This window comes from Myiozetetes cayanensis, unplaced genomic scaffold (assembly GCF_022539395.1).
Source record: "Myiozetetes cayanensis isolate MyiCay16 unplaced genomic scaffold, myiCay2020 scf1, whole genome shotgun sequence".
Taxonomy (NCBI): Eukaryota; Metazoa; Chordata; class Aves; order Passeriformes; family Tyrannidae; genus Myiozetetes; species Myiozetetes cayanensis.
The window spans coordinates 135,571,672-135,643,170 of NW_026086604.1; the positions used below are offsets into that span (position 1 = coordinate 135,571,672).

General features: G+C 45.2%; 1 protein-coding gene across 1 annotated transcript; it reads left to right on the forward strand.

Moving 5' to 3' along the window:
- The first annotated feature begins 23,299 nt into the window (after positions 1–23,299).
- On the forward strand, positions 23,300–27,992 carry BAMBI (BMP and activin membrane bound inhibitor). Its single transcript, XM_050333361.1, has 3 exons — positions 23,300–23,627; positions 26,447–26,737; positions 27,190–27,992. The coding sequence occupies exons 1-3, from the start codon at positions 23,552–23,554 to the stop codon at positions 27,606–27,608; spliced, it is 786 nt and encodes a 261-aa protein (XP_050189318.1). The 5' UTR covers positions 23,300–23,551; the 3' UTR covers positions 27,609–27,992.
- The last annotated feature ends 43,507 nt before the right edge of the window (positions 27,993–71,499 follow it).

Genomic DNA, 71,499 nt, shown 5'->3' on the forward strand with positions numbered 1-71,499 from the left:
GGGCCAGCTCGGGTGCTTGGCAGACCTCTGCCCTTGAGCCAGTACACGGAGATACACGGGCTCTTTCTCTGCATGTGTTTTCTCTCACGCTCCAGACAATCTGCCTCACTTCTGTGGCAGCTGAAAGTGTTTGATGTCTGCTATGATGGGGGGAACATGGTATCTGAGCTGGTCTAGTGCTGCCCTTGGCTCAGCAGAGACAGACTAGTGCATGGCCTCTGCTTCAGCTGGCACTTTACCCAGCTGGAGATTTTAGTGCTATAGGAGCTGAGGAAACTCCATGGTGCAGGAATCTCTCTGGCACACACAAAGGATCCAGCTCTGGAGGGTCAGAGCAAGAGAATTACCAAAACGAGGGTTCAGAAAAGCCTTTCAGTGTGTCAGTGCTCATCTCAACTGCATCGAGCACTGCTACTACGGCCAACTCAGAGCTAATTTTGGCAATGCTAGGCCAGATCCCTGTTCCTCTGGAAGCTGGGTTCCTTTTGCTTAAAAATCAACGTCACCAATTCTGGGGCTCTGATATCTCACTAGAGTAGTCTTTGATGTAAGCCCCTAAATCTCTGTATTTTTCTCCTACCTAGCATGCTTGGCTTTCTCTTTTAACTGTTAATATATTTGAAGTTTTTAAATTCTCCATTACCCAGTTTCAGTACTGATCATCCTTGATCAATATAAGATTAAGTGGAGTTTATATGTTACCTGTAGTTTTCTGACTTAGTTTAATCTGAAATGTCAGCAATTGTTCCAAGATACTTGAGATTAGAGGTTTAATTTTGTGTAGTTTATTGATCAGAAGGCAACGTTCTGGTAGCTGGTTCATGGGAGTTTGCTACATACTTTTGCAGTTTCACATGGCTGATCTTTGTGACACTGGTACAGTGTAATGGTGACCTGAGTTCCACAAAGATCTACCTTTTGTGGTGGGGAGTGGGATTGATACATGTCATCCCTGGATAGTACTTATTGAGAGACTTTGCTTCAGGCATGCTATTGATTGATTATTCAGCATTTTGTAGTCTGAAAACAGATTTTCCTTATCAAGCATTGACCCAAAAAGCTGCTACTGTTCTTAGATAAGCTATTCAGATCTCAAGATTAACCTGCTCACATCCAGTGTGCCCACTGGCAGTAGATTTTGGCAGATCTAGTGTGAAAACATTGGGATGTGGAGAGGCTTAAGCCAACTTCAGGCTTGTGCAGCAGTTCATAGTTTTAGTTGAGGACCTCCTAAAAGAAACCTTCCATTAACTTCTTAAATAGTCATTTAAAAAAAATAAATCTCATGTTTCTAATGATGTTCTGTTCTCTTGTGCTGCCTTGTTCAACTCCAGAGGGATTTGGATTATTACAAGAATTTTCACAATGGAAATTTTGTTAAACACATTCTTCCAGCAATGGTGTGCCAGGCTGACAAGTAGAAACATTAATGTAACTTCATATCTTGTACCTCTTCATATTAGATTTTATAAGATTTTCTCTTTAGTACTGGAGTGATTAATTCACTTACACAGAATTATTCAAGATAAAGTATTTCTACCTGGGAATCTAGCATAGCTGTGATGCTTTTGTTATGCTTCTTAAATGCCTTCTTTTTTTTTTTTTTTTTTTTTCCAAGCAAAGCATGCATAAATGAAAAGTGTCTTCATAAACAGTGTATCCTAAAAACCCCAAATTCCAAAAAAGCTATGAGAATCTATTTCTTTGCTTAGGGGAGGAAAAAGTTAAAAATTAAATCAGATTTGCCTGTTCATTTTGTTACACATATTTGTTACACAGTTCTGCGCAGACTTGAAGTTTTCTAGTGAAGTTGGACTCAATTTCATTAAATACCATCTTTTCTGTGTGCTTTTCCATTTTGTGGAATTTTCTGGGATGGGTGACAGGACTTTCATGAACTATGGGAAATAGTTTTAACTGAATCTGCTTTTCAATATTAATCTAAAACTCAGAGATTAGGAATGTATTTTAATCCATGCAGAAGTAGAGATTTCCCTGAACTGAGAAACCAGCCTGATAATTTTGTCCATTTTGAACCATCCAGGCCATTTTATTTGAAATGTTACTCTTCCTTTTTAAAATTTGAGGCTTGTTTTTCTTCTCAGCCCCACTTTTATGTCTCCTAAATTCTTTGCTGCATCCTGTCATAGTGATCTTAATCTTTGGTGAGGGATCATGTCCTCTCTTCATGCCTACACCAAAAGTGTCTTGCTATAATACGCAATTTCTCTTCTTCCAGGTAAGATTTTATCATCCACTGCAGTCTAATGTTCTTGGTGCTGAAGTTTTGACTGTCATGGCCTCATCTTGTTCTGCCTAATTTTTATTTTCCTGCTACTCTTAACCTCCTTTGGTCAATGTCTTTCTCCTATTTAAGGGCGATTCCCTTATCCCTCGTCTGTTTAAATCTCCCATGGAGTTCTCAGTGGACAGCATGTATAGAAAGGTAGAATCTTAAGGGCTGGAAAAGACCTCCAAGATCATTGAGTCCAATTGTTAACCCAGCACTGCCATGTTCACCGCTAAGCCATGACCCCAGGTGACCTGTCTACATGTCTTCTGAACACTTCCAGGGTTGGTGATTTCACCACTTTCCTGGGCAGCCTGTCTAGTGCTTGACCACCCTTTTCATGAAGAAATTTTTCCTAATATCCAATCTAAACCTCCCCTGGTGCAAATTCAGGCCGGTCACTTGCTACGTGTGAGAAGAGACCAACTCCAACCTTGCTACACCCTCCTGTCAGGCCGTTCTAGAGAGACTGATAAGGTCTCCCCCAAGCCTCCTTTTCTCCAAACTAATCCCCCCCAGCTCCCTCAGCTGCTCCGCGTCAGACTTGTGCTCCAAACCCTTCACCAGCTCTGGACACGCTTCCAGCACCTCAATGTCTTTCTTGACGTGAGGGGCGCAGAAATGAACACAGGATTGGAGGTGCGGCCTCAGCAGTGCCAATACAGGGGGACCGTCACTGCCCTGGTCCTGCTGGCCACACTGCTGCTGATACAGGCCAGGATTCCGTCGGCATCCAGCAGAGGCTGGATAACTCCCTTAGCCCTCCTTTTGTTGCTGATGTATGCTGATGTATGTTGGCCTAGTGTAACAGGTTGCTGACCATTTTCCCTTGGGTTTTGAGGGCTTCATTCTGCCCCGCATCCCTGTCTTCCAGTTTAGGGGCTGAGTACCCAGAGAACAGCCGGTCTTTGAAAACCTGCAGCAAAGGTGGCCTTAAATGCCTCAGCCTTTTCCTCATCCCTTGTCACTGTGTTTCCCCCCGCATCCAACAGAGGACGGAGAACCTCCTTTTGTTGGTTTTCTGTTGGTTTTCCAGCAGCGTTCCCGCTCCCGCCGTGGCCTCCTCGCTCGGCGCGGGGCGCCGGACGCCGCTTGGTGGCGCTGCCCGCGCGGTCTGTCCGGGCTCGCCCGGGGCAGCGGCGCCGACTGCGCCCTCAGCGCCTCCATCGCTCCCTCAGCGCCTCCATCGCTCCCTTAGCGCCTCCATCGCTCCCTCAGCGCCTCCATCGCTCCCTCAGCGCCTCCATCGCTCCCTCAGCGCCTCCATCGCTCCCTTAGCGCCTCCATCGCTCCCTCAGCGCCTCCATCGCTCCCTTAGCGCCTCCATCGCTCCCTTAGTGCCTCCATTGCCCCCTCAGCGCCTCCGCCGCCCCTCCCGCTTCTCCACCTCCCCTCCCGCGTCTCCATCGCCTCCCCCCGGCCCAGCCCTGCGAGACGAGGGCCCGGGGATCCCGCCGGGCTCGGGCCAGGCTTCACCTCCCCCGACGCTTTTCCCGAAAGAGGCGGCGGCAGCAGCGGGGCGGGTTGTGCTGGTTCAGAGCCGAGCCCACCGACACCCCTGGGCCGGGGACCCCCGCACAGGCGGCGGATGGAGGTGACAGGGTGCCAGCCTTGCCTGGCACATCCCGGGGGCTGTTTTATGGGCTCATGTGCGGTTAGTTTCCCCTTCTCTTCACCACCCCCACCTTAACTGTATTTCCGTAGTGTTTCCCAGAACAGAGGCTCGTTTTAAAGCCAGTTGTTTGAACTTCTGTATTTCTTCAGCAGGCGCAAACCCCACCAGCTCCCTCTGGAAAAGCTCCATCTTCTTCCAGTGTTACAGCCGGTTTCCTGTAACCAAACCCTCAGGGGACCTAAACTTTTTCCTGATAAAAGCTGAACTGGAGACACCAGGCTGGGTGAAAAACTGAATGTGTTTCGTCATTATTTTTATGCTACTTGGGCTTCTTGCTGTTACCTAAGCTGCCATTGTACCTTTCTGCAAAAGTTGTTTTGACAAATGGAATTTCTAAAGGGTGCTTCTTAAAAAAAAGTTTTTAAAAATCGGTACTTGGTCTCCGTGGGGGTTGCAGGTATGTCTGTACCTCGGGGTCTCTGTCCACAGGGCCTCTCAGCACTTGGAGGGAAGGGCGACGCTCAACCTGCTGGTGATGTTCAGCTTCACCTTTCTTCCTTCTTCACAGTGCTCATCCAAATCTGCTCCTGAAGACCCTGCCCTTAGCTACTATAAAGTAATGGCAAGCAAAAGCCTGTTAGGAATAGCAGGGCTTTGGGTAACTCCTATGTCATCCTGGAAAAAAAAAGCTTGCTATTAAAGCCTGCGTTTGAACTGGTTTTGCAGGTTGGTGCACTTCTTTGTTTTCTCCCCTTTGAGTCCCTCCTTTCTTAGCTGAAATTACAGAGTTTTAATGTAAAATATGGTATAAATATAATAACATACCATTTGCTAAAACAATAAAAGGATCCAGCCGTGAGGTTTTTCTCTTACTACTGTTAATTAGCTGGAGGGGGTTATGCCATTTTGCAGCAACTGGAGCTTTCACCAGGGCTGCTTTTCAGCTTTCACCGGGGCTGCTCCAGCGGTGTGACTCAGCCCTCTGTCTGGCCTGTCTGGATGCTCTTTCTTTCAAGAATTTTATATACTTGGGGACGAAACTGGGAAATTACTGGGGAAAACATTGTTTTCATGTTGGTTGTTTTTACTGTAAGTGTTGACACATTCTGTCCCTCCAAATCTTGGTGATTAATTGAGGAGGCTTTTGACCCTGGAGATGACAAGTAAACTCACTTGATTTGCCAAACTAGAAATGGAGTGTCTCGTGATGAATTTTTTCTGCCTCCCTTGCCCTTGTTCTTCCTCTCTGCATCCGTCCTACTTCCCCGCTTTCATACGTGGCAGGGCTGCTGCAGTCCTTTGGCTGGTGACCTTACATTTCAACTGCAGGAGCATTGTGTTTGGGTTTGCATACCCAGCCCTAAACCCCAGCCAGTCTGGAGGTCACCATGTGATTTCAAAATTTGCTCCTACTGGAGACACAGGATTTTGAACTTGCTTCTCTTTTCACTCCATGGTCTTGAGAGTCTCCAGCATCAACTCCAGAGAAGGGGAAACATCAGCCTGTTTCGCTAAACTACCAAACTGAGATGTTCACTCAGTGTCACCACTGATGAAAGACAGATCTGAGCAGCCCTGAAATGGCAAAGTCCTCTGGTACCCACTCCTGTCTGGTCCCGCCCCTTCTGCTCCATTTGATCCCCTGTAGTGGCAATAAGGCAGAAGACCCGCTCCAGGTACAGTGCTTGCCCTTCAGGAACCCCAGAGGAGGAGGTAAAAGGAAAGGAACCCGTCACCTGGGACTGGCCTGCCCTCTTCCCAAAAAATGCAGCTTGACTTCCAGCTGACCTTCGGGCTTTTACAAGCTAAAAGAGAGAGAGTTACAGAATTGTTAACAGCTATTTTATTGCACTTACAGATTGTGTGAGTTGCGTTTTATTGGACGCAGCACTTGGCAGGTTCTGAGTTTGGCTGCAAGGGGAAGTTGAAGGGCTGTGGTTACTCTGACATGTTAACCCCCTGATTCCAGCATCTCCTGCTGTGCTGAGCTAAGCCAAATGCTTGGGCACAGCTGCAACCTGTTTCTTTACAGAGGTGCCATGCCAAAAAGCAGTGATGTGAAGCTAACAGTTTCTGACCATGAGAGGACATACCATGGGGTTGAAGGTATCTAGAGACAGAGAAATCAAAAAGTTTTTTGACCAAAGTGCCATTTACTAAGGGTATGGCTTATTGATCAGCTCAGAGGAGAGGTGATATTATTCAGGACCTTTCAGGGTCAGGCTCCAAAGCTACGTTCTTCCAAACGTTTTTTGACTAAGAGCTCTACTCAAAGCAACACCACCTAAGAAAGAAAATCGTTCCTTTGTCTTCTGTAGGTATCATTTTGCAATCTGATTTATTTATTTAATTTTTTTTAATGTTGATCCTTACAGGGATGATTCACACAATAACGCCTTTCACAGTGGTAAAAGGCCTGTACCAAAGGCATTCTGTGCATTCTGGACTGTCTCCTTGGACCTTGCCAGTCAGCTTTGTTTTCCTGGATGTCTCTTGTCGTTTAGCATAGCTTGTTGCTCCATGACACCAGCTCTCCTCTGTGTTTCTGCCTAAGTGTCCTTCGCCTCTTATAGGGCTGCATAAGTTCATTTTATTTCAGACTTTTGCAATTTGGGAGGCAGAAAATTTGGACAAGAGGATGGGAATGTTGTGACTGCCCGTTCTCTTTGCTCTGCTCTCTGCCCTGATTTGGCATCTGTCTGTCCTCACAAAGGAAGAGGCCCTGGCAGCTCCCACAAGACATGGGATTTTGTAGCCTGTTTTGATAGTCCCAGGGTATATTGGAGAGAAAAAGAATTCTGTTGACCAGCCCGGCTTGGCAGCATAAACAGAATGTTGCAATGAGATGATTAAGAGAGTAATTGATTGATTTTAGTGTGAGAACCCAGACTTGGCTCCTGTATGTTAGACTTCCCAAATCTGCTTGCACACAGGCTGGTCTCTTTGCCAAAACAGCTCCTCTGAACCACAAACCCGTATCTCGCATTAAGAATACATTTCCCTGGGTGTGACCTGGGTGGAGATCCTGTCCCTTACTTGTTCATTCAGGGGTCAAATGTAGCCATACAGCTGAAAAGGTCACAAGGGTCTTCTGTGGGCTTGGGTTGTGCCAACAGTTGATCAGCGCTCAGGCTGTATGAAAACTCACCTAGATTTGGGAGGAATTATGGGAATGGCCCTTATAATTTTAGTTGAGAATAGGAAATAGTTGCTTCTGAGTCCCAAAAAGGATGTAGAGCATTTCAGAAAGTAGGAAATGGCCCTCACACTGCACAGCTCAGTATGTTATAAAGCAAGATGCATTGACAGCCCTAGAAGTACTGGGAAAGGAAGGAGGAATCGAGGTATCTTAGCTTGATTATCATTCAGTTTGAACTTCTATCTGCAACAACTTGGCATATTAGATGAATTAGCTTGTTTAAAATTCTCTATATCCTTCGCATGCATTTAAGTAAATAATTTTGTGATAGATTTCCTAGTCTAAGGATGCTGAACCCCCCCAGACCTACATAGCTTTATCTAAGTTGCCCATCTGTGACAAGTCCACAAACTCCCTTCACTTTCCTATCTCATCCTCATTCCCCAGCAATCCCTGCCTCTGAGAGCTCAGCCCTCTGAGCTCAGCTCAGTCCCAGGCCCTGCAGCTGAGGTACCAAAACTGCAGTTTTGGGTACAATGGAGAAGTGCAGATGCCCACTGCAAATATTACAAGTTAAAAAAACCCAAAACAAAACCAAACAAACAAAACCCCACAAAACTCAACAAAACAAAAGAACTCCAAACAAACAACAAACAAAAAAACCCACCAAAACCAAAATACCCAAAGCCAAAAATTATTCTGGAGATGTCAAAAAACATCAGTGTTTGCAGAAAGCTCTTGACTTAAATATGTGGGGATACTTCTTTCAATATTGAGATGAGACACAAACTTGAATTATTTGTTCCTGTTTCTTTGGCAATCAACTGATAAACAGTTTGGAGATGGCCCTGTTTTGGTAAGTTTGATGCTTAGCCACCTACACACATTTGGGCTAGGGAGGTATAACCTTGATCTTAACTCAGTCCTTCTGAGACTGGAGAAACTTGGTGCCCTACAGTAGGTCAAAACTTAAGCTGTCTGAAGAATGTACTATAAAGAAAGAGGGGGATGTAATTACCATCTCTCTCATGATGTTCAATACAGAAAGAAACAACCTCATTCTGTTTTCAGAGATATTGAAAATAAACAATAAGAAAAACAGCTGAAATAACACAGACTCCTTTTGAATATTAGGGTTTTCAATGCCTAACACACATACTAACAGCTAAGATGATGGTGTGCACACTGGAGAAAAAAACAGGTCTTTCAAATGTTGGGCTTCTCTTACACATATGCAGGTGACTATTTAAAGGAGAGACCAGCTCACCGAGGTGAATCTTAGCTCTTGTTCTGACAAGGCAATCTTGTAGAGAAAAGAGCTGATCTCTATAGTTGGTGCAGCCAGCCCTATTTCTGTTGTTGTAAGACAGGCTGAACTGGCAGCCAGAAGCAATACCCTAGTTCAGAAACAGATGAAAGGGATTTGTTATGGCTCTGATGCTCCTTCTTCTCACCTTCTTTAAGACTCTTTCCCATTTAGCCTTTCCAGATCAGGAGAAAACTGGTCTGACTGAGATGAATTTATAGGGAATCCCAGCACAGCCACATAATCCCTCCAGCCAGAGCCATCTGCTGCTCCTTCCTCAGCTGCATCAATTTAATAAGAGGTAGCATCTCTGCCCTACTTTCTGCAACCTACTAGGAGAGCAGGAGGCAGTTGAGCTGGGAGAGGGTCTGTGATCCCTCATTCTCCAACACCTGTGAGTGAATAGGAGAGAACAAGGGCAGGGGGGTTTACATGGCCAACAGCTGGAATGATGGGACACAGTGCTGCTGGAGCTGACACCTTCCTTGACCTGCAGCCATGAGGACCAGGCCCACATGGTCGCCACAAACGTGCCATGCTTCCACCTGGATCCTGGGCTGGGTTACTGAGGACTGAGCTCCATACTTTTTCTGCTCATGAGGGTGAGGAGAACAACATCCTCCAGCGTGGAGAGTAATGCTGGGCAAACTTCTATAGAAACTGGGTAAGGAAAGGTACAATGGAGAAAGGACCATCATCCCACAGGCCCAGATAGGATGGATGCAGAGGCCTGAAAGCACAACAGCTAGGAAACTGAAGGTTTGCAGCAACATTGCTAGTGAGAGAGGAAATGCTGCTGTGCAAAGGGAAATCAGTCACTGTTCACCTGTTCGTTAACAGGAAAGGTTGACTGGAGCATCGCCAAAACACAAAGTGGGAACTGAACATCCTCAGTGCAGAAGGAAACAGCCCACACCTCAACTGCTGTGGGATCTGTGGCTGTTGCACCAAAGAAGAAACAAATGCTGGGAGCCCCTTCCCTGCTCTTACAGGAGCTACTGGCTCTGTCAGTGGTGATGATGGGGGGAGCACTACGGCTGTACACGTCTGTGCAGGCTGCCATACTAGGAAAATCAGGTGGACATTTCAGCAGCCAACAATGTCATCCAAAGCACAGAGCACGATGGTCATGCAGGGCTATAATCATCTGCATGTCTGCTGGGAAAGGATGAGTGGGATGTAGAGTGGCAAGAAATGCCAGCACTTGTCATAATGAGTTTCATACATATGTGTGTATATTCCTACCTACATGAATGAGATGGAAAATTATGTTTTTCACCTTCTTCATATATATAAAAAGTAATAAAAAAATAATTGTAGGTTTGAGTCTAACCAGTAGAACAAAACAGGTTGACTGTGAAGATAAAAGGAAATGAATTTACTGTTTGGGGATACACAGTGAGAGAAGAGCAAACTATAGGCAAAAGTCTTGAGTAAAATCAGAATTAGTGGTTAATTTCAGGGAGAAAGCCTAAAGGAAAAAACAATTAAGCTGAACTGGCAATTCCTTTAAGTAATAATTACAAGAATGCCAAAAGAAGTAGTTCCAGCATGGACCAAGGAAAGAAAAAGCAGTAAGAGGTGATACTGTCTACAGTGTGATTTCTTCTTTCACAAGGTAGGAGCGTACAGAAAGTTAAAAGTATTTTTTCTCAAAAATCATGGGATGAAACTCCTCAGTGAAAAAAATAAATGTGCACATTTATTTGGGAGAACCCACAGCAGGAAGACGGGTGGGGAGCAGCTGCTGGGGAGGAGCCCTTTGGAAGGTGTCTGAGAGTCCATCTCTGGACAAGCTGAATGTGGTACTGGTGGTGCCTCTGTCAGATACGCCTTGCCTAGTGATGCCAGCCTTCCCAAACTCCCTTCCTAGCCAGCAGAGTTAACTCCTACATTAAATTTCCTACAGAAATTTGGACTGCCTTAGCTAGGCAACTCATCAGGAATATCCTCTGGAGTAGCCTCTATGTTTGCAACAGGGAGATTAGTTTCTTCCTTGTAGAGATCTGTTGGGGATACGTCTCAATATGTTGCTGTTACAGGAAAGCAGCAAGTTCAGAGGTATAAACTATGTTCCAGTCTGCAAAATCAGGCAAGGAGGGTCTGAAGTGTAGCATGAAGTCTGTGTTTGTAGACTGAAGTCTGGAAAGAGTCTGGAGGAGAATAAGGGCAATGACCTCCAAAACATGACAATGACAGAGAGCTGAAAAAACAGGGGTAGCTTAGCCTGGGGCAGCCTGAGGGTGAAAGAGGGGAACATGCAATATGCAAACCTTCAAATATATAGAGGGCTGTTGCAAGATACGTAAGTTTTTCTGTGTCCTTGACAGGTAGGACAAGGAATAAGCAGCTTCAGCTACATCGAGGAAGCCTGGGGTTACTGTTTATAGTAAGTAAACAGCTGGGAAGAGTAACCCTAGACAGATGTGTGGTCCCAGCACTGGGTGGGACAAGGAGAATGGCCTTGATGGCCTTTTTTTTTTCTTTTGTATCAACTATTACTTTTATATTTCTTTGGTTCTGAAGTGATTATGTATGCTGGGATACTTTATTGCTACCTGCAGCTCTTTCCTTGTCATTCTGGATGACTGTAAATGAACTTTCAACATCTATAGAACTCAATGGCTTCAATTTTGGATGCTGAACAAGTCTCACACATTATTTCATGTACTGAAGCAAGAATCTAGCATGATGTTATAGGGCAGCACTTTGCATAACTGAATTATTTCTGAAGCTGGATTGAGAAATACGGTTAATTTGTGTTCCTTTCTTCTGTTCTTCAGGAGTCCAACAAGATGGTCTTTGATGATTTCCACAGGGATATGCCAAGTATTTCCCAAAGATTTTCTGTAAAGGCGCTGTTCAAGGGAAAGCCAGGAGAAGAGAAGGTTTTTACTATGGAGGTCTACTGGACTCCTTCAGTGTAACACTGTCCACAGAATACTCCCTTCTGCTGAGGGAAAGCAATCTGTTGAAGCAGACTGTGACTTTTCCAACGGGGATACTTTAACGAGTGTCACTGCTGGGTGTGCAAATGCACCGACTCATTCTGGCTCTAGGTGCTGCACGAGCTTTCACTGACAACTTGCTGTGCTTCCCATGTCCGCCACGTTCAGACTCAGTTTGTAACCATCACTCTGTGGTAATACATAAGACTGTTTCTGTGGAAAATGGGAGCTTAGCACCACTAAATTCCCCTGAAGAATCCCACTCTTAATCCTTAAGGCTGGAAAAAATGAGAAGCCGGTGAACGAGTTATTGTGCTTTGTGAATCAGCTGCAGGATTGCTCTTGGTAACGGTCCAGTGAAGTTTAATATTGTGATAAGAGCCATGGGGGCTGGTGACAGAATTACATGTTTCCCAATTTACAGAGAATCAATTAACATGGAGAGTTGGCATGTGTGTTTCTATTCAGGATCATCACCTGCACCACAGTCGAGAAGGTGCAGGTCTTTTAATCAAATGTCACGAGAATTAATCATTTTGTCTGGCTGTTTTTCATACTGGGCTTTGGGGTTCTTCTAGAAGAAACATGCTTTATAAGCTGAAGGTATCTCCTGACACATTATCTGCCAGTCCCTGCTGGTTGTTGGTCATTGCATACCACCACATTCTTAAGCAATCTGTGCTGAGGGAGTCTGAGGCAGCTGTGTAGTTTTAAGGATTAAGGTAGGACCCTGGAACAGTTTCCATTTCCAGATTTCTGACAAGCTCTTCTTTCAACACAAATGAAGTAAATCTCTGACACAAAATGTCGTGGGGAGGACTGCTCCAGATGTGCCAGCTAAGAGGGAAGGAGCATGCCTTCTGAAAAAGCCATGTCATTTGTGCTTCCCTAATTATTCATTGAAATCAGAAAGGAAAAATTCAGTCAGCCACAGTGAGATATTCCTCACCCAAGTGTTCCTACAGGGCAGTCAGGGATAGAGTAGGCCACGGGGAGATGTTTTCTGGGCACAGTGAAAAATCCTGAGCTTGGCATGCTGGAAATAATGATCTGTCTCTGGACCAAGGTACCAGGTTCTAGGAATGAAAATACGAATGCTGTTGTAGATTTGCCAAGAAGGATGCAGAGGGACCCTTTCAGCAGATGGAGGGATCCTGACAGCACTGTCCCACACGGGGTGTCCCTGAAGGCTTCTGCCCTCCTGCCAAACATTTGCTCCTCAGACTTCAGGTGTACCTCAGCCTTCTTGTGCCCTCCCTGTACTTACTCCTTGTCCCCAGTTCTTCCAAGCACTGCCTCAGTGCCAGCTGGGCTCCTGGGCTTGTCAAGTTGCAAACCAGTTGAGAGGACAGTGAAGACAGTTTTTCACACATGGGTGTTTGGTGGTGCCAGTGCCTGTCAGTCAGTATGTCCTCAACCTTCATTACCCCATCTCTTTTTCCTGGCACATCACACCTTGTTCCCTCAGCATGGTGCCAGGGCCAGCTTTTCTCACTGGGGAGTTTGTGCTCAGATCCACTCACTGCTTTTCGCTCTGGTGGCTCACTTCTCATCCTTCTTCCCTGCTAGCTTTTTGGACTCCTCCATTTTGGCCTGTTTTCACTCCACATTGTTCAACAGCTTAGTACTTGCTGTTGCACCTTTCTGACTTCATGTTTAAATACAGGGAAAACTAGTGTGAGCGAAAGGGGTAAAGGCAAGTTCAGGTTTTTAGGGAGAGACCTGAAGAGCATGATCTTGAGCAACTTTGGTGCTGAATGTATGTGAAGAGCAGAGACACGCATGGGTGCCCAGGAGCCCAAGGAAGCAGATGGGTAGTTATCCTCAGCTCCTTGCCATTTACCACTGCTGCAGTATTTTCATCACTTTCCCCAGCCCCTCTGCTGAGGGTGGGGACACAAGGCTGGCACTGAGCAAAGAGCAGCCCCAGAGCTGTGCAGAGCCTTGGAGCCCTGCTGCCCCTGTGCTGGCCAGCATGTCTTGCAGTCCCTGTGTGACAGGGAAGCAGCCACAAGCAGTATCACTCAACTTCACATGACAGAGCTTCACTCCTCATACAGGAGTCCCAGTGGGCATTTTCAATATTTTTCTCTGAAGGCAGAGAACGAAGGGGTAGGGTTAAGGTGCAAGGGTAGAAACTTCTTCTCTAGAAGGCCAGGAGAGAAGCAGTAGTTGGATAGTAAATCATTTAATGTAGGGGATGAAACTTTGAGCAGTCTTTTAACTCTGGAGAAGTGATAGGAGGACGAGGGGGTGTGCAGTTCTCTGAGGGAAGACTCACCTGGCACGATGCACAGCTTCCCATCTGCAGCCTGTGAGCATCTTCAGCCCATGTTGGCACAGTTGTCATCTTCATGAGTGACCTTCCCTTCTACTTCTCCCCTATTTCTGTCTCCCATTTACCTCTCTACTGAGTTCCCCTTTTGCTTTAATGGTGAAAAAAAGGTTGCCTCATGCACACAAAGTTACTTTGGGCATCTGAGTACCATCTCTGTCACAGCAAGGAGGACAGGCAGAAATCCTGTGCCAGGCTCCTCAGAGCTGAATCAAGTGGTACCTCCTGCTCCTGGAAATAGAAGTGTTTCAGTTAGCACCTGAATCATGAATTAGCCAATGTTGTTTTAACCTGAGAGTTTCAGGAAGGGCAAAGAGATCAGGTCAAATGAAATGGTGCTGGCTGGATGTGGCACAGGGGCAGAGCTGGTGCCAGTGGTCCCCTCTGGCACCCCTGCTCTGAAAACAGCAGCTCTGCAGAGTACTCCTGCCTTTGGTATGGAGCTTGAGTCCAGCTTTATTCATGGGAATGCAATTCAGATGAATATTACCTGTATTTATTTAGAAATGCAAGTATCTATGGTTAACAACAGGGATACTAATTAATGCAGATTGTTGTGTCTGATTTCTATCATGCTAATAGCCATTCAGTCCTAAGTGTTCAGTAGCAGTTTCCCTTAATTGGGCTCCTAATACCATCCCTCTGTTACTCTCATGATTAGAACAAGATGAATTTAAAGTCTGTACTTGGGAGGGATAAGTGCTTTATCAGTCTTCCTGCCACACTCTCTACAGACCTAAAGAGACGCACTTAATATCAAGCTGAATCTCTTGAAAGAGATGGATAGAGTTTTACTTCATTAGGACTTGATAGTGAAGATAAAAGTGAAAACAAGGTTATGATTGAATTGATTGAAAAAGGAGGTGTTCATAGATGTGCCACTGGGAGCACATGGTCCTGCCTGCTGGGAGAGGGGTGTGTGGCAGTCAGGGCTGCAGCAGGCACAGGCGGCACAGTGAGCATGAGCATCAGAGGGAACAAGGATAAGACAAAGCAGTTGTCCAGCATGGTCATGGTCTATGGCAGACTGGTATATTTGCTGAAGAACATAGTCTCTTCCTTGCTTTTAATGCATTGGAGCTTCATCCTCACAGCCCAGCTCACATTGGCTCTCAGACTGTAACAGAGCTGCTCTCCTGCCTCCTTTTTTTACCTCCTTTCTGTCTAAGTGAAGAAAAAATAGTCCTCCTTAAATGTGTGACAGTAGTGAACACAAAAAGGTAGAAAAGCAGCATGTTGGAGGTATAGCAGAGGAGGAGGATGGCAGCCTAGAGGAGGTAAGCACCAGTCATGTTCTGCAGTGCAGAGATGCGAAGCTGGAGTCAAGGCAGGGCTTGGTGGTGGCTACCTGGCAGCTCTGGCTCTGGGGCGCTGGGCAGTGCTCTCCTGCTCCCCACCTCCAGCATTTTTAAGTCCCATCTTTTGCTTTGCAAGCCTTTGCCTGTGGGGAAGACCTCAGTTTAATGTCCCTCTCTACTATATAATATTACAAAAGATCCTGAGAATAATCAGGACTGATTTCTTAGTCTGGAGTTCTAGAATCTGGGGCTTCTTAATTTTGTTTTCAGTCCTGTGTAACTCTAATGTCTTGCACTCATGGTTGTGAAAACATGGGAGCAACACTTCTTCCCCCTTCCAGGACTATCAGCTCTCTCAACTCAGCTGCCCTGGCCCCTTGCTGCTTGAGAGGCCTGGACTGTGAGGAATTTGAATTTCTGCTGCACTTGGTATCACTTTCTGCCAACACTCTGCTTCTCTCCACCTGTCCTTTCCTCTGCCTTTGATCTCACAGTGCTCCTACTGATGAATCCGTGTGGCTTCTCCAGGTGTTACTGGCAATGAGCTGTGTATCCTTCTCCTCTGCCTGAGATTATCCTCTCGGTCAGAGGGTGGTAGGACAGTGCTCAAACCTGTTCCTTGGGTGCTTCAGTGTCTGGCTGTGGATGACAGGGATGAGTGATCCCATGGCAGTCCCTGCCACAAGGGTGGGAGGCCCTCAAGGAGCGCTGGTAGAAAGCTGAGGATATCACTACCTTCACCCTCCTTGGTTAAACCCACCAGAAGTGGTGGGTTTGGGTCTTCAGATGCTGCCCTGCCTGGCATCCAGGGCATTCAATGCCTCCAGCTTGTTACATATTTGCCAAAGCTCACTACAGCTCCTCTTGCCCTGTTGTTTACCCTTTTTACAATTTTTCTGACTCACAGTTATCAGAATTACAAACTGTCTCTGACGTAGTTACTGATCCTGCCGTGGAGCCAGGGGAGGGAAGTGTCCACAGTCTCCCTTTGGAGCACATCATCACATGCTGCTAGAATTTTAAGCAAGTCCCCAGCCTTTACTGATTCACAGCTCCTCACATCTCCTCTCACAAATACTCTTGTCCCTTCTGTTTTTCGTGGTAGTGAGAATTAAGGTTTTATTCTTACTACACATCTCTGCTTAGATGTTCTGCTGACTTCTATTTCAAACAGCAGCTTTCTGGGGCTGAATTATTAAAGCCTCATTAAGATACACATCCATCTTCTCTAAGCTGCTGGCCCTTGCTCTGAGATTTAGCTCTGCCTTTGGTCTTTTCTACTGCATTTGCAAATGCTTGTCAGAACTGGAGCTTGGTGTAATCTGGCAGAGAGCTGCCTACTTAAGTAGCTGAGACTCCAGTCTATTACAACGTGTATAGGTTTTCCTAACTTCCATTGACTGCCCTGTCTCTGGCATTTGGCTCTGAAACATGCGACTCAGAAAATAGAGCTTGAACAATAAATATTGACTGAGTAACAGATCACTGGAGGGTTTCTTTATCTGCATCAAAAGTTTTTAGAGCTGCCGTTGTGGAGGGGCTGCTGACAATAGATTTGCAAGAGTGGGAAACAACCTCACATAGCCCCCAGGCCCTGCAGAGCACCCAGGGTTTGCCTGATGGGTGTAGGTCCTCCAAGGTTTAGGGTAAGTCCTCCAAGGAACTGACATCTGTGCTCAGACATGTGGACAGTCTGTGTTGCATGTACAAATATGAGCCTGAGACTCTTGCTTAGGCAATAGGCTTCAAAAGAGTCTCTGGTTTCACTGGCAAACACAACTGTTTCACAACATGTCCTATATCCAAAGTATAGCTTTCTGCAAGAAATGTTAATTGAACTGTATGTTCTGTCCTGCTACAGTGATGGTCAATTTCCAGGGTTTTTTGGCCACATCATGACTCCAGCACTAGCTCTCCTCTCCCACGTGCACACTGTGCTGTGACAGGGCATAACTAATGGTTCCTCATGCTTGGGATCTAAAGCAAACTCCTAATATTTGCCATACCTTATCTCTAGACACCTGATAACTCAGATCTGATAGGTGGTGCTTGACTTTTTAGGTACCGTTTATGAATTCTGACACATAACACCTTCACGTGGATGCTTCTGAAGGTGATGGCTGAATCCTGCATGTTAATTCCCACGTGCAGGATGTGGCTGGGACTAGGAGCTGATGTGAGCCCCGGTATATCACCGCGTCCCGCACCGCTCTGGCTCTTCTAGCAATGGGGTTGCTCATCCCCACGCCTGCAGGCAGCCGCATCTTCCTGTTCCAAAGGCCACTCTGTCTCCAGCCAGCAGCTTTTCCCCCACACCTTTTCCCCCTGCCTCAGCACGGCACAGGCTCCTCGCGGGCTGCAGGAGAGGCTGCCCCTGCTAGGGCTGGCTCTGCCGGCAGAGGGCAAGAGGTGCCCGCGCTGAGTCCCCGCCGTCCTGGGAGCCGCGGGGGCTGCGGCCGCCTCCCCGCCTCCTGACTCCGTGCCGGCCCCGGCTGCCTTAATCCCAAGAAGGGTTCAATAAGCCTGTCCCTGTGCTGGTGGCTCAGTGACCCCCGGCGGCCGAGGTTGCGAGAGGCTCTGGGCCTGAGGAACCCATGGCGAAGGCGCAGCTGTGCGTCCAGTGCGGACCGCCCGCCTCAAAGCCGGTGAGAGCTCTGCTCCCGGACCAGGGAAGGTGGCGGCCGGGCACAGGGTTGGAGATGTCGAACCATCTGCACAGTGCCCCGGCAGAGCCGCAGGGCAGGTGGAGCCCCTCGCCAGCATCGCCTCTCTCCTCCCGGGGAGTCGCTCCCCCACAGCGGGGAGCTGTGGGAACGGGGAATGCGGTGCGAGAGAGGGGTTGTGCAGGGGAGGGATGAAGGTTAAGGAGTTGTGGCTGAGCTGGTCCTGCCACGGGACAGGACAACGTCTGTCCCTGGCCGAGGCATTCGGTGCCAGCGCGTGAGTTTCAGTGCACAGTTACGATAAACACCCCTGGAATTCTACAGACACGGGAATCTCCTATGGAAAGGGAAAGGAGGACTCTGGGACCCCGGGAGCAGTCAGATCCAGAGTGACTCTCCCAAATGTATAAGCGCAGGAGACAGGCCTGTGCCGGGAGCATCGGTGCTGCCGCAGGCGGGGAGCCGGCGGGGCGGCGGCTGCGGGGCTGGGTGCGGGGTGCGGGGTGCGGGGAGCCGGGCTGGGCCGCCGCGGGGCCGGCCGGGCTCGGGCCGTCTCCTTCATGTGTGTCTCACTTTGTATTGAATGATGTTAAGCAGAGCTGGAGCTGGCGCCTCGGCCTCATTACCTTCAATTACAATAATTGTTGCCTCTCTCCAGTGTTTTGCATTTCTCCCTGGGGGAAATCTCTCTGCTGCTTCTTTTCCAGTCTTGCTCCAGCTTCCCCCTATCGATCGAATCGCTCTGGCCCCGGTCCTAGGAGCGATGCCTCCAGGAGGATAAATGCAAATCGTCCTATTGATTGGGAGGAGTAGGAGTGCAGCTCGTTTGGGGGAGGGAGGATTAGTTTTAAACGAAAAAAAGTAAAGTGATGAGCATGGCAGGAAATGCTTCACTTTCTGGGCCTCTTAAATAGTATCTCTTTATCATGTCGTGTGTCTGAGGGGGATGCAGATTGGTGCCATCTGGATGATGTATCACATGTGCATGGAGAGGTGGGTCCTGTGACACAGACACTAACCTGGTTTCCTACCTATTTTATGTGAACAAATGTCACTGATTATGTCTGGAATGCAGGTCTCCTCCTCCAGTTTTGCAGGTAACCGAGTTTCACTGGGGACAGGCTAATTGCTCCTGAAAGTGAGCAGGGAATAGTGTGCAGGCCTTCATCCACCTCTTTGAACTGCCCCAGTTATGGGGATAAAACTCCCTGGGAGTTATTAACCTTGTGGGAACCTGCTCGGCAGCCTGTCTGTCACAGGGGAGCGGCTGGGGAAGGAGCCAGGCTTTGGGCTCTGCATAGCCTTAGATCCTGAAATGGCTACTTGATTCACTAAATCCATGGCCAGCCCCTGAAGTGGTAAGCCAAAGGAATTGCACAGAGTCATATTATGTTCCCTGCCCCCTGGGCTTTATGCCGAGCTATGCTAGCTTAAGCCTTAATTATTTTTTTAAAGGCAATAATCAGCATAAATAAAGGTAATTCAGTAGAATTAGCTTGTGAGTATCATATCCAAAATGCTAACAAAATAATTGGAAAAGGCTAGTTGGCTGTTGGCTAGTGTTGAGCAGTTAAGAAAAAACCCTGAGTACTCTGATTAATATTGCTCCAAACGTGCTTTAAACAGTCCCAATGCTTTTAACTTCATGTCATTTCCAAATGAGAAATTCTCAGCCGAATCGTAATTGCAAGGTGCAAAAAAGAAGATATGGTGTTCAAATGTTGCTTTCGACACCAATTTGAAATTGCTCCAGTGTAAAGTACTAACCTTTCCTTGCTAGAGAAATGAGCACCTTATGTGGCAGTATCGGCAAATGCCAGTGTGCACATCCAGCCCCCTGAGGAATGTGGTTCTCTCCAGGACACTGCTGCTGTGATGCCTTGACCATAGAGGTGAAGGTAGAAAGGATTTCCAAATTACAGCTGTTATCCACTTCTATTTTTGCCTAAATTTTTTTTTTTTTTGGTGGGGGACGGTTGAAAGGTTCAAACAAGCAAAGAACACTGCAAAACCACAGTTGTTTGATAGAGACTGACGGAATGGTTGCATCCAGTCATTTGAGGGAAATGGTGGTGAGTTGCCAGCATACCAGGCAAGTTTATAGAGGGGTGAGGAATTCATGATAATGTTCAAAGCTGCCAGAAGAAGGAATTACTTTTCACTCCAAACTGTTTTTCTGTGGTGAATTACTTAAATCTGGGGCACCTGCAGGCTGAGGTTTTAACTTAATTTAGTCAGTTTTGCAGGCGTGCTGCTGCAGTGGCACATAAACAATAGGCAGTAGCAGCAGGGACAGGCATTAATGCCATTTCATGTGAAAAAGAGACAGGGAATATATGAAAGAAGCAATACAAAGGGAGGAGGTTGAAATTTCTAAAGCTGGGTTCCCAGAGCCAGAGCGGAGCTTTTCTCTTGTTCAAAGTTATGTACTCAGGAAGTTCTGCCACGCTGACCTCTGTCTTGACTTGTCTTGTTTTCCTCGTTGACATAGGAAAGGCCTAAACCCCTCATGGCAGCCATTCTCTCATGCCTGTGCTGGGTCTCTCAGGTGCATGGAGCTTCTGGAGAAGGTGGTGGCTGTGATTTGGCACTTCACTGGAAACATTTCACCAGTTGACACTGGGAAGGAGACTCTTGTATAGCTGCACTGCTCACATGCTCCTGATGGAAAATAGTGAGCCTTTTCTGGAACGTGATTGTAGGGGAGGGCAGGGTCTGTCCTGAGCAGCTGCTTGCCAGATAGGAGAAATCCTGGTCTGGAATAATTCAGGACACTGGATGCTCATCTGAATTGGTCTTTTAGAAGGACTCATCAGTTCTAAAGTCCTCCTACCAGAATCTTGGCTCTGCAACTATTGGCTTGTGAAATGAAGTAAAACAACCAAACAAACATTTGTATGGCCTGCAAAGACTAATTGGACAGATCTCTTTGGATGGATCTCTTTTAGTTGGCAATATCATCTTCTTCTTGAAGACAAAATTTTTCATCTGTGACAGAGTTTTGAGCTGATGCAGAGGAGAACGTGCTCCTGCGAGATGCTTCCCAAAGCAGTCCATTTCCCTGAGGTGCCCAGAGGCTGATTTTGCAACCAGGTCCTTCTGTTCATGTTGGCTTCAAAGGGCTTCACTGTATCGGGTGGGAGGGAGCAGCCCTGTGCTCTAGCAGGCTCTGACTACAGGCTGTGTAGTCCGTTCAAGTGGAGGCTCCAGGCTGCTCTCCCATGGCTGCTGGAGACACGTAATGCAGCCTCAGGCTTCTGACGCTTTCCTTGATGGTTCCTTGTAGTCATTATCCCACATTCCTTCTGGTTGCAGAACATGTTGTTATTATTGCTTTGTGCTGGGTCTGTCTCCTGTCCCTTTTTTACAGGCCAATCTGGCCCTGTTGGCTCTTGCCTCTAAAACAAAAGCAAATTAGCACCGCAGAAGCTGAATTATCTTGTTTATGCTATGGTCTGTCAGAGGACCCCACACAACCCTTGCATGGCTCTCTGAGCAGAGTATCAGTGACTGAGGAGCCATAGTACGTCAGTCAAACTCTCCTGACACCCTGACTCGATCCACACGTTCCAAAAGGGTCTTTAGTTTCTTTGGGGGGAACTAAGGCTGGGTAGCGATCCCTGCTGTCCCTCCCTCACTTGTGGTATTTCGTGCTTGTAGCATACAGAATTAGCAATTTTTTTACAGTAAATTGTACCTCACAATTCAAACTTGACAGCTGTCAATGAAATTTGCTGTTCAAAACTGATCTCGAGCACATTGCCCTCTGGTTAGTCTGTCTGTGCTCCCTTGGCCAGGATGTTTATAATACTCAGGGAGTCTCTCATGTTACTTATTGAAGTAATGTGGCTCCAAGAATAAAAGCCATTTCCAGTCTGTCGGTATCGCATGTAACAAATGAGATCTGCTAAATGCGCTTGTCACCAGTGGTAGGAACAGGAGAAACAGAATTGCACATGTTGCTGTAATGATTCTAAGTTATAATGAATGATATTTTCGGATGTTTGCAAATGAGTGTCTGATAGCCGGTGCCAGAGTGGGAGATATGGCTTGGCTGTTCTTGCTGTTTTTGTAATTTCTAAACAGAAACAAGAATTAGAAAATTACTTTGTGGTGGAGTGCAAATATGTATAACATAAGTGTAAAGGCTGCGGTGCAGCACACGTGTATCTATCTTATGCATATGCAAATGGCAAGACTCACAGTAAAACCATTATAACATGTGATGGCATCAGCACTAATTAGCTGGGGATCCAGTCTGTTCCCCTCTGCCAAAGTAAACTGGAGTTATCACAATCTCAGATTTCATATTTCCTCCTTTCTCTTTCAGGGAGGAATGTCTCTGTCACAAGGTATAATGTTCTCTATTGAAAATGTCTTTAAAGACTCACAAAAAATTAAAATTCTAAAGTAATTTTTGCTATTAACTTATTATCTACACATCATCCAACAGCTTTAATTCTAGCAGTGGACCCAAATATTTAAAGCATTTTGCCCATAAATGGGAAACAGTGCTGTAGAAAGCAGAGCTTATAAAATGTAATGAGAATAGAAAGAAGAAAACTAAGTTAGCAAAGAAATTTTAATCAAGGGACACATTTGTTTCAGGACCAACACTTGAAGAAAAACTGTCCAAGCTAAACATGACCTACGAGAGCTGTGTCAGAGCTCGGTGGTAGAACATCACCTTATGCCTCCATCCCCAATAGCTGGTTTTGGAAAGGAAATACTGGAAAGAGATTAGAATTACTGAATCCCAGAGAGGCTAGGGGCCAGGGATGGAGATCCCAGCTGCATCCCAGTTCCAGCCGGTGCCTCTTAGCTCCGCACTGCGCCAAGCCCTAACTCAAGATTTCCATAACCTTGGGAAAAAAGCCCCGGCTGCAGTGGAACTACCAGCGGCCCCGCTGTGGCAACACTTCTGCACCTCGTACAGCCCCGGGTGTCGGGAGCCGACAGGCAGGGACGGGCTGGCGACAGCGCCGGGGCAGCAGGAGCGGGCGGGAGGGCTCAGCCGCCGCCTGGTCCCGCTCCGGCGCTGCCCAGCACCTAGACCCCAGTGCTGAGGAGATGCCCGCCCATCCATCCATCTATCCATCCATCCATCCATCCATCCATCCATCCATCCATCCACCCATTGATCATGGCTCCGCCGAACTCGCAGGAGCCAGGACATCACATTGCCTCGTGGAACCCAGCGCTGCTGCCTCCGCAGAGCATTATCTCGGACACCCGGGAGAGCCCCAAACCTAACGCGGCGACCGAGGCCGCCAGCGGCCGGGAGATCCGAGCCCCCGCCCCGAGCCCAGCGGTCTCACCCGCCCCGAGCCCAGCGGTCTCACCCGCCCCGAGCTCAGGGGGCTCACCCCGCCCCGAGCCCAGCGGTCTCACCCGCCCCGAGCCCGGCGGTCTCACCCGCCCCGAGCCCAGCGGCCTCACCCGCCCCCCCGGCCCTCCCGGAGCCGCCGCCCGGGGGCGCCGCTGGCGGGGCGCGCGTGGCGCCGGGGGCCGGCCGGGGCGGGACGAGGGGAGTCCCCGCCCATCTCCTGGTGGCTCAGCCAATGGGACGGTGCCGGGCGGTCCTGCCAGCCGATCTCCCCGCCCACTCCCGGGGCGCAGCCAATGGGGAGGGGAGGCGGGGCAGGGGGCGGGGCGGTCAGCGCCCGGCCCGGCCGTATTTACGGGGCGGGCGGCGGCGCTGCCGTGTCAGTGAGGCAGCCCCGCCGGTCACACTCCGCTCCGGCCGCTCCCAGCGCTGCCGCTCCCGCGGACCGGAACGGGCCGGAGCAGCGAGGGAAGGCAGAGAGTCGTGGCCGTCTCCTCGGCCCGCGCCGCAGCGGTGGCCGCGCCACGGCTCTGCCCGCGGGCGAGCGGCTCCTCGGCGCTCCGGCGGGGCAGGGGCGGGCGGCGGCTCGGCCGTGCCTGCGCTGCGGGCTGCGGCGAACGGCGCCGGGTAAATGGATCGCCATTCCAGCTACATCTTCATCTGGCTGCAACTGGAGCTGTGCGCCATGGCCGTCCTGCTCACCAGAGGTGAGGGGGTGCGAGGGCCACGCCGTGGGGAGCGGAGCGCCCCGGGGGCGCTGCTGCCCCAGGGCAGCCGGGCCGGCGCTGCCCCGGGAGCCTCTCGCCGAGCCGGTGCTGGGGCGGGAGGCACCGGGTCTGCGCCTCCCGCCCCGTCCCTCCCTGCCTTCCCTTCCCACCTGGCCGCCGGTGCCAGTCGGTCCGGGCGCGGCCCCGCGGGTGTCCCGGCGGCAGCGGAGGGGCGGCCGCGCCCGGCCCCGTCACCGCCCGCCGGGGCTCTGGGGGCTCTGTGGTCTGTGGTGTGGCCGCCCGGGGAGCGCCCTCCCGGGGCAGAGGCGACCCGCTGGCTGCCGGTAATCGCCGTGCTCCGGGGAGGAGGTTAAGGGATAAGTTAGCGCGGTGGTGATGTGCGACGGTATTTATTTATTTTGGAAGGAAGGCTGTAATTAACCCTAAATAACAGCCTTGCAGCGTGCAGGGGGGAGCCTGCTGGCCCCATCAAAGCGGGCAGAACAGGGAGTGACTGAGTGATGTGAAGTCGCAGATACTGAAACTATGTGCCTGATAATGATATAATTAGGGGATCACAGACTTCTGGCTGCTGTTGACTTCAAAAGCTTTAAGAGAAGCCTGCAGTCTCTCCTGTAGCCATCTTGACTAAAAGCAGACATTTTTCTTTAATAGCTACATACAGTAACAAGAAAGAGGAGGGAACAGAAGGGCATTGTTCACTGTTTCAAAATACTAAATACCCTTTCTGGCCTTTTGCATAGCACAGGAAGAAACTTTATGAATTGACAGAAATACAGTTTTAATACAGTAATACAAAGTCCATTCTGTTTCGCTGAAAACATGGCTTTAATTAAAAAGCAGTTGAATTAACCTGATGACTAGCCTGTCAGATTTTGTTCATAAGATTGTCTTAAGTCAATAAAACATAGATTTTTAAACATGATTGTATAAGCAGTTAAAATGAAAGTATGTGTATTGTTTCACTTTATTCCCATGCTGTGCTGAGACTCATGAAAAGGCTGTCAGCTCTGGTACTGTGCCATGTTTACATCTTACTTTTAACTCTCATACAGTGAGAAAATAATGAAGAGTATTTTTCTCAGAGAGGGTAGGGGGAAGACCTCATGGAATGCTTAGGAAACGACTGAGTCTTTTTTTCTGTACCATGCTGGATGACAGTGAGTGTGAATTCATGAAAAATTAGGTTACTTAGTCTAAAAGCCCAAGGGAATTGGACTGGAGACAGTGAGACACTCCATCATTTGGCTTCTATTAAGCAGAGTTATTAAAGAGCAGCAGGAACTTCAAGGCCTGGAGCCTGCAGTAGCATTTTGGAGAAAGTATTAAAGTGACCCAATGAGGGGAAGCTAACTTGGTTAGGATGATTTTTAACATCTTGTAGAACAGTTTTTAGGTATAGGTGGTAAGTAGCATCATAAGAAGGGGTGGCAGCTGGGAAGCCTGTAGTTTGATTTTTGAATTGCAGACTGTAGAAGGAAGAAATTTGGCAATTTGATCGACTTTAAAAGCCTTGGTGCCACTGTAATGGCAAGTACAATAGGCACATCAGAAGTAGTTTTAAGTCCATTCTTCCAAGGATGACTCCAAAATCTGGCTTCCTCTTAAACCTTGGCTCGATGGCACACTGAATTATGTTTGAGTTGTAACTTGCCTAGAAAGAGTAAGTTTTCACTACAGCACAGGACATGTTTAATTCGTACCAGAGCAGTTTGGAGAGCACAAAATGAAGAGTTTTATGAAGGGAACCTTTTTATCGCTTCCTTCAGAAATTTTTGAGGTTTCCTGAGATTTTTTCATAGAGCCAGTAGAGGATTTTCAATCGAAGTGTTTCCCCTTTTTTGACTGCTTATTGGATTGCATGTGAAACTGGGGAGAGGAAAGGGGGAACTTTTAGTCTTGCAATTTCACCCCATTTAATAACTTTAAATTTGAGTTGAGAGACATTGTCTCTGATGAACAGAACAACTATAAACTGGAACTTTGTTGTTTTATAATACTGATAAAAAAGCCTTTTTGCATGAATAACTACTTAGAGAATTTCTTTCTTTCAGGAGAAATTACAGGTAGTTGCTCAGTTTCACACAGTAAAAACCTTCCTGACTAGGAGACTTGGATGGTAATGGTTCTAGCTAATAGCTTTATAAGGTGTTAGTTAAACCTGTTAAATTTTGGCACAGTACTGAGAGGTAATAAAGAATTCAGCAGTTCCGATTTTTTTTTTTTTCATTTGTCACATAAATATTTAACCTGGTATTTTTGTTGTGTGCTTATTCTCGGTTAAAAAAATTACTTTTATAAAAATAGAATGCTGTTCCTGGAGTAATGGTTAAAACATAGATGTGACTTTCTTCTAGGACTAAAGGTGTCTGTTGTTTTAGAACTGGGATTTCACTTTAAATATGGTTAAATGCAACTGCTGACAGCAAGTGGAAGTAGCTATAAAATGGTCTTGTTAGTTATTTACCTTGGAAAAAAAGCCACTTTAACTCCCTCCTCCCCCCCACTCTCTCCCAGTCCCTGTTTTAGTGAAATGCTTTTTCTTTAATTCAAAGGACTATAGTTCCAGTAATTAAAGCGAGTGCCCCAAGGCACTTGGAGGGATTAAGGTTTCTACGAGGTAGGCACTGTACAGTGATGGGAAGGAAACAACCCTGGCTCTTGTGGATCTGCAGTCTCAAAACTGGCACTGAGTTTCGCTCTGTGGTGCTTGTGGCTAATAAGAGTATCTAGTGAGGTGTCCTTAGGGGACCAATTTCTTACCTTTTCTACACCATTTTCTATTTTTTTTTTTTCAGGTGAGATCAGATGCTACTGTGATGCTGCACACTGTGTTGCAACCGGCTATATGTGCAAATCTGAGCTCAGTGCCTGCTTCTCCAGACTGCTTGATCCTCAGAATACACATTCCCCGCTTACTCATGGCTGCTTGGACTCTATTGCAAGCACAGCTGATATCTGCCAAGCCAAACAAGCACAAAACCACTCTGGCACCACCACCATGTCCACATTGGAATGCTGTCATGAAGATATGTGCAATTACAGAGGACTGCATGATGTTTTGTCTCCTTCCAGGGGCGATACTTCAGGTAGGGCAATAAAGCTTCAGTGAAATCTCTCTTCTGGCCATCAGGCTGGCGACAGGCTAAACCTTGTGTGTCTGCTGTTATTGATTTAGTTGTTAATGTAGGCAGAGACACCAGAGGGAGGAGTGGGTGGCTGGATGCAGGGGAGCATCTCGGCCAATTAGCTTTTTTTATCTACATTAATATTGTAAGTCTCTCTTGCCAACTTTTGACATTACTTCTAAGAATCAGTGGCAGTGGTTTTCATAGTGAAATCAGCTCTTGGAGTAAGAAATCCCATATTATAAGCAACCTTAGAAACTCATGTTTTTCTTTAGAAGGAGTGTTCTCTGTAGATACCATAGGTTGTAGCTGTTGCTCCTTAAACTTGTCAGTGTGGGATTTAGGGGAGTTGCTTTTATGTGAACCAGTGTATATAAATCCTGACGTAAGCTTCACATCTTTCCCCTTTTCAGGACAAGGGAGCAGATACCAACATGACAGCAGCAGGAATCTCATCACCAAGGTGCAGGAATTGACTTCTTCAAAAGAGTTATGGTTCAGGGCAGCTGTAATTGCTGTTCCTATAGCTGGTGGGCTAATCTTGGTACTCCTTATCATGCTGGCCTTGAGGATGCTCAGGAGTGAAAACAAGAGACTGCAAGATCAGCGGCAGCAAATGCTCTCCCGTTTGCACTATAGTTTTCATGGACATCACTCGAAAAAAGGGCAGGTGGCAAAATTGGACTTGGAATGCATGGTGCCTGTGACTGGTCACGAGAACTGCTGCATGACCTGTGATAAAATGAGACATTCAGACCTCAGCAATGATAAAATTCTTTCGCTAGTCCACTGGGGAATGTACAGCGGACATGGGAAGCTGGAATTTGTATGACCAATTATTTTTTAATCTGAGCTAAACTTGCTCTTTGAACTCTAGAAGAAGGCCTTTGGGTTCTGCTGGACAGGAGCACTTTATCTTAAAACAAAAACTCTCATAAATCATCTTTGAGAAACAAAGGACCTCGCAAACAGAATCTTGGATATTTCTTCTGAAGGATTCCGAAAGTTGTCTTATTTGCACAGAGTAAAATACACTCAAATGTATTGTTTGCTTCAAAGTTATGAAAGCAAAAATTAGAAGTTGTAAACACTGTCACCAGGGTTATCTGAACTGTAGGGAGCTGAGAACTGAGTTATTATAATAAACTGTGTGCAAGCTCCTATGTTTCCTGACTTATTGTAAAGATTTTTTTAAATATATATATTTTGTCTGAAACTTGCTTGTGGCTTTTGTTTTGGAAAATGGGTTTTTTTGGGGGTGGTAGTGGGAAACAATCAAGGTGGTATGCATGGTAATGCTGCGCATAACAATTAGATTCTGAAAACAAACTCTCTTCCTACTCCATGAAGGAAATTAGGTGGTTATTTCAGAATGAAGGTGGCAGCTGTATTGTTTAATTTTAAGTAGCAGTGAACCTACACCCTCAATTCCTGGCTGCTGAATTTTTGTTCATAACCTCAGTGAATTCTTCCAAAGCTTTGTGTGATAACTATTGCTTCCTCTGGTAATGAAGAAAGACTTCTTTCTCTGTGCAAGCCATGTCAGAAAGTGACTCTGTTCTTCATAGCTGGTTTTCTTCCCTTATCTCACAATTACTGTTTCAATGATCTGTTTTCCTTTTGCACCTTTTACACTCAAACTTTTTTGGGGAGGAGAGGGAAACACCAAAACCACACTGCCTATTCAGCTGTGGTTTGCTTTTTTTTTTTTTCCTGTTTATAGCCCTCTGGGTACAGTGGAAAGCATCTGCCTTGCTCTTCTATCATGTAACTAAGTATCACATGCTGCTACTTTTGTGTGGGACTGCAGTATCAACAGTGTTCTTTAATCTCTGGCTCCTCCTTTTTGCTTCTTGCATTTCTTCCCTGCCAATATTTGTGCATTTAGTTGTTTCTTACTCCTTCAGCTAGTTGGCTTCACTTGATCGTTTTATTTATTCAATGCTTTGTTGCTAAAAACAACCAACCTCTGGATTATTCAAGGAATTTATTGTATTTATTTTTCTTGCTTTATTAGACTTTGCAGTAATTAAAGTAGACTTGCTTAAAAGGCTGATGCCACATCATGGTGAAAGAAGCATCCAAAAAGCTGCTGCAGAAGATAAAACTTGGCAAGAGTCTACTATTCATCTATGTTTTAAACAGCTTTAGAAGTGCTTCTACCTCCTTTTCTGGCTGTGATGTTGAGCTCCTACTGTTGCCAGGAGTGAAAAAGGGAATGGCGCATATGGGGTTACAACAACCTTGCAGCAATGCTCTGATCCCGAGGACTGTTTACTGTGGTAGATTGCTTGGGGATATGCAGCCTGAAATGCGAAGGGATGTAAGCAAGGAAAACCTGTCCCTCTAAGTCATAAGCTGGCGTTCCTGAACTACACTTAAACTATGTGGTAGGGTTGTTGTTGGAGATAAGTTGGTCACTTTGCTGTGCAAACAGAGGTATTGATACTGCAAACTTACCCCTACACTTAAACACTCGTACCAGCCAAGTGCAGTGAGAGCCTCGGGAATGCCAAGGTCCCACCGTGCCCATGTTTGCAATATTAAAGTGCAGTTTAGAAGGATTAATGTCATCTGTGTACTTCAAACTGCTGACCCTTTTTACTTCCTCAAAGTGCCTGGAGAGTTGCTTTTAATGCAAAGAATTGTATTCTCTGATTTCTACCTCCTTCTGCTGCTAAAGTTTAAGAAATTACCTGTCCACAACTTCTTTTGGAATGTGGCCTGTAGTCATCTGGCTGACCTTTCAGTGCTGCTTTCCTATAAGAGCTCTGCCCTTCCTTTGCACTGATCTGAAAGTCTAGGGCAGTTATCTGTGTTCCACAAAGTGTATTATTTTTGGGAATGGCTGACTGGGAACTTGATGCTGAAAGAGAAACCTGAAATACTGTCTGTCAGGCATAGCTGCACCAGTAGTTACTATGACTAGACAAGTTAGAAGATCTGATGGCTAAACCTTTTTAGTGCTTTCTCCAGAAATCAGAGGGAGCAGGGTGTATAGTCATTTAAGCATCCTGTGACCTTCACCACTCATTTGCTGCTGATTTGAATACATAAGGACCTATTTATGCTTGCCATTAAAAGGCTAGTAAGACCAGGATGCTCTAATTGGCCCCTTGCTGTGGAGATGTTTTAAAGAAGAAAAGAGCTTGTTTGCCATCCCCTGCAGTCATGGGAGCAGTGCCACAGAGTCGCTGGGGATGGGCTTGAGCTGGCAGCTACTGTCTCCTGGGGTTGTTACCTGTTGGTGTACATCTAGTTTAGGTGTGGTAGCTGATATGACCTAGAAGTTTCTGGTCTGTGAGTCTTCTAAACTACTAAGGAGAAAATTAACTCTCTCCCAGCTGAAACCAGGACAGTATGAAATCTGGATTTCCAATCTATTTTAAAGCCTCTGTATTCAAGAAACTATGTTATGAGCTCTGGTGTCTGTCTGGCAACAGCTCTGTGAGTTATGGAAGGAGCCCGAAATCTTTTCACTGAAACTACAGAGTCCTAAGGGTATGGGAGCAAGCAGTAGGCAGCTGCATTACCAGTTAGTATTTCTGTTGTGGTTGCTTATGTAGCCTGCAGACCTCAGCAACGCCAGCTTTCTGTTCAGAAAACTTACATTTCTGTGACAAGGAGGGTCCTTGGTGATGTTCCCTGCTGTACCATCTGGGTGCTGGGTGCTGTACCATCATGGAACGAGTCCTAGACACCCACTGTACCCAATCTAGTGTTAAAACAAATACTAACAGCTGAAGAGCCTGGCCAGAGGCTGAAGATGTGAGACAGTAAGCAAAGGCTATCCATTTAAAATGCATTTGAGTTAAGAGCCTGGATTTGCCATTGTGCTACGCACTCTCGGATTTCCCCTGCAGACAATAACAAACGATCCTTTCTTTGAAATCCCTGCAAGCCTGGGAGTGCAAGAAGGGCAGCCCTCTCTATTTCCAACTGAGAAAGTCTCTCGGATTGGAATAAATGAAATCAAATGTCCATGATTTAGTATACCCCGTGCCTCTCTCTTTCTCCGATTCTTTCCTCAAAACAGTAATGGTTGTGGCTTTTCTTATGTCTCTGCCTCTCCTGGCTTTGCGAGCTGCTGGGTTGGTATGTCTCCTCTTAACTCCTGCTGAACTGATTCTATTAAAAACCCTTTACTCCACAGGGGGCTTGACCTTTTTCTGAAATACCAAATGCGTCTGCTTTGGAAATCACAAACTTCTCCTCTAAAGAGCTTGTAAATCTGGTTTCAATATTGAGTGATTACAGGCTGTGCAGAGAGCTTGAAAGTAAGCAGCCACTTCTGGTAGCAGAGCGCCGGAGCTGGGCTGCCGGAGCTGAGCGTGACTCTCATTTTTCACCCCAGTGTGTGTTTAACATAAAACCACTGACGTCAGCTGATTCACCCAGATTAGCGGTGGGGTGACTGGTCAGGCTCTGGTTGCAGGATGCTTGTCTTCTCTTATCAGGACCCCGGAATCCAGTTTTTGTTGTTGCACAACCACTTGTTCTGTTGTAAATCCAGGGATCTCATTGCAAATGGATGATGCCCTGGAGGGCAAAAACCCTAAAAAGCCTGGGAAAAGATTAAGGTTTTTTCTTAGGTGTAACGGATGCATCTGCACCTTCCCTTGGTGCTGTTGTGATTGTTAAAACAAAGTATGAAGAGAGAAAATATAATGCCAGGCTGCCTGTGTGGTATGGGATGTGCCTGTTGGCTACTAGTCAGTGAGGTTCCACACTGAATAAATGAAAGCAAAATTTGGCCTTCTTATTGGGAGGGAAGGAGATAAGAAGAGTATCTACCAAGCAAAAAAGATTTACCAAGGAAAAAATTATCTACTGTCAAAAAAGACCCCACCATAATGAGGCACAAGTTGAGTGAATAAAAGAAGAAGGTCTCTGAAGGAGGCAAAATTGCCTTAATTTCTTTTTCCAGATACTTTCCCTTATGGAGGTCACTGGAAGCATGTTTGTTTTGTTCCAGTGTCTGGTCACTTTGCAGGAAAAAACTCTTCCTTGTTTTGGTTCTAGGAGTTGCTTGGGGTAATGGTGTTTTGGATCTGTCATTATAACTTATTTCTGGGAAAAAAAAATTGAGAGGTGCTGTAAAATTACAGTTATCTCTTGGGAGGGACCCAGTGTCTCCAACATTATGAATTTTGGCTCCCTCTAAATAAACAACCAACCTCATTTTCTTTGTTTCACCTCTAACCCTCATCTGCAGCCTTTACAATCCCAGGGGGTGAATCCTGAAGTAAAACAAACTGTGAGGGAAGGAAGCCAGGAGGGAGCCGCAGTGCCTGCAGATTAACAGAGCCTTCTGCTCTCCAGCCAACCTTGACAAAAGGATTCAATCCTGAACTGACCTTCAGGGGGAAAAGCAAAACAAAAACCACCTTGACATGAACTTTCAAGGCTGCAGCAGATTAATGCTCAGTTTGATGTCTACTAAAGGGAGCAGGGAATTAGAAATGCCAAACACCTGTCTTGCAAACCCAAATCCTAACAATTTGACAGGAAATCTAGCCCCAAATCGCATGGCTTGGAAACAGTGATGAGCAAATCCTAAATTTTTCAAAGTCATCCATTGTTGCTAAAAGGGCCTAAAAATGTGGGGTTTATTCCCCAGTGTGAATCTCTAGGCAAATCTATAACATTTAGTTAAGCAAATAGTAAGTTCTGTTGAAACATCAATGTTTAGATGCAACTTTCCACTGAATAAATATTTGTGCTTGGATGCAGGTCCTGCCCCACCCCCAGCCCAGCTCTACTCTCTTCCCATAGGCAGGAGGGAAAAGAAGTCAGCCTTGACTTCCTAAAAAACCACATCGACATCAATTTAGGGTGATTCAATTTTTTAAAAGACTTTATTAAAACCGAAATGTTACAGTATTTCTTTCTAGTTATCATACTACCTAAATATATCAATGGCTGTGCAGTTGGGAAAAATGAGTTATATGTATTATTTCACTCCCCTTGGCTATCAGCTGCATTTGAAAAATACTAACTTGTGACAGCTTGTCAAGAGTGAAGCCTCTTCTGTAATTGCTTTTTTATCTATTAGATTAAACTTTCAGGATAGTGTCTGTGCAGCAGCAAGGCTATGAGCACTTGCCTTTCTCTTAACATTTATTTTTACATTTTTATTTTTAAACCAAAAAAACGTAGAAGCAGCACAATGATAAACTTCTGGTATTTATCTTCAAGAGGCTCTGGGGGGCCGTCACCCCAGCAGTGCTGGTGGGGTAGTGTGCCCACTGTGTGCCAGTCTAGCCTCTGCTTTTGGGATCGTTTCACTCCAAAGGCCTGCGGGTTGCAGATGTAAATCCCTTTCCTGTCACTGGGGAGGAAAATATCGGTGCACTAAATCTCCTCCTGGCACTTGGCTGTGACAACAGGGAGGGAGGAACAGTGCCGGCTCAGGGTCCTGCCCAGGCTGGGGATGCTTCTATTGGTGTGCAAATCAGGGCTTGTGTCAAGCAGGTTGCTTTGAAATGCTCAATTTGTTTAGTTCTGGCTTCGAAGTAGCTATTTCATCAGTGGAAGAAGATTTATTAACCAATTTTTTATGGCTATCGACAATGGCTTAGCTCCAGCAGTGTCCCCATCATTTTTATGAAGTGTAGGGGGTTCCAGAGGCAGAGGTGTTTTATATTGTTCTGGTATTTTAACCCAGTGAACTAAGGCCTCTATCCTGCAAATACTTAAGGATGTGCATAATTCACTCCAGTCCCAGGGGCTGTTTTGTCCCAGCTGCTGGCAGGGCTTTGCCGGGCTCTGCTGGATACCTGTACTTGCAGTAGGCCTGTTTTTGGGGGGGCTGCAGCAGACCCTGGGGGATCCACTCCTGCTGTGGCATTGGCTTTGCTAAAGCATTGTTGGGGCTGAGAGTTCATGCCAGTGTTCGGTCACATCGCTGGTGGCCATCGAGTTGGTGTTTTCCCTGGCTGCCCTGGCTGTGGCTGGCAGTGGGGGAGCTGGACACAACCCATGCTGGACACAATTCAGGGGCCAAATTACTGTGGATGTGTGTTTGTTAGAGCAGCATCTCACCTGGCTCGGGAGCCTTGTCCTAGGCTGCAGCTTACTCTTTCCACAGGTGGTGTAGGAAGGAGCACCCTGACAGCACAAAGGGGAGGAGAATGGCTCAAGGGTGCTGGGCTGGCTTCACTGCACTTCCTGAGACTGCTCAGGAAGGGTCATGGTTTGCAGGTTTTGAAGTCACGCCTGGTTTAGCCTCACAAGCACAAAGCAATGCCTCTCAACAAATCCAGACCATCCCCTGCCCTGTGCTTATGGGCGCCTCACTGGCATGTGAGTCCCAGAGCAAGACATGACTTCATATGACTGATTTCCAGAGCCATGAGGTAAAGCATTTCCATCCTCTTGCACCTCCATGCAGGAGCCCTGGGCTTACTCTGGAGCGTGCTCATGGCACAAGCAAGGGCGGCACAAAGCAGCAAGTACAGCAGCACGGACATTTGTGAAGCGCGGTCTGGTTGCTGGCAGGATTGCTCTTTTCTACATCTCTCTGCAAAACGTTTCCATCACCTAAAACCTTTTATGCTTTTACCCACAAGAAATCACAGCATGATTGCTAAGCCTGCAGAAAACCAACTCTTGAAGTCTACCAAGTGGCCAAAGCTGCGTGCTCAGCCATGATCCCCCTCTTTCACGTACACTTCATGATGATGAAGGTTTTAATTAGATGAACACATGCAATGGTTTTTCCACAAAACCCCCTCCTCGAGTCTCACTCCCTGACTATCAGGGCCCTGGCCCTGCTGGCTGCAATCTCTCCTCAACTCCTCATCTCGTGTCAGTGCTCCATGCAGGCTCTCCCTCCCCTGGATGCCTTTCCTCAATCTCTCCCAGCAAGGCCAGAGGTGCAGGGGGCCCTGCCTGCGCTGGAGCAAACTCTCCCTGGCAACAGGTACCGTTCCCAGCCTCCCTAGCTGTTATCAGTCCGCAATAACCTTTTCCTTATTAGATTTTTTTCCTAGGGGACTGTAAGGACAGCCACAATTATGTTTCTTCCAACCCAATTGCACCTGCCTGTTCAGTAGTGGGAGAGCAGATGGGAGCGTAGTTCCCTCATGATGGGCTCCTAGGTGGATGAGCAGTGTGAGCCTCTGCCAGCCTCCACTGACTAGTAGCCTCCTCTCAGGACGGGACAGGTCCAAACACTGGGGTCTTCCTCTTCATAAATAAGAAGTATAAAGGACACTCTCTTGGAAGTGATTTTTTGTGAAGCTTTTATATCAGAAGCCGCAAATAGATTTTTTTTTCGGCATCAACAGATGACAGAAATATATATATATATATATTTTTTTTTTTTTTGGTTTGTAAAAAATGCACCACATTTGGGACCTGTTCAGAGTTTTATTTATTTATTAAAAAGCAAATGAAACTTGTCATATGGTTTTTTCTTTTAAAAACATTGTGCACCAAAGCATAACATTTCCAGTTGTGTTTATAGGTTGGGTCAAAATTACTTTACAGCAGCTTTTTGCTGCAGGATGGATTGGTTGTGGATTTCTGTAATCTCTGCCTTCATTACATGCTGTGTTATCTGTCCCGATTGCTGCTGTGCCTTACTAACTGCAGGATAATTTTGTCTGTAGAAAGGTTGTCACCCTTTACCTCTTTGAAATGAACTTCGTCCCCTTATATCTGCTGGTGGCAATCAGCACTCCTGTCTTTCTCCTGCAAGAGCGACGGAGCCCCCCATTGCCCCCAGGGGCTTGTGCAGTCTTCTGGGTCTCTGGCCCATTCCTCAGTGCCCCACTTGCTGTCCCCACCAGGTGAAACAAAACACCAGTGGTTCTGCTGGCATCTTGCAGCTTCCAGGAGAGCTGCAGCCTGCAAGAGGAATTTTATGGCAAGCACCTTATCGTAGGTTATGGCTGAACATACACAAGCACTCCCAGTGACCAGTGTAATCCACTCTTTACTGGTATAATTTGACTTTATTTTTTATTTACACAGGGAGGCTTGGGTGGAGCCTTACGTACACGGTATCAGAAAAACAGTCTGCTCCACCTTGGGGCTGCACACGTGCTGGAACCAGTGCACCCGCCGCCCGAGGGCTTCAGCAGCTCTCTGCACAGAGCGTCTCTCCACGCGCAAGGGAGGCGTTTCACTTTCTCCTGTGAGCATCTTAGCAAGCAGGTTGTAATGCTCCAGCAATCTTCAATACATGGCCAAATACTCAATGACATTTCCTGTTTTTAAATGGCAATGGCTGAGCCTGGTGTGACGGTCCCAAGTACAGCACTGACTGGGTGCCCGCTGAACACAGCTAATCTCTTATCAAAGCCGTGGATCCCTTCTGGTACTGCACCCTATCTACATATTAATATTTGATCATTCATGAGCAATTTGCAAATTTGTAATGAGTAATAAAATACTCTGGGAACTGTTTGCTCACAAATAGTTTCCAGAGTATTTCATTACATATGACAAATCTGTAAGTATGTAGTTGCCAGTATTGGGCTGCCTGTCGTCTGCTGTTGAAGAAAGTGCTGCTGCAGGACAGATGTCCTAGTGTGTGTTTAGACACAGCTGGGGATACTTTCAGTGGGTTTTTGTCACAGCTTCATTTGATAGAAACATCCAACAGAAAGATTACAGGGATCTGCTACCTGGATGATTGAGTGAATCAGAAATGCAATATACAGCGATAGTTTCCCGTCTTTACTTAAGTATCTTATCTCATTGATTTCCTCCACAGCTAGACATTTTCCTCACTTGCCAACCTGGACTTATAGATACTAAATACATTTTTCCTTGATTTTTGTTTGTTTCATCAACAGCTTTCTAAAAGTCTGGTACAGTTGAACAGAAGTAGTTGGAGATTTTGAACCATGAAACATAAGGTTTGAGAACAGGACAGTGGAGCATAGCCAGAGAAAGTCACTGGGAGTTTTTGTCTGGACCAAGGTAGAAGAATTTGGCACAAAGGGAAGCTCAGAGCATGCAAAAATCTATTTTATTCCCTGAAAATATCCATGTATGTTATACAAAATTAGCAGAAAAAGCAACAGATGAACTCATGACAGCACTGTAATACAACAAGGATGAGTTGGTTTCCAGTGTTCAGTATTCCTGTGGAGTATGAAGGACTGGCTTTTGTTGCAGCTTGTGGATGACTGCACCTGGCAAGGGCCTGATGAGATGGCTGCAGCCAACATAAGGAAGTGTATGGGGTTGAACTCAGTTACAGTGATGCTATACTACACAGCATGTGGAACAGGAGAGTTTGGGCCTCATGGTCCTTCATGCTTCATGGGCACCACAGCAGGCATCACCCCCTGAAGCTCCCAGCTCCCAGAAGGGGCAAAGCCATCACCAGAGGCAGCTGCACAGTGGAAGCCACTGGGTGCACAACACAGGCAAAACACAGGCAGCAAGATTTCAGCTCCTTAAACAGGCCAGCTTGCAGACAAAACACAGAGATAAGCTCAAACCTTGAATTCAACACCTAACTACAGGCTGCAGAGGCTGGCAGTCTGTGCTCAGGGCCAGCCTGGGTCAGATTGCCTTGCAGGGCACTGTCACTGCCATTGCTGTCACTAAACAGTCCTCTGGGTATTGCATAAGTGAAAGCTTGACCAAAGGTCTCCCATCTCTCAGGAAAGCATCTGACTTGCTGAGCTTTGCGTTATACATTTTCTAAAATACGTAAAAATATGTGTTCATAAAACGTGTAAATAAAATCATCTTAGTCTTCTGGCTGGGAATTATGATTATGTAATTAATTTGTATTTTGGTACTATACAAATTGTTTTGGTTTTGTATCCTTAACAGTATATCCAATAGAACCTGAGTTATGTGAGTGCCTTGTCCAGTTGACCACACACTCACTGTTTACTCTTCTGCCTGCTTCCTCTGGCCAGCTTTATGGTCTCCAGCTAGGGAAAAGTCTTAACCTCTCAAGGACTTTTCAGGTCCATTCCAGACATGAGCAGCAGATTCCCACCAAATTTATCTATGTGCAATGATACCTGCATATGTACAAGTCTGTGCAAGGAACTATAGTTGTGTGGGTAAGTACTTAAGGGTGTGTGACAGAAGCTGGTTCTCCAGATAAGCCTTTGAGATGCTCGATGTTCCTCCCAGGCGACCTCTTTCCAAGGGCACCATGTTTCTGGGCCATGTCCTTGGAGAAGTAATCTTTACAGCTGATTTTTCCAGAGCCAAGCCAGACTCCTCCAGGGCACTGGGAAGCAATCTGCTTTGCATCGTGGCTGTGCTTGGTGCCCAGAACGGACCAGCCCTCCTCTGTGGACAGGTTAGAGAAACTTTTCTCCAGAGTCTGCACCAAATCAGAAATTATTCTTTAAAGTTTCCTTCTTTATTTTCCCACCACTCAAGAAATGCTCACTTTACTTCTTAAAAACAAGAAAGAATACTTAAAATGCTGCTTTAACATTATGAGCATGTGGGAAAACCCCTACTCAGCTAGGGGAGGAAACAGTAGAGACACAGTGACAATTACTGCTAAGTCTGTTTATGTTTGTTCTCCCCAAAACATGAAGAATGGGACTAAATACAATTAGTCACCAGCCACTGCTGAGGGAGAGGAGACTGATGAGTCACAGCCCCACTCAGCTCTGTCCCCAGAAAGGTCAGTGCCAGCCTGAGGTGCAGAGGCCAGACTGCAATGGCTCCTACACTCCCTCTTCTTAGGGCCAGTGGCCCCAGGATTGGGGTGCTGCAGGGCCAGGTGCTACCCTGCCTGTGCTATGGGATGCTTATCCGTAAGAAGCCATAGGATTGCTCCTCCATGGGATTTCTCTGCTTCCTCTGGGCATAGATACACTGGTGTTTCAGTTCAAGCTTCAGCAGTGTGCAGGATTGAGCCACTTTCTCACTGCTGTCCAAAAATTGCAGTTGCAGATGGCACAGGTTTAGAGAGGCAATTAGGCACTCTGGAGAAAGGGACCTGAAGGAATCTTTCCAGCCTGCTGTGTATAAAGTGAATTTTTAAGAACTTGTTTCCGTTGGTGGCTGGGATGACTCCCAGGCAGATATGTCTTACCTGATACTTTCCTGTCTAGTGAGCGTGCAATGTTATCACGCGAGCATCTTTTGAAACCTCTCTCTGATTTCTCTGCTTTGCCCCCTCAAGGCAAACAGATGGAAGTTTAATTCTCTCCCTTTAGTGTCTCTGGATCACAAAGCCTTTGTCAAAATGGAGCCTGAGATCTTAAAACCTAATGGTTTTTCCTAGATATCAAGATAATTGCTATGGGCAGGGTGCAAGGAGAATAAAGAAGCCAGGGTAGTAAAATGGGAAATGGCAGGAAGTGAGAACTAGATAATGGAAAAAGTAATTCAAAATTATTTTCTTCATGTCTCCATGTACTGATTTGTTTCTAGAACAAATGGAAATGAGCTTAATGGATTCTTCTCTACTATGAAGGTTTGAGAGTAGGTGAATTGAATTTATGCCAAATTGAGGAAGAGTCTGGGTGTTTCCTATCTAACAAGATGAGAGAAAAGCAAAACAAAACAAATAAGGAGTCTTCCCCAATCCAGATTTCTAGTAGGCTAGGAAATAATACAGTTGGATGTACCAAAACCTGGAATAACTCTTTTTTCAGCTTGCTTCTTACTGAAAAGCAAACCAGGTGTAAGGCACACACAGCCAGGTACAGAGGGGAAGCTTGTTTTGGGTTGGATTGTCCTTGATTAGGTGATGCCATGACTGGCCTGATTGGCCTCTAATGATGGCCCTTTCTTCCAGGGAATGCTGAAGGACCTGACGTCCTTTACAGCCAGACTTGGAAGATACTGAGGTCCTTCTGCAATGGCTCTCATAACAGGGATAGCTTTTCTCCTCAGAGACCCTTTGGAAAGCAGAGACTCTTCACAGTGTGGCTCTCTGTGTGTGCTCACACTTATATGGGTGTATGGAAAAAAACCCTAAACAACTGTGCAGAGTATTTTACTTTCCAGGCCAATTTACTGCACAAATTTTATTATTGTAAATCTACCCTTTGTGTAGCTCTGGCTGTCTGAAAAAAAAGGATGACCGTATTTGGTTGTAAACTGATCCTTTCTCCCAAACAGGAAGAACAGCAGCCCTGGAGATGCTTGGTCAGATATGAGTTGCTGCAAACCAGCTTTGTGACATTGTCTTCAGTGAGACAGCACCGATCTCTGCGTCTCAGCGCTGTGACTGGGCATGTCCTTATGTGTCATGGCAGTGGCTTTATTTAATCCTCGCTGTATATATCAATAACAGGAAGACTCTTTTGATGTTTTCAGTTGTCAGACAGAGATCACATTTTTGCAGAAAATGTCCTGTCTGAACCCACCTCTTGAGAGCAGTGTCTGTGCAGAGGGAGAGTGAGGGGAAGGTCCTTTCACCCCCAGTTCTATTGCCTACCCTTTGGATTGGTGATAGAAACTTGCTCCAGAAAGAACCTCAGGATGTGGCTGTCTATCCCCATCAAGAAACCATGAGAGAAGTGGAAGCAGCTAATTCAAGTGTTTGGTGATAATCTTAGGAGGTAGAGTAGTTTTGTTGCATGGTTTTCTGCTTTAAATTGGAGGTGCACTGTAATGTATAGTGGTGTGTCACAGGAACAGCTGATGCACAGCTCACAGGTAGATCAGTCCAGTGTAAAAGCAGACATCAAACATAATTTTTCCTGTATTGACGTAATGCACATTGCAGTTTCAGTCGACCATAGCACAAAAAAAAAAAGATTAGAAGGCAAACTCCACAAATGATCAATGATGTTAATTACAGTTCTCAATGAGGGAGATAATAGCAATGCAAGGGAAAGCAAATACTTATTAGCTCTAAGGAGCATCTGTTATCTGTATGAAAAATAAACACATTTATCTAGGCATCACCTTAATGGCTCCAGCTATGGAGAGGTGGTGTACTGACTTCACCCAGATGTTGGCATGATTTATCATGTCTGGTGGAAAACAGAAGAAGCTTTGCTGATGCTAATGCATGTAAAACTGGTCTGAATGGCCAACTGGACCTTAATATTCACCTCATCTGGTGCCAGAACACCAGCCTGCTACCTGGCAGCTACAGCAGGTGTTAAGTATTACTTAGCAATATGCTATACATTATACATGTAATGTAATATGGTACTTTGTACAGCCCCCCTCCCTCTTGGCCATCTGAAATCCTTTTCAAGAACTCATTACCCCTAATACAAAGTCAATGGCCAATTAGTTTATAGGTAGGTGGGATGTGCTGAGGGCCTCTGGAGCGAAGATGGCAAAGGATTTAAGTCTCTTCTTTGAGATCGAGATGACAGTTTTGCTGAAAGCTGTTGTGGTTTCATGTTTGGAGGTGTTAAAAATCCCAGTGGTTACAGGGTGGGTGGCAAGTGCTCAACACCTCTGGATGTCAGGCCAGGCATGTCCTCACTGGCCACCTCCCATCAACCTTGTCCAAATGATTGCCCAATTTATTGTCACTAAAGGCTGCAGCCCGGTCTCAGAGGCTCTCCATTAGTGGTATAACGAACTGATACAATGCTAAGTCAAAGCTAAGATTCAGAGCTATGTGCAGTAAACATAAACATATGTTTAGTGTTGGGTTATAAACTACTGTAGCCAAAGTGGGCAAGTGTTACAAACTTCAAACACGAAACAGATGCAAGTTAATTAGAGGCATGAAAGTGATGACAATAGAAGTGAGCTGTAGCAAGGAAATGAAATGTTAGTTTAGGCAGAAGTTGCTGCAGTTCTGCCTTATGCTGGAAATGCCTTCACTCTTTGCTGAAGATGGGAAGGCATATTTTATTGGGACAACCAGGCATGTCACCCATATACTTCTATGAGTGAATGCAAAAAGGAAACACAATCTGACAGGCTTTTCAAAGTTGGGAATTGCCTTGCCATGAGGTTGACTCTGCCTGAAGTTGGACTGCAACATGGAATCACAGAATAGTTTGGGTTGGAAGGGACCTTAAAGATCATCTACTTCCAATCCCCCTGCCATATGTGAAGATCTTGTGCCCTGTGTCAGGGATTACAGTGCCCAGTATGCCATGAGGAAGCAGATATCCCACCAGTGTGGGCATCCTCTGGGAGAGGGGGACTGGGCTCACCAGGCAGTGCTGTAGGGTGGCAGCTGTATCCACCTCAAGAGCTCAGTTCTACCCTTCCCCTCCAACTTCCCAGCCCTTGGTCATGTCATGAGAGACTTTCAGGCCCTGGTCAGGGGCTGTTGTGTGCCCAGCTGGTGACATGAGTCCCACTAAGGAGGCAGAGGTGCTTCAGCAAGGCTAGGCAACCCTTGTGACTACAGGGGTGCCTGCAGTCTCAGGGTCTATCCCTGCCTTCCTCTTGGTTTTCCTCCTTCCTATCACTGTGGGCAAAAGATTTAGCGACACTCTTCTTGCCAGTAACTCTCCTCCCTAGCTCCTTATACTCTGCTCATCTGTCTGTCATCTGAGTAGTCCTAAAAGCAGTGGTTTGGACCAGTTTCTCTTCTATTAGGTTCTTGTGAGCTGGTGTCCTTCTGGGCCATGAAGTTTTCCATGGTTTGTATGGAGATTGTGTGAGAAGAGGGGTGTTTGGTGTTGGAAGGACGAGAAAACCCCCCAAAAAATGCCTTAATAACAGGAGCTCTGAGGTAACTACAGAAGCCTTGGATATGTTTGTTCCTTCAGGTTTCAGATGAGCAAGTGTGCATGCACCTCTCGGTCCTGTGCAAGCACCTCTCTGTGCAAGCCTGTGCTCTGGCAGACAGGCTGTGTCTGTCCTCCTGGAGTGCTGCTCTGATGTTCTGCCCTCCTACATGTTCTACACCTCTGCCTCAGACACTCCTGGGAGCCAAAAGGGCTGCCCACGAAGAAGATGGTTTAAAATAGCTGCCCTGACAGGAGCGTTGCTGTTCAGCTGCTCCTCCTTTCCTCCCCCTGGCACTGGTGCTGCTGGACACAGAAGTGCTGGGCCCATACCAATGCTCCCGAGCAGCCTGCTGGCTCCCAGGGCCAGCAAGCTGCTCAGACCTCTGCTGCTGAGGCACTGCACACCCCTACCCTGCCTGCTCAGCCCACCAGCATCACCGTGTACCTCCAGGGCTTTGTCCTGCCAGCACACAGCCAGCAGAGCAGAGAGGCTCACCCTGTCATGTGCCAACCCTGCCCAGTCCAGCCTCTTGCCCTGGCACCTCCATGCAAGCTAGGGCCTCGGAGAGGTACTTGAGGGATTAGCAGCAGTGAAAGTCATCCTCTAAATGAGAATTTCAGGTTGGGACCTGAAACCGGAGCAGTTTGGAAAGCACCCAGTGACTGTGCTGTCAGGGAGTGCTCACAAGCAGTAAAACAAAACCGTTGCCTAATTATAGTTTCACCATGGGGCACTGTAATGCTATGGTATTAACTCCTTGCACATAAACAGTGATGGGCAGGGGCTTGCCAGCAGTACTTGTACCTCCAGGAGATAAACAGGTAACGGTATCACGGTGCCGCCATCCAGACGGGAGACAGCTCCACGGTGAAATTACAGGCAAATTTACTCATTCTGTATGAAATTACACATGACTGTGGCAGGAATTACACCAGAGCGTGATCCAGCCCTCCCTTCACTGGTGGTGGTGGGGGAAATCTATGATTGGGAATGAAGGACCACAGCAGACTGAGGCAGGAACAAAAAAAGGGACTTCCCACCATTTGTGGAAATTGAAATTAAAGCAAACAGAAAAAAATGCATGAGCCCAGGGAAGGTTGTAATTACTCTACAATCAGCTATTCATTTAACTAAATCACACTCTGGCACTGTGCTAATAGGAAGGTCTTCGGCTGTCAGAGGGGTACAGATTAAAGTGGGGAAGCTCAGATGTTGTTGACATTTTTATTTGGAGAATGCTTTTCCCCTTTGATTATTTTAGGCAGGATGATTAAAAAGATAAAAAAGAAGACCAAATTGCTGGAAATTACTGTATCAGGAGGAAGGCTGGGGAGGTGTGCTGGTGGGGGTTTCTATCCACACAGAGCTATTCCTTGGGGATGGATACTTTGGTCCCAGTGTCCCCTGGCAGGGGCACTCTGCAGTGCCAGGGTGAGCTCTGCAGCGTGGGCATGGGGCTGGCTGGGGTGAGACCCTGCTCCTGGTGCATGCTGGCTCTGGGAGGACATGCCACGCAGGAGTGGTTGGGAAGAGCATGTGCAAGCAGGGAGCGGGTGCAGAGCCTCATCTCAAAACTCAGAATTGCATGAAATTTCTGATGCCGTGATCAAATGCTATAAGTTGGTTGCATTGTTAGAGCTCACAGGCTGATGTGTACCAGGTAAAAGAGTGCAGCAATGTCACCTGTGGTGAAGCACTGCCATGCAGGTAACTGCTGAATGGAGCTCCTTATACAAGGAAGGGTTACTCACATGGGCAGAGGAGAGAACTGGAAATGCTCTGTGACAATGGTGCAAGGTTGTATTTCATTTCCGTAGTGTTTTCTCTCCCCAGGAGGCAGGCAGCAACCAAAGCAAAGCTCCAGTCTCTGAAGAATTCCCTTATTAAAGTTTGCCCAGCTCCTTTGCTGCTCCAAGATGTCTCTTAGGAACTGCTTAATTCATACAGAAGGTATTTTGCTTTTGTGTATGTGAATTTTTTTATTATTATTTTTTAATTGAAAAATGTCTTTCTCTTTCCTACCATCCCTTCGGGTCAGGATAGATGTTCTATGACAAAAAAAGGGGTTTTTTACATGTTGAATAAAACTTTCCTGACTTTGGCAGCAGCTGCAGGGCCGAGATAAGTAACTGTGGCTGATTTGGTGACTTGTCTCCCTAGTTCACTCTCAGCAGCACTGCCTGCTACAGAGCTTTGATAACTGCTACTGGACACCCCACAAGGTAAGAATTTAATCATCTCTCAGGATGTTTTTCCATCACCACTTCTCTGCAGTTTGATAAGTTTTGTTGCTTTGGAAAAGTCTTCAGACTTCCTGACAGGTCTGAATTTGGTCTATAAGAAGCGCGGGAGGCCATGAGGCTCCTCACCCCTCAGCTGCTTTACAAGTGATGCTAGTGCCCCTGTTGCTTGCTCATCCCATCCTCAGCTCTCTGTGGAGTCCACCAGTGGGAAAATCACACAGGTCAATATAAAGTCTGTCCAAATTCAAAGAGGGTAGCTGTGGAGGATGCTGTGGAACCAAGCTTAAGAAAGTGTGTTGGAAAAGGCAATAACATTACCTCTTTATTAGACAGTAAAATTGCTTGGCCTTAGTATTAGTAAATTTGCCCTAATAGTGACTAAATGGTGTTTTGAAAAATACAAGATTTTTTTTTCACTTGCAGAAATAGGAAAGGAGCAATTTTAAATTGCTTCAATTTCTTTGTATGACAATCTGAAAATATCAATGGCCAAACTTACCATGCCTGGATTTAAAAGCAGCCTGAGTAGGAAGAAGACATTTTATCTCCAGCTCTTTCTTAATGGGTGTCTGTGATAGTGAAACCCTCTACTGTGCCCTCTCCTTGGGCATCTCTGGAGCCCCCACTGCCTCCTGCTGAAGGCTGCCCAGAGTGCTTAGGGATCTTTCCCAGCCTAGTCAAGTTTACATATGCAAGGACCAGACCTAGCAATGGGATTAGGTAACAAACACACTGTTCAACTTTCAGTTACTTGCTCAAAGCAAAAAGGCTTTGAAAAGTCATTAATATGAATCACTTCTGAAGGAAGTCCTGTGCTAGTTGCATTTTACAACCTGCATCTCCTTGGCAAGTTGGCCAGGTGCACATTTCTAGGTAGTGTTTGCCTTCAAGAGCTCTGCTTCTGCAGAGGAAGCACGACATATATTTTGGTGACATCATCTCTTTACTGGTCAGGGAGGTTTTAGTGCTTACCTGGATGGAGTTGTCTCCAGGACCGCAGGACTCAGATAATCATACAGGTATGTGTTCCTCACCCACCTCTTCTCCCCTTTGAGTAACAAGGAGGGTATTAGCTGAATCATGGATTTAGTCACTTGGCTGCTTGCTTTCTAGGCATCACACTTTTCCACAGCTACTTTGAGGCTGTCGTCAAATGTCCCCAGTCACTTCTGAGCCAGACTGGACGTGGGCAGCTGAAGCAGAGAGGCTGCACAGCTCAGTGCCATTTCTACTCAGGGGTAGACCTGCACCAGCTTTGGCCGAACGTGAATGCCAAAGCTGAAACTGAATCTGCTGACCACGGCTTTGAGGTAATGTTTGCTGTGCAATAAAGCTGCTCTGATACAAAACAAGTTGAAGTATCCTGTCTGGCCAAGTATAATAGGACATATTCTCTGCACAAGCTGTGTTAAGCTTTGACTTAAGAGTCTAACAGCTCTTCATGTCTCTCCTAAGCTTTCCTGTTGAATGTTTGAACCATTTCAGGAGAACTAGAGGTTATTTAACTGAAATAGCTTTGATAGATTTGAAGGCTCCAAAGATCAGCTGACTTAAAAAGGGAAAAGAGTATTTAAAACCAAAGCAAGGGTTACTCTGAAAGTTCATTCTTTATTTGAAGACAGCTTAGGAGTGATTTAACAGGGTTAACTTCAGAAAGAAATATCCCTAAGTCCTCTAGGAGACGTATTTTTGCAAGTTTGCCAGCTAGTTTATAACTGAGATTCCTCATTCTCCGTGGGGGTAATTACTGCAGCTGGGTTGGAAAGGCTTCAGTATTAAAACAGCAGTCAACGAGCTACTGAACACAGGCTCAAATCCACAAGGAGATTCTCAAAGCCTGAGCTGATTAGAGCAGAATAAATCTTGGGCTGGATTGTCTGTCCCTGCCTTAATGTCTCGCACTGAGGGGGATATGGTATGTAATGGGGTAGGCTGGTGTGAGCGTGTCATGCATTTTATCTGAGAAATGAGCTTTCCTTTTTCTGGGAGGTTGCCTGGAAGAGCCACTTAAAGTGAAAGCCCGAGGTAATGAATTCAGGACCAAGTTGTGTAATATCTAGTAGCAACATAAAAAAAAAAATAAAAAGGAGAAACCTTTCTTTCTCTGCCAACAGTGAATTTGTTTACAATATAACATTCTGAGAGCCACAGAAGTCGTAGAATATCCTGCGTTGGAAGAGACCCACAAGGATCATGGAGTCCAGCTCCTGGCCCTGCACAGGACAACCCCAGGAATCACACCATGTGCCTGGGAGAGTTGTCCAAATACTTCCTGAACTCTGTCAGGTTTGGTGCTGTGACCACTTCCCTGGGGAGCCTCTTCCAGTGCCCAATCACCCTCTGGGTGAAGAACCTAGGTGAGGAGCCAAGTGACACCTTTTTAGCAATGCTTTCTGGGCAGTTGCTCGTCTTCAGTAAATTCAGAACAAAATCTACACATTTTAAGGGCTGTCAGTGCTTCTGTAGTCTGGATGGGTGCATGGGAAGCACTCACTCCTCTATGGGGTGTTGCCCAGTTCTATCCTTCGTGCCCTGTGGGTGCGGGTCTGTGAGAACTCGCAGGTCCCTGGGCTGCTGGGGCGGCTGCTCTGTGTCTCCAGAGGGGTTTCACAAGGAGCTGCTACAACACTCTACTCCTGCTTTCAGTTAAATCCTCTGTGTTGACTTTCCCAGCCCTTCACCTCTCTTGCTGACAGCAGGGCTGGGTATTCCTGTCATGGGCACAGCAGTATTTTCTCATTCCTTTTGATTCAGTGGAACTACGGCAGGATGCAAATGGGAGAAGCTACAGCATGAGCAAACACTGATGTTCCTGATGTACTTAAGGGCCACCTCTGATTCACAGGCTGGCTTCAACTCAGGCATCAGTTGGGTCACCTTCATACTGCCTTTGCCACTGATGTTGGCACCCACTGCCATGAGTGGTGACCCCTGTGCACCAGATACCTGGGTCTCACCATGGGCAGCCCTGCAGAAAGTGGCAAATAAAGCACCCTTTAATCAGCTGCGACCTCCTGAGTGGCTCTCCAGTTCTCAACATACTTTGTCTTGCACATGAAAGGAAGAATGATCTCTTGGGGATGTATAGTGCCCCATCACTGTGGCAACCGAACACTTCATCAGGATCTTGAACTTCTTTTTCCTTGTAGACCTGTGATAGGACAGAAGTGCTATTATCCCTCCTTTGAGGGGTGAAATGTGGGGGCAGAACAGCGAAATCAGGAGGTGAGCTGCAGGCTTTGGGGATCCTGGGTGTAGTGTTGTGAGTGCAATGACACTGTGTTTCCACATTAGAGCTGGTACCCACTGCATTGCATGTTGGGATTTGAACTCAAAATGGTTCAAACATAGAGGTGTAAGTCACAACACTTTTTTTTTTTGAAACCCTGCTGCATTTCTGGGTGCTGGTACATGTGCAGGTCAATAACACCTGCTTAGGGAATTCTGAAAGGACACAGCACTCAAACTCTACTTCCTGCTTGAGTCTTGCTTGGGTGCATTGATTAACCTGAGCGTGTTTGGTTTATCTGCATAGAAACCACAAATTTACACATATCTTTACATGTATCTTTACACATAGCTGGCAGATATATTTTACCAGTCATATTCTGAAAGAAACAGTTAAATAAATCGCTTTCACTTTTTTTGTTTAAGTTTAGAGAGACAACTGGAAAATGATCATTAGGGAGAAAAGATTAAATACCATTACATTGGAGATCTATATGAACAGTTTGTCTGGATGTGGGTATGATCTTTCTGAAGCCCACTTGAAGTTTTTTTCTTGGGGACATTGGTGACTTCTGCCATTTCCAGCTCTCTCTGAGCCAAAATGCCTTGTACCTGCTGGCTATGTGCTCTGCCAAGGAGTCCTGTTTCTAGGGACCTTTCAGGTTTTGAAAACATTGGTCCTTAAACAACAAGAAACAGAAATGAAAGGTGAAGCAATAAATGTTTCTGACAAAAGCAGTGAGGTGACTAGTCAGGAGTTTGGAGGGTGCCTGTCCGTGCTCATCTCAGGAGAAGCAGGAATGATTTACAACCTGATGTGTTCTAAACGTCCATTTAGGGATCCTCACTCAAACTTCCCATCCCTGGCCCAAAGAAAAGGCACTTTCCAGGTCTGAGGTTGTTTGCTACATTTCCAGCAAAGCCCTGCAGACCCTGGACCACTTGGAGCCAGACCAGTATGTAGATCAACAGCAGGGCTCTAGCAGTGCTAAGAGGCTTCCTTGAGTTTTGGCTGGCAAATAACTCATTCCCTTGCTCTTACTGTGGGATTGGGAAGCAAGTCATAACAAATACTTGTGTTTGAACAACTACGTGTTTTCAAAAGCTGGAGCGATTGTGATGATTTGAACTTGTTGGCCAGTGGATCCCGGGGCAATCCTTGTAGAAAGGAAAGGGTTTTTTCCCTCCTAGCCTTCTGGAAAAGCTGGCAGTGCAGTGCCTGTCAGAATAGCTACCATTTTTATTCTTCTTGGTGAGATCTTGCAGGGTTAGATTGGCTTTGGGACCGTACAGCATGAGTGAGACTCTGGTCCTTCCTTTGAACTGCAATTGGAGCTGGCAGAGAGCACTGGACAGAAGAGCCTTTTGTTCCTTGTATCGAAGTTTTGGATGGCAGCATGCCAATTTTGACTCAGTTCTACTCAAGGAAATATCAAATCCAGCCCAGACAAAAGTCATTCTGCAGAAATGATGCTGATGGGGTGGGTCTGACGGATTCCTGGTGGGATAGGCCTGCGGCCCTTGTCCTTCTTGCTGGGGCATCTGGAAGTGCCTTTCCACAGCTTTGCTGTTGAGGCTGCTCTGCCCTTGGTAAGCAATAAGAGTTTCCTAGAGAAGGAAACTTGACTATATTACATCTCAGGGCTTATCATGACTCTAGAGAAACACTGGTTCCAACAGCCTTCATTGCACTGTGCTAACTTCTATGAGCACTTTTTTTACAGGCATGTGTAGAGGTTTTTTTCTTTTTCTTTAAAAAAAAAAAAAAAATTCCCAAGGTCTCAGCTATGCTCTGATGCATCATGAGAACATTTTTGAACTCTTAAAATTGTTTACTGAACAGGAAAACCATTTCTTGTTCCAACTCTGCCTGGAGCTCTGTGGAGGCATTGCCTGTGCCTCCTGAAACAGCTTTACCTTCTGGAAACAGTGCCTGCAAAACCCTCTTTGTCTTTTTTTCTTTTTTTTTAATCTTTAGCCTTGTCATCCGGCCTTATGAACTGCAAGCATGATGTTTCCTATCATTTTTAAAAAGGCTGTTCATTGAAAGATATAAAAGCATAAACAAAAAGTTCATGTTTGTTGGCACAGTTTTTAAATGCAGACATCTGGGTTAGAGATGTGAGAAAATTGTAAAGAATTTGAAAGGTTCAAAGGCTCATGTTATTAAAGTTTTAATAATCTCCTTTTCTGCCTAGCCCCAGCCCCCTGCTAGTCTTTGAATCTTGAAGGAAAATGCCGTCTGAACAAGATTATAGTTAATTAGGGTAGGATCTTCTCTTTGAAAGCCTGTAGGAAGCTGTCCTGCCCTTTTATTTTTCAGACTAGAATGAGCCGTGTGTAGGAGGAGATACATGGCAAAAAACACTTGAGTGCAATGTTTTAATTTAAAGACTCCAGGGGCTCTGTTAAGTTTCTATAACACAGACGATGGTATTTTCACAATCACTTTGTTATGTAATCCCTGGAGAAATAATTCACCTGAGGTGAAATTCACACCTTGTAGAGGGGCCAGGGGAGGCTGGCAGTAAACACGTGCCTGTACACACACACCTATAGACACACAAGCCCATACAAACACATCTGTACACACATGCACCTATAGACAAACAAACCTCACAGACACGTGTATAAAGCCCATCATGGAGCAACCCCAGGAAGGCTGGGGTGAGTGGATAACATTTCCCCTCGAATGAGTCCTGATTCCCACTGCCCTCCTGGTGCTGGTGATGAGGAAGGGGAGGGAGCAAGCCTTTATTTTGTTGGCCATGCATGGCTTGCCCCAGGGCTGGCTCCCCTGGTGCAAAGGACCAGTTCTTAAAGGCCAGGATGGATGGGTCTCTGAGTAACCTGGTCTAGTGGAAGGTTCCCTGCCTATGACAGCAGGGGTTGGAACTAGATGATCTTTGAGGTCCCTTCCAACCCGAACTGTGCTATGATTCTGTGACCGTAGGTCCAGGGGTGCAGTGAGCAAGGGGTTTAGGTAGCTCTGACTGCTGGCCCTGCAGTACCGTGGTGTTGTGTGCTTCTTGTGGCATGAACCCAGCTGTCACTTTGTCTTACTCCTGAAGCTTTACCTGTGTCCGGTCTGGATTCTCCCTAGCAGTGCCAGTGGAGAGCCCATTGCACCTGCTTGTGGCTGATGTGCTTTCACAGACACTCTGCAGACAGCTTGCAAACATAGCTGATCTGCAGCCAACTCACCACAGGCTCCTGTGGCCCCTTCTCCAAAGAACTTAACCCTCTGCTCCTGCAACAGCACGTGCAGATGGTGTGCAGCCCGGGTGGTGTGCTCCTTCACTGAGATGTCACTGACTCTTAGGAGGACAAAAAAAACCAGGCTGGACCCTGCATTGTGTCACTCAGCCTGCAAGAACTACGGGTGAGAGCGTACAGACAACACCACGTTGGCACTGTGTCTGTAAGGACTCCTCTGGTCAGCGTTCCCAGCTAACCCAAACTGAGCCTGGGTGCCGCAAGTGGTTCTTCACAGCCTCCACCATCATCAAATGAGAGGAGGGTGAGGGCTGACGATTTGTTTTATAAAAGGAAATGTATCTTTTTTTTTTTTCTCCTCAGTTTGCTATAAAAAATAAAGCCACTTATATTTCTGGCCTATTTTGCTTTTAGTGCTTGCAAGATGTCCTGAGGGAGCTATTTTTTCAGAAAAATAGGGCGTTAAGTACCGTAATTTCCCTAACATAACAATTCCATATTTATTTCACTTTCTTTTTCTTTACACTCAGTGGCTTATAATAGCAGTGCTTTTCCTCATCTCCTCCTGTCTCTCTAGTCTGCTAACAACCCAATTAGTGAGTGCCCAGAGCATGAAGCATTCCTGGCCTTGCTGCTGTTCCAGCCAGTCATTAAGTAGGTGGAGAAGGTCTAACAAACACTGAAAAAAAAAGGGATTTTGTTTTTTAGAAGTTAGTTGAATTTTACAGCATCGAAATAGAAAAGGTAGTAAAAGAGGCGAAAGGGGGAGTAAACACTTTGCCAAAATACTAAGTCAATTAGCTTAGTTGAAGGGCCAGGATTTTCTGATGTAGCCTGGAGTCTGGAATTGCTCTCACCAGTAAAACACTTCCAGAAGGTCCAAAGAGCAGCTATACTGTTTTTATTTTTTTCCCCCAAGGGTTTTGGTGTTCAGGCCTTAAACTCCAATCTTAAGATATTCTTTTGTCTTTCTTGATATCCCTGTACCTTGGATACCTTATACTCCATTACTGGGAATTTTCTCCATGCCCTGTTTGTGCCAAAATGCTTTACTGACTCTTTAAAGAAAGTTCCTTTGCCTTAAGAGCATGAAATCAAAGGCTCAAGAGTCTCACAGCCAGTGTCCCCGGTCAGTCTTCTGAGCCTTTATTTGTGTTCCCAGATACAGCTCTTTGATGTGAGACCACCAACAGAACTTGAACTCTGCAGCACAGACACACCATTTTGCAGGAGAAGGTGCCAGATGAGTGGCCATGAAGTGACAGGGGAGAGCAGTCCATGGCTCTGAACATCACTAGACAGGAGTTACTGTCCGGGAGACATGTGAGCGTGCAGTACCGCTGAGTGCACGATGACTAGTTTGTAGAGCACCTAGCTCACTGAACATGGACAAGGGAGACTGTTTTTAAGAACATGTGGTGTGGAAATACCAACCAAGCAGGTCAGGACCCCATTTCACCGGGACCTTTACAAGCTCAACAGTAGAAGTGGACGTCATGTCATCCAGTTTTCACCTCATTATCACGCAAGCAAACTCTCATTTAGAAAGATCTGAAGGGAAACTTTATAAGAGATTCAGGGCTGGAGCCAGTCATTACTTAACATACAGCACCATAAAGAGTCCAAGTTTGCTAAATTCACACTTTTCAAATGAAAGGTTGGATCACTCTCCCTAATCATAAACCCTCCCATCCCCGAGGTGTATTCCCACCTGAACCTCCCAAAGCAGCAAAACCCTCGAGTGCCCTGCCTTCAGCTATCGACCTCTGAACGACCAGATGGCACGGAGCCCAGAAGTAGAAAGACCTGTTTGCACTGATTATCCTAAGTGTCATTAGCAGGATTCTTTACAAACAACTCCCTCCTTTGAAGGGCAGACATCCTCTTGCCTTTGGAGAATGACAATAAGCACTGGCTGCCAGTTTTATCCTTCCTTTGCAGTGACCTCTTGGAGCTGACTGCTCTCAGAAAAGAAAAGCTAAATTTTCTGCTGGTGTATTGAGCTGCCCTGTCAAATTTCCCCCTCCCCCCCTAGTGGCTTTTGTGAGATGGTCTGTGAAATAAAATTGAAAAAAATCTATTGTCAGAAGGATTCTGTGACCAAAAGGTGCTAAGCACCTTCTAAATGAACGCCTGGAGCCAGGTGAAGTAGCTATTGGGAAAGTCGTTAGCTGAAATTTGTATTTTGAAGTTCTGATACGAAGAAGCTGAAGAAATGCAATGGTGAGAAGTGCATTTGCCAGGCAGCCCCCTTTGAAAAGTGCTGGTACACGTTGCTGTTCAGAGAAACAGAGGTGGGTGTGACTTTCTGTAGCATTCAGCTTTGCCCTTGGCATGGGATTATCCCCTGGGAAGGAGATGGCATACCAGTAAATTCCTCTCTGTAAAGGTAATGAGGAATAGTGTCTCTTGAAGTCTTGATGAAGGGGTTATAAAGTATATGGACATATTTTATTTTCCTCTCTTATTATATCTTGGATTATGTGATAAATGAAACTCCTACGGAAGAAAGCCTGATGTTGGCACATAGTAGGGGAAGAGGTTAAAAAGATGAAGCAGCAAGCAAGCATATACACATAATCCTTGCTAATTTACAGCAGAATATAGAGTTATTTCCAAATTCTGGAAAAATCATCCCAATTTTTCCTTTTCTGTGTAACTTTTGCACTATAATGGGTTGACAAGTGTGTCTTTGATTCCCATTGTGGACTATACATTGGCCAGTGGGTGAGAGATGGGCCTGTTATTCCTATCACACAGAGCAATGCTGGTGTCAGAATGTGTGCAGTAGCAGTAACTTGGGTCACATCTACACAAGTCTCTGCACTAGCTCAAGTGTGCTGTGTGTATCTCTGGGACTACTATGCCTGCAGTTACAGCAACGTGCTCTGCACTACTAAAGTTTCTTCCCTACAGCTTGGAAATGTAAACAGGGTCTGTTGGTTTAAGCACCTTAGTGTAACACACTTTATCTAACTAAAATGGAACAAAGCCTTAGGCATAACTTTGCAAAATAGGTACACCATCTCAGTACTTATCAATATTATTCTATTAAATTAAGGAATGTGCTGCTACTCTGTATCACACAGAGATAATTTAAGACAGGATTTGGTTCTTTCTTTGTAATACTGGAGTTGAAGTAGAAAAAAACTGTATAAAAATTTTTGAGTCATCTGTTTTTTGGTTGCATTTTTTTTTCAGGAGTGGTAAACACAAGCTAGATTTTATTGGTACTTGATATATAAAAATAATGAAACATGAGCCAAAGAACACATTCAAATTTTGTATATTTCATAGCAGTTATTTATTTACTATGATTATCTTACCTGCATTGGTCATATAACAGGAAAGTCAGTCCAGGAACCTGCTGACTTTTGTATATGAGAAACATAACAAAACCAAATAAATTTATCTTCACCAGTTCCATGAAAAGCAGGTCCAAAAAAATGTTCTTATTGTGGACATTAAAAATTTCTAGATGATGAAACTTTGGGAAGAAATGTATATGACAGAATTTCATAATTCAATAACAAGGACTTTTCAACGCTATTTCTCATAGGAAATGAAAATGGGAAGGCTGAGTTATGTTCAAGACCTAGCCTACAGTTTGAAGACAGACTAAGTTAAGCAAAGGAAATAATTAACCATGAGAGGCACCAAGTGGTTTAATAATTGTTATTCCAAGAATGAAAGTATCAGTACAAATGGGACTGGAAGGGAAAGTTGGATAAACATAACTGGGGAATATGCTGTGTACTGAGCTGATGGGGCTACACGTGGGAAAGATCCATTCATTATTTGATTTACAAGGTAAAAGGGAGATAATGCCAGCAAAAGGTTGAAGGAAACTATTAGTAAACAGGAATCTGAGATGAAATGTTCCCCTTACAGCATTTTTTTTTCATGTATGACACTTGTTCATCTCAACCAGCTGTCCCCAGATTATAAACTGGCGTGGAATGGGCTGTCCTGCCCCAGCCCTACATTCACTTCATGTTGGTTCCCGAGTGGCTGCACAAGTTCTCTGGAGCAGCGATCTCCATCTGTGACATTTCCTCAGTAGGCTGAAGCTCAGTGGCTGGACAGTGCCCCTTTACAACTTGGGTTTACAACTGCTATAACAGGCAGTCAGGAAAAAGGTAGTTGAATTCCCTGAATGTATAATGTACCTCTTAGAAAGCAACTGTGGGGAAAATAAAAGAGGACTATGGGAATGGTCCCTTCACAAAGCATTACATTGGGTGCAGTTTCTAAATATGAGCAGAGGATGAAAGAACAGGTGGGCTTTCACCTCTTCTGCTTGTAAATGAAATGAAAGAATGAGGCAGAGAGGAAAAGGTGATTAGGCTGGGTTTGTAGAGAAGACCATCCTTAGTAGACGTACAGGGCCCTCCTTAGTTCACACCCATTTTACTGCTTTGTCTTGGACCAACTGTGCTCAATTAAACGAAAGAAAAACAGTCATAAAACAAACAAGGGAAAAGCTGCAGTACAAAAATGATACTCAGCCTCCTGAGGTTACTACTCTAAGGAATTGCTCAGGTGCAGATCTAGCAGGGTACACAGGAGGATTTTCCAGAAGATTCTCATACTATCCAGAGGGAAATGTTTGGATTTGGACAGTCCATGTGAAAATGATTAAGGAATATGAGCAGCTGTGTAGAAGTGCAGGGAGTGACTTGCTGTTACCTGGCAGGGGGTGTCTCCTGATGCTTCCCCCTTGTGTTCCCTACCCAAGAACCCTGCATTCACTTGAGGGGCACCTGCTCCAGGTCCTGATTGGACAGGATTGGGAACTACGTGGGCTTTTGGCTTCTCCAGTAGGAAAATTAGTCTTTTCCTCTGAGTAATGACAATGCACAACATGAACAGGGAGAGCTAATACCTGTAAGTGGAGAGCTGCTTTATTTAAACCATCTCCTTCCAAACCTGTGTCTGTTTCTTCAAACCAGACTGCATAACCAGTAGGGAAGGGGTACGAGTCCTTGGATGAAACATGGAGCTGCTTCCTTGCAAAGAACATTAACTCTTTAATTTTTTAAGTCTCTGTTTATCTACATTTTTTTTATATTTCACATAAGCTTTGAATTAATTCCAAGACTCAGCTGAAGCTGTCATATCTGCCTAGTTCTGGGTACAAGCAAGTGCTTCCCTAGAGGAAGGAAATAATTTTGTTTAAAGGGGAAGCAAAATTAGGCTTAGTTTGTAATAAATGTAGATAAATTTCTAACTAAATTTAGAAATTAAGTTTTACTACCTGGAAATTGGCTGGGAAATAACAGATTTCTTTGTGAAACTTCTGGTAGTTAACCAGCCTTTTTAGGGAGGTTTTTCTTCTTCTGAATCTAGCTAAAAGGGCAGTGCAGAGCAGTATAAAAATGCAGAAAAAGCCATGAAGCAGATGGAATTTTCCAAAACTCTGCAACATTTCCTATTCTATTGAATTTTCAGTTGCATTTTTTCTTAATTATTTTATTTCTGAATGTCTTATTTTATCTGAAGAGTCTCTCAGCCCAAGGTTCTGGGCTTTCTAGTATGTCTTGAAACTGTGTGAGAGAGGCTAAATGCCACATCCTTAGAAAAGACTCCAGGATCTTGGTTTTGTGTAAGTGAATGTTGCAGCACGTCCTTCATTGTCCTGAGCCAGAGCAGCTGAGGAATTGCTTTTCATCCTATACCTCACCTCATGCCATCCCAAGCAGCCCAAGGAGCCTGCACTCAGCAGTTGAGGTGGGTCAGGGATAAGGATTTACTGAAAAAACTAAGGAGCTTAGTGATAGAGCTGCATGTCAGGGAAGTTTCTCTGTTTGTGGGTTGTATTAGAAAAGTCATTTCAGGCTGTCCTATTTCAGCAGGCTTCTCCTTTACCCTCATTTGAGTCCCTTCACTTTCCTTGTTTTACTTTTTGCTGCTCCTCTTTGTTGTCATTAGTAAGGAGCCAATCTCCTGGTTTCAAGTTTGGGATTGATTTAATGGTATATTGATCAGCCACCCATTAATAAAACTCTAGTCCAAAGTTCAGCCACACAGATGAGCATGAACTCTGTTGACTTCAGCAACATTTCTCTGATTTCAACATCTGAGGACCTCCCTCTAATTCCATTGAGCAAAAGCTAACACATGCAAAGTTTTTTGTTTGTTTGTTTGTTTGTTTTTCCAAAAACCAAAACCCTTGCTGGCAAAGTGCATCCGTTTAACCAGCATTGGAAAAATGCAGTTATTGTGGACTTGGTGTCATAGTAACAGCAACAATAAAGCTGTGGTAAGCGCTTTGGGTTCACTGGCAATGTTGGAAACACAAGAAGCATATCCCATGCTCAAAGGAGTGTTCTACCTCCACCAGCACCCAGGTCCAGCAGCATTGCTGGTGAGGACTCACTGCCCTTGGCAGAGGTGGGTGGTGGAGCTGTGGGATGCAGATGTGTAGGGCTGGCCTGGGCAAGGGTGAGGAGCTCTGGCCCAGGAGCAGATGGAGATAGCGTGGAACAATGCGCCTGGCAGCGTGGCCGCTCCTCGCAGAGGCTCTCACAAAGCAGCCCCGCCGCCCCAGCGCCGCGCATTGTTCTGCTTTGGTCGAGGCCTCTCTTCAATTAGCGGGCAGGAATCCCTTCCCCTGCTCCAGTGCTATCACACTGGTCCTTGTGTAACCACAGCGGTTTGACACAACGCAGCTCTGATTGCGAGCTGTGCTGCACAGTTATGCAGGATTCCTTGGAGAGGGCCTGCAGACATCTGGTCTGAATCTCCCTCCCATTCACATCCACGGCCCCTGCCACTTCCCGAGAGACTATAAATAACTCCCAGGGTCGATACTGCATGCAAAGCTGGTCCTTGTGGACTGGCTTGTCCCTTCCCTCAGTGACTGGTGGGGACAGCAGCAAGTGTGCTCCTCCAGCAAGGCACGGGCAGTGGAGGGTAGCCAAGGAAGTGCATTGTTCCTCTCTGCAGGGCGTTGATAGATGTCTCCTCTTCCTTTCCACCCTGGTGGCAGGAGGAACCAGCCCGTGATTTCTCATGCAGACATGTAGTATCAGACTTGGGGACAGCTGTTGCTGCTTCAGGTCCAATTTACCCAGCAGGATCCTGATTGATGCCTGTGGCAGAAAATGCTTCTCCAGACAGATTTTTTTATGGGAGAGGCTCTGTTGGACCTAGATAGACAGGACAAATACAGGGCTTGGCTTTCTCTAGCCAATCCATCACACTTCTAATTGCCTATCAGTCAGTGACAGGCTGCATCATTTGTCAAAGGAAACCTAGAAGAGAATGTGTTAACTCTTCTCCTCCTACTTTTTGTGGTTTTGTGGGAAGACTGAAGTAAAGTTAGGTCAGAGAAGCACATTGTTTAACATTTGTATTAGGATGCGTGGCTTCTGTTGTAATGTTGTCAGCCCTGTAGCTGGAGGATCTCACATTTCCTGGATGTGAAACTACATCTAAGCATTACAAAACTTGGCTTGTCCCCTCTTTCCTTTTCCTCTTGCCCCATCTCCCGTGGATTGCAGTAAATGCTAATGAGAAAGAGATGGTGTATATCAGGAGCCTTTCTAACAAAGGAGAAAGAGGCCACTGAGGCCAGGTGCAGGTTGTGACCTGGTGCCAGCAAAACCTGTGCCAGCAAGGGGAAACATGCTGGATTCTGGGGAGGGGAAGGACAGGAGCCAGCAGGGAAGAGAGAAAGTGAAACAGCACCTCTGATTTTGTGCTTACCCTTCAGGAGCAGGGAGTCAGCACACCTGACAACAGGACTGAATGAGAACAAGAAGGGTTACTGAAAGTCATCAGATTTGTTGCCCTTTCTCCCTTCCAAAGGCAGTTTCAGCCCCCCTGAGACTTCATCCTGAGTGCAAACTGCTCAAAACCATTGCTCTGCTCCATCACATAGACTAGTCCTGAAGTCTCCTATGGGTGATGTTTTCCTGATGTTAGGGCACTTTAGTGCTTCATTTGCTTCTGTTAGTCAAAAAACGACTTTTGACTTTCGTCAGTCAAACAATGAGAATTTCTTCTTCCACAGTTAACACTCGGAGGTGCAGGTTCAAAATCCATTGTCTTGAGGAGGACCTCCCAGACTGAAAACTTTTTTGGTCAGATTTACAGAGTGTGAGAAGTCATCCTTGCAGAGTGATGGAGGCTGCCACCACAGGGTTTCCCTCACCCCCTTCCCTATTCCTCAGCAACTGTTCTGTGTCTTTGAAACAAAGAAAAGTTTAGTAAACTGAAAGGAAATATTCAGAAAGTTCTGTGCAGAGAGATGAGGGCTCAGGGCTTTATAGTGAACAAACTGTAATTCATTTGAGCTCTGGTTCTGGCCAAGGAGAAACTGTGCTCTTGTGAAGACTGTGGTCAGGCCAGGTCAGATTAATGTCATTCAAAAGCATCATGGGGATGCTATACCCTCAGTGTTTGGCATGTGGATAAATTGTGTCACTGGTTTAATCTTCATAATAAGTACACATTTGTTCTCAAAAAAGATCAGTGGCTGGCTGGTGGCATGGCAACAGCCCATGACACTGCCATATAGGAGACTGGGGTTTGGGGGAGGTGAAGAGGAATGTTGCCACTAGGAAATTAAAAATTAGAACTAGAGCCTACTTAGCAAATGTCTGACTATGCTCTTGTAACAACACCACAGTGCATCACAAGGAAAGAGTTCTTACTTAAATGTCAAATAACAATTTTTTTTCCCTGATGTGTTTTATAGGTCAATGGAAAAAATCTAGCAGTTAGGTTTTTTTAATCTTTTTTATTGTTGTTTTTATTGAAACTTTTTTTTTTTTAATGGGAATATCCTGTATCCAGTGATTCTACTGAAAAAACAGGAGGTGTTTCCACTCTGTGCTGGATTTATGTACATTGTTTCTCACCACAGAAGAAGGCTGAAGAGAGAGGACACATCCAGGATATGGATTCTGCTCTCCTGGATGAATGGAGAAGCTTGTTATGACTCTCTTAATCTACTCATGGCAAGTGCTGTGTTTTTATTTAAATATTACTTCCCTAGTTCTTATGCCACTCATCTTCTTTCTCAGCCTCAGTGTCGCTAGACAATACAAGCACTTCTCATCTCCCCTTGTAAGATGTTCCCCAGTTTTTCTCTCATTCTAGTAGCCTTCCTCTTCAGCATGCACTAATCCAGCCCAAATCCTGTGCACACTGGGGTACATCTGCCCCAGAAGACTAAACAGAGCAAGGGGTTAGGCCAAACATACCCACTCATGATTTACTGTCCTCATGGCTTTTGTGTATATTAATTTTCACCCTCGCAGGCAGTACTTGGGTTTGGGTTTGGAGCTAGAAAATGCTGAGGACCATTCCTAAAAGGCAATTTGAGCTTGGCTCTTTTGGGAAGGTGGGAGGGTTTAGAGGTTTAAACATGCTCTGCGCCACACTGCATGTCCTCCAAACCAAAAAGAAGTCCCCAGCATGCACAGAATCTTGGTGACCAAAACTAGTCATGGTCTTCTTGAAGAGGTTCTGCCAGTGCCTGGTATTTATTGATTTCAGGAATGCTTTCCTTCCTGTAATGGAAATACTTTACTTCATTCTAAGTGACATTTACCTTTTCCAGTGGTTAGGCCACATTTCTGGATGCATAACTAACACAAGCTCCTACTCATGATTTCTGAAGTGCACACCCTTTTACCTTAAATGGTCAATCTTCCCTCCATGTCTATTGTTCCTGAAGATTATCTGGCTCTTTTTAGGTAAAATTCTGCTGCTTGTCAGTATGGACAAGGATCCCCAACCTCAGTCATCAGAAAGTTTCATTAGACACTCTTTTGTGTCAAAATTGTTAAAGAAATAAAAAGGATTGATACTGACTCTTGCGAAACTGCTAGTGATTTTCTTCCTTTCAGCTCAAACCATTGTCACCTCCCCTTTAGGCAATTCCTTAACTACTTAGCAATTCTTATCTTAATCCTCACTTTCTCTACTTGAACTAATAGTTTCCATCTGGCAGAGTATCAAATGCTTTATTCTAGTCCAGATAAATGACATCTTCCCATACTTCCTTTGTCTGTAAAATCAGATAAGAGTGTTCTGGTAGACAGGCAGAAACTGCTTTTGTTAGGTTTATGTTGCATTTTCTTCCAGTTTTAGTTTGTTTCTATGTTTTAAGTTTTTCATTCCCTCAAAAAACTTCCAAACCAGTGATTTGCTTCATAGAGCCTGAAATACATTTATAGCACACACAACCTCTTTTGTAGCCTGCAAGAGGACAGCTTTTCAACCCAGGTTTTCTCAAATTAGAGGCAATGAAAATGTGCTGCCCAAGTCCCACCCCAGCACTACTAAGGCCAGGATGTTGATTTCCATATACCTGAAACATATCTAATTGCTTCTATTCAGCCTGTAAGCTCACTGCAGAATGAATTTTGGTCTGTATTTCCAGACTGACAGTTCTTCCTGGGGACATGTGAAGAGCTTGTTGTCCATGAGTGAACATCAAGAACTAGTAATGCAAGGCCCAGAATACCACCCACTAATCATTTCTGTACCTGATCATGCTTTCTAAGTTAGGCAGAGCAAATTAGATTGTTATACTTGTATTTTCCCTCAGACTGTCCACAGAGCAGACTTCAGCTAATGCAAGGAGATGTGGAGGCACACACATGCCGCCAAGCCACCAACACAACCTGACACTGGTGAGTTTGTAGAATCTATGCTAACTTTTCTATGGGTGCCTCTTTCAGGTGATCAGCATAAATAAACATTAATTGGCTTCTGATTTACTTCCTGGGATCAAGTTCAGTGCAATGATAAAGCACAGTGAATATATGGGTTTGGTGGGATATGTCTACTTGCACTACCTTCCTAGCTTCAGGTATGATGTATGTATCTGATTTTGGCACATAGGACATAAAAACTGTTGTGGCTCAAAATATGTGATCTAACAAATGTCACTGTAAATTAAAGCAACCACAGAGAAAAAGATGTAAACTTATTCCATGATTTTTACATGCCTCTAACAGCTATTTCCAGCAGTGAAGAGAACATTCCCTGTGGGTAGATGAAGCTTACATTCAGGAGTTAAGAACAGTAATTAAAATTCTGTAAGTATGCTCATTAATTTTCAGTTTCTGACCTGAGGAGACGTGCTGCCAATAATGACTAAACTAATACTACTTCAGTTACCTCTTTGTTTTCTCTCTTCTGAAGAGATCGGGGCACTAAAGATGTGCTAAGCCAGCTTTCCTTGTACTGTTTATTGTCCTTTTTGCTGTCTTAGTTCTTCTCATTTTTAATTATGAAAGTAGGACTCCTTCCAGCTGAGATTCTATGAACCTGGGGAGAGAGTGGGGGTGCTGCAGGTCCCCTTTGCTCTACCTACAAAAGGCTACAAAGGAAAACAAGTTTGTGGGTGCAACACAGTGATGTCCCTATGTGAAATTTCTAAAAGGGTCTGCTCCTCTTCTAAAACCTTCTAGGGGCTCTCAGGCGGAAAAGGGACTGTGAACTCTAGCTCAAGAGTAAGGCTTTTTTCACAGAGCTCTCAACTCCTTTCTGTGTGCTTATTTATTTATACAATCTCCCTTATCTTTTCTTGTGTGCTTTGCCATTTCCTTAAGCTCACATCCCTGCTTCTTGACCTATTCAACTTCTTTCTTTCATGACGTCAGTGCATTTTCACATTCTCCTTCAGCCTGTCTCAGAATAAAGCCCAAGTTTTCTCCTGCACGCTTTCTGGCTGATTTCCTGTGTGCGTGTGTGTGTGTGTGCGTGTTGTGTTTTGGTTTCAAGAAGGAAAGGAGATCTGTGACGTGGATGGTTTTAATAGTTCATGTAGATTCACTGGGAAGCAGGGCTCAGAACCCCCACTGAGGGACCTGTGCCCCAAAGGAGCCTCCTACTCTGCCTAGCCCTGGACCACCCCACTCCCGCTGCAGTGAGTGCTACTGGATATCCACTGTGGTGTTGTACACGTGTGAGCACATCTGTCATACACACCGAAGCCTCAAATATGGGATGGCAAAAGCTCTGAGCTATTCCTCACCTTGGAGCACCTGCATCTCAGGAATCTGTGAAGAGCCAGTGCCCCGCTGCAGGCTGGGGCAGCAGACCAGGAGGGATGTTATGGCTCTGTGCTGCATCTGAGGTGTCTGAAGGTGCTGCAGCCCGTGCCTGTCCAGTGCCCACAGACGCACATGTGCCCTGACAGACAGGTTGCCCACTCCCAGTCGCTTGGGCTAATGAGTGGAGAACGGATGCTCTTGAGTGAGGCTTGGTTCATGAGGCATTTGGGGGAGCCAGGACAAACACTAGGCGTTTATAGACGTGGTTTATCTGAAAGCATGCACACATCTTGATTTTGATTGTTTAAATCCACCTTGAGAGACAGCAGGATTTTGACTTCTCGCCTTATACCATATGCTTCATAGTGCGGAGCAAATTCTTGACTGTCCATCCAGATGGCATGCAACTCCCATCCCCCAAACAAAGTCCAGCAGCATTAATATTTTAGTACTTAATTTTTCTTTTAGCAATTTAGGTCTGCCATACAAACTGCTTGCTTTGATCACTTGGAAAAAAGTAGTGATAAAATAAATTGAAGGAGAAGTCTTGACTTAAGTTTAAAAACAACTTCCTTCTCATTAGGCTTTCCACAGGAACCATGTATCATATTTATTTAAGCGTCGAAGAAAATATTTAGCCTATCCACAAAGGTTAAATAATCAGCTGATAAGATTTGTAGCTAAAGTATGTTTAAATGTACTCATTAAACATAGTATGTGTTAGGTAATTTTTCAAAAGCTCTGCTGCTACATGTAAACCATTAGGAAGTGGAAAGGAAAAAGTCAAAAGGAACGAAAGCATTCCTTGTGAACAAATACAGTTGTGCATTGTACAGACTGCAGCTAGTAAGAGTCAAAAAGTCAGAATAACAAGACCCAGAAGAAGGCTATAATGATACAATTTATTCTTCAGCAGAAACCAAGAGAACTAACCCCTGCATTTTGCTCTAAAAAAAGGACTACATGTTTTAGCTCACCTTGTAATTTATGCCTATAATAATTGGAGAGGGATGGTTGAATGTAACTTATAAAAAGCTCAAAGCCTCTGGAAACAAACATTTCTTGCTGAGCTGAATTTACTTTCCAGCTCTGTCAGAGCAAGTATTTTTTGTCTGATTGGTTTTACTGTTCCACAGAACTATTCCATACTAGGTTTGGGTAAAAGCAAAAAGTTACTTTTATTTTATAAATAAAAATATGACCTTTTTGAAACCGACTGTTTGGAGTTTGCTTTCTATAATATTTTTTTCCTGATTTGAGGTTCCACTTTAAGTAAAAGCCAAAAATGTCAATTACTTTAGCTGAAAGCATGGGACAAAAAAACATGTCTTTTTGCTTAAACAAACCTTTTCCTTTAAAGACTCCCAGAGAAGTCTTTGTGATGATGTGAATGATATCTCTGGGCAAACAAATGAGAGAGTGAAAAGACACTTTTTTTTACAGAGACAGCAAACTTGAGAACTGAAGGGAGAAGAAGACATCTGGGGGTTCTGCATTAAAGATTAGATTCTGCTTGTATTCACAAATGGTCTTGCTCTCTGGGTGATCCTGCTTATTCTTTTAGGACTATGCCTGATGGTGGACAGTAACGTGCAGTGGGATCAGCCAAGGGTTAAGTTGCTGCTCCATAAGTATGCGGCAGGATTAGATGATGGAACACTGTAGTAAGAATTAAGGGATCAGTCATGTATAAAGAAAACAAGAGCTTGGTCTGCTCTTTGTGTCCAGTTCAGGAGTTACTGTGGAGGTGCCTATTTTTCTACTTTTGGGTAGATATGAGAGAGGAACAGCCGATTAGGACTTTCTCCTTTGGAAATGCTTGAGTCTTATGCCGGAACCCTTTTTCCTTCCTTATTTTTTTTTTCTTTTTTTTTTTTTTTTTTTTTTGGTCATGCAAACAACTGTATTTATCGTGTCTCCAAAACCCAAACGACCTTGATCACGTTACAGTGCACTTCTGGTCTTATGGCAAAATATGCATGTGCAATAGGTTACATGTGTGAGGTCTTATTGCTGGGCACACTATGTCTAAACATGTGCTGAGGAATGGAAGCAAGTTGCTTTCTCTCACCTGCCTAGAGTGCTGGGAGATACCTGCTTTTTTGTTGTTGTTGTTTGATGAATACATGTCTGTTAGAGGCTCAGGGTGTTTGGAAGAAAGGATGATATGGAACGGGCTGTGGCCTTGGTGCAGCATAAAAGGACAGTCCCAGGCTACAGGCAGATGGATACCACTGGGGCAAGGTTCTACCAATAATGTCTGTAAATAATTAATTCATCTGTCCTGAGAAAATTGTAACTCTATCCAGAAGGGGATGAGACATGCAGGCAGCAGGGAGTGATCAGCCCTGGACCTCTGCAGGGCTGTCGTGTCTGTTTTGTTCAGTGCAGGACGGAGGAGGTGCTCATGGATCACCTTTGTCCATGAGCCTGGTAAGATAACATCATTATAGCACAGTTCAATGACCCCTTTTATTGCATGGCTGTGGAGCTGCATGTGGACTTTTTTTTTAAGAGCAAAAGTATTTCTTCAACTCATGGGTTTTGTTTGCTTTTGAAAATCATTATCTGTCAGCCTTGGTGACCTTTTTTTTCAACATCACAGCAGTGTTGTGACATTGCTCAGAAAACCATTTGGAGAAGCTGGTGGGACAAGTGCTGCCCGTGCCCATGCTCTGACACAGCTGCTCTTCAAGGATTTCACCAGTGCTTGTAGGCCCTCTGCAGAGAAAAAGAGTTAATGGGGAGGTTTCATAATATTTTATAGCACAGGAATCAATCATGGTAAACTGGCTGTCGCGTGAACTGCTTCCTCACCCAGCCTTTAATGACCTTCAAACCCACTCTGAATCACAGGTCATAAATGCTTAAGTGCCCTGGCAGCTCTTGGGCATTGGAGGGCCCCCAGCATACCCAAGGCAGGATAACAGGGAAATACATATGCACAGTCTGCACAGACACACATAAATAAATGACATTTTAAATATGAAGTATAGATCACAGGTTTACAAAAAAAAAGGTTAGAACTGGATTGGTTGACGTGACAGGGGCTATGCCCTTCTAATACTAATCCGATTGCCATGTGTTGCCTGAAAAAATGTGTTCAGCTCAATAGCTGAAATGATTTGGATTTGGCTCTGGACAAAATTTTGTCTTTTCATCAGAAGATTAAAAGGTTTTTTAACCATAAACTCTGCATTTTTCAGGGCAGCCAAGCTATTAGGTTTTCAGGAGTTCAGATATTTTTCAAAAGCTCAAACACCTCAGGAAAAAGCAGAAACATGGCAAAAAAGTCCAGTTTTGTTGAAGAAAACTTTTCACTGGTAAAAAGGCAAGACAAAAATCTCCACACAACCTTAAACTATTTATAGTCTATGACATGGTGTAAGACATTTAAATGTTATTTCGCTGACACCACTCCACTGATTGCTGTTTCATGGATGCCTTCCACAGAAAAAAAACTATTTAGAATTATTTTCTGCCCAAACTCTTTGGACAGACCCAGTGAGACACCTGAACACATGCTTAACATCTTGGCACAGGAACTGGTGCCACTGACTTCAGTGGTGTAGCTCATGTGCTTAGGCTTAAGTGTGTACTGGAAAACAGAGATTAGAGTGACTGAGTTCAGAACTGCAGCAATGAAAAGGCCTCTGTATTTGCAGTCAAAGATGAAGTGGAACACCAGGGCTAAAACAATACTACTAGGAAAAGTTTTGGGTTTTTTTTTCTTTTTTTTTTTTCTTTTTCACCTGGCTTGTGTGGTGACACTGTTGCCATCACTGTCCTGCATGACAAAGTCAGCCTCCTAAACCTGCAAAATTCCACTGTGCATTTCAGAGAAAGTGAAGTGTTAAATGAGAAATTACAGTGAATATCCTCCCCTCCCTTTTCCCCACTTTCTCCTCCGTTCCTTTTGACATCTGAGAAGACCAACCACAACTGCATACCATTTATAGATTTGCCTGATTAAAAACAGTTTTCCCTATAGGTCACATCATGTAGAAGACACAAGGTTTTTGTCAAGAGACCCGCTACTGGCAGAAACTGTTTTGCTGCTATTGCTAGTAAGAAATTAGTAACTAGATCCATGTCCTGTTTTTCATGCCAGCTTTATAATTATACTATTTCAGTGGTAAGCCAGACATTTGGGCCAAGGGTAATTTAGAAATTCTAGATCTCTATTCAGTTTTGCTTTTTATGTTCATCTTTAGTGCAGTTATGTCTCCTTGCAACATATAATCTTCCTGCATTTTCCTCCCTTACTATGGTTTCTGTGACCTACGGTCATAATGTAACAAATGCATTTTATTCAGCACAGCTCTGTGAAACCATAGGAAACAATTATTGGCTTTAAACAGCCTTATTTTCTTGTTCTTTATGTCTCTGTCCTCAGATAATTGTGCATAGCTTACACTGTTCTGTACGACTGGGGGGTCAGGATTTGTCCCTTCAGTTCAGAAATGCTTTTGCTTTCCTGTCGTTTCTGTCATTTCAAAAGCTCTGTGGAGCCTATTTGACTTTCTTGAATGCAGTTTTTTATAACCTATGAGACTGTGGTTGGCTGAGTTATCCTTCTGGTGTGGTAATGGTCTCTGCAGTCTTTACTCAGACTGTGATTACACAAAGTATATATTTGTCTTTTTTAACTTATATATGCTGTGAACCTCCTGAGCTAATGGTATCTCTGAGATGTGGTTTTTGGAGCACTAGTGTGTCCATTATGTTGTGTTTCCTTTCTACATTGAAACATACAGCCAAAAATACAACTTGTCTATTTCCTTCAGCACAAGATTTCCCCTCTCTGCTCTGTATCATGTTCTTCTTGTTCCCTTGCTTATGCTGTATGGATTGTTTGTTTGTTTGTTTGTTTGTTTGATGTTCTTTGAACATCTGGAAAATAGACTCTGACAAGCCTTGGTTCCAGGTGAGGGCCTTCAAAACCTCATGGAGTTCAGATGAATCATTTCTCTTGTTGCCTATGATGAACTGAAAATACATTTCATTGCAGACCAGATTTCTTTGTAGCCTACCTGGAAGCCCCAGCTATCACCAGCTCAAATGTGTCACCACAGCTAAACATCATAACCACTTCCCATGATGAATAATGATTTTGTTGGTGGAGCTCCCAAATAACTACCCTGAGCCTTCTCATTTTCAGTTGTCTTTCTGTTTCTGTTGGGCATTATAGTCCTGGTGGAGTGTGCAAAGCACTGTACAAATAGTCATGCATGGATAGTATTCCAGGTGATAAGGATGAGAAAATACAAAGTCAGGTGAGGTTACTTGTGTCCCCAGCCCTCTGCAGAGAGTCATGTTTTGGGTACACAGTTCCTTGCACCATGGCTCAGTGTCAGGGCAGGCGGTGCCTTCTCCCCAGACAGATGTTTCCTATTTCAAGAGTCTCAACACTATGGCTTTTTTGATTGTCTTTTCACATACAGATTTAGTTTTTGCTCCAGATAAAACATAACTAACCATTTTCATAAGTTATTTAGTGCCACTGGTGGGATATCTCTGCATGTGGGAGCGTGTGTGCCCATGTGTGTGTTTGGGTGTGTAACTGTAGGATTTGTATCAGGAGTGTGCTTGGCACATGGGCATGGAATAAATCTTGAAGTAATTTTCACCACAGGAACTGGTGAATGAATTACTTTCTTTTGTCTGTGGTTAAATGTATATGCGAAACGTATTTGACAAACTGGTCTTGAAATGTATCTCCTACGTGGCAGCTATTCTGTCTGCCTCTTTTTCCTCCTGTCATGCAAATGGTCCCAGTATTTCCACACCTCACAACATGGGGACACATAAAGCAGAGACAACTAGGAATACAGTCTTTAGCGATTTTCTGTTGCACCCTCTCCATCACAGCCCCCAGCTGCTCCAGCTTTCCACTTCTCTCCTTTCAAGATAAGAGGTTAATAGTTACTCATCCTTTCTGCAAATTAATCTGTTTACTGGGACTCCATGGCATTTTTCTGTCTTCCACATTCATCTGAGCTACCAGATAGTCACACCAAGAATTGTCTGCATGAGGTGGGCTCTACAGAGGGCTGAGCATCTGTCCCTGGACTGTACTCACCATGGAAGGAGATGCATTGAGACACAAAGGAGTGATCTCCTTGGCAGAGCTCCTGTGGAGTCCAGCCAAGGAAGGCCTGTGTTTACTAGAAATGTTTGCTCATAAGAGATTACCACCTCAGTTTAAGGGAAGACTTTTCAAATAACCTGGGATATTGTCTCCGGACTGAACTTCTGGGGTATTGCCCATCACCAGGTTATTGCTTCTGTTTATACATTTAATTCTTCTGGCTCCTAGTTAATAGACAATAAAGTCTACTGTGCACAATCTGCTACCTACAGGTTTCCATTTGCAGCGTGCTCCTTTTTCTCCTAAGTACCTGGTGTCAGTATTTTGGCATGTATCCCTTCCCAAGAGGTGAGTTGGAGGAGGGGAACCAAACCATTGCTTTTTCAGCTATACATTGCTCAGTTTACATGAGCCTTCATATCAGCCTCAAATTATTTATTCAGGACTCCACTTAGATTTTCAATGCCTGATTTCTTTTTCCAGTATAAGTCCAGTGCTTTAGATAATAACAAGCCCCAATGCACAGAAAAGCTCTTTCTCTTTCATACAGTTAGGATGATAGTGGACAGTTTGTTTAACTTTTGCTGCAGAGAGCTGTTAACATGAGGGGTGTTCTGGCAGAGGTAAGTGGGAGGGGAGTCCATCCCTTTAATTCCATGGCATTTTAGGATAAGTTTGATTTCTCAGGGGAAAAACTATTATATGCATGCTCCATAAGCATTGAATCAACAAGAAGGCTGGAACCAGTAAAGATCTGACTCCTCTATTACAGCCTGAAATTCTTTTCTCACAGAGGAATTTCTACCAGAGACATAAGTAAAGAATATCTATATGAACATATATATTTTTTTTAATTTTAGTGCCATTTAAGCTGTTATCATTTGGACTAGTTTCATCCCTCCAGGGTAAGAGCTCTGTTCTAGCATCAGAAAAAGTAATAGATTGTAAGATACAAAAGCTGTGCTATGTGTGTTGGCTACAAAGCTGGGGATATAGTGTGTTCCAAGGAAACACAACTTCCAAATTTTTTGCCACTTCTAGATAATTTGAGTAGGCTGAGTTGGGAAACTGCCTGAGCCATTAACTGATATCCAAACTCAGATGATGTGTCACAGGGAGGCTGACACTTTCAGTATGTACTTTCCCATTAGCCTTTCTCCTCTGCTGTTCTTTTTTATCTTAATTTTTACTGAACTTCCCCACCCATCACAAAATGTAAACAGAGTTAAGCATCTGATTTGACCTGAGCAGCTCTGCTCTGCCTTTTCAGCTCTGGACTGATCAAACCAAATCTGCGATCTCTGGCACAGGACCACAAAGGCTGGCCGGGGTCTGAAGAGCTGCAGTAACTACTGTCAAGTGTTTGTTCGACCTCTGCAATTTTACCCCTCCCCTTCTCATAAGGACATGTACTCTGAGATCAAAGACCCTTCAGCATTTTTATGGGAAGTCAGCTAGAGGCATGAAGGCGAATTGGGAATACCACGAAAGCTCTGGACGCTTTGTGGAGAACCGGTCATCTGCCTCCGCAAAAATGTGTCTGTCTGTGCCGATGAATCCTTCTCCCCCTCTTCAACGTTTTCCAGTATCCCTGCTTACTATAGGACTGCTTTTCAACAAAACTATGATAAGGTTTCTCTGATAGCATCATTAGGCTGCAGTATGGAAAGAGCCAAATTAGGAGAAGGGATAAGAAAGCACATCACTGCTGTAAGGCACAGCTGTGTTACTGTGTCCTCCTTGCTCCACCCTCTCCATGATACTTTGCAACAGGGACTGGTGGTGCTTCTTGTCTTGGGAAGGGCAGCCCTCTGCCCTGGTAGCAGGGCACCCCTCTGCTGCCACCTTTGCTCCCAAGTGTGCCTGAACCACAGCCTTTCCCACAGAGATGACAGTGGGGCTAGGGGGTTTGCATCCCAGTGGAGATGCACCCAGGGCTAGGAAATGAGAAAGCGGGCTCATTCAAAGGGAGGGAAAGGTAAAGCAGACCATGGTCTCTCCCAGCATGGAGTTTGGCTGCTGAACTATGACATCATCATCGCTCAATCCAGGGGCAGTTTTGGTGTCTGCTTCATGTGAACTGCAGCAGTTATAGATGGAGCCATAAATTGAGGCTGCTTCAAGAACAGCTACAGAACACTGTATTCCTCCCATAATCCTCCCAGATGTCTTTCAGACTCCAGGCAACTCAATGAAAGAATTTATGACTATTACTCCTAGTTCTTTCACTATAAAGGAAAAAATATTCCTAACCCCAAACCAGACTTACATCTAAGATAGTTGGTTTTATAGGTACCACCATATAGCTGAACTTTATTTTTG

Coding starts and splice junctions, on each gene's coding strand:
- BAMBI (XM_050333361.1), top strand. CDS start 23,552: ATGGATCGCCATTCCAGCTACATCTTCATCTGGCTGCAACTGGAGCTG. Junction 23,628..26,446: donor GGCCGTCCTGCTCACCAGAG/GTGAGGGGGTGC, acceptor TTTTTTTTTCAG/GTGAGATCAGATGCTACTGT. Junction 26,738..27,189: donor TTCCAGGGGCGATACTTCAG/GTAGGGCAATAA, acceptor TCCCCTTTTCAG/GACAAGGGAGCAGATACCAA.